Source organism: Papio anubis, chromosome 6, assembly GCF_008728515.1.
Source record: "Papio anubis isolate 15944 chromosome 6, Panubis1.0, whole genome shotgun sequence".
Taxonomy (NCBI): Eukaryota; Metazoa; Chordata; class Mammalia; order Primates; family Cercopithecidae; genus Papio; species Papio anubis.
This window is the reverse complement of record NC_044981.1, coordinates 3,710,498-3,782,586: the sequence shown is the minus strand read 5'-3', so window position 1 is coordinate 3,782,586 and position 72,089 is coordinate 3,710,498. Positions and strand designations below refer to the sequence as shown.

The 72,089-nt window shown below is 44.7% G+C and overlaps 1 long non-coding RNA gene across 1 annotated transcript; it reads right to left on the bottom strand.

The window, feature by feature from the left end:
- Positions 1 to 40,391: 40,391 nt before the first annotated feature.
- On the bottom strand, positions 40,392 to 71,257 carry LOC110740467. Its single transcript, XR_002521400.2, has 3 exons — positions 71,026 to 71,257; positions 65,104 to 65,216; positions 40,392 to 40,505 (listed from the first exon to the last, which is right to left on the bottom strand). It is a non-coding gene; the product is annotated as an uncharacterized LOC110740467 (long non-coding RNA).
- Between the last annotated feature and the right edge of the window lie 832 nt (positions 71,258 to 72,089).

Below are 72,089 nucleotides of genomic sequence, written 5' to 3'. Positions count from 1 at the left end.
CAGCATTTACACAGGGAACACTTCTTGGATGGCCGGGTGTCATGGGGCTCAAACCTACAGCTGTCATTGTGCATGTAATACTCACAGGTCTGTCCATAGAAGGAGGGGGCTCAGGCACAAAAGAACCCCAGCATGCAGGTTCCCCAGTCAGACAGTGGGTTCTGTTTAGCTCCTTACTGTCTTGTATCCCCATGGAAGGGATATAGTGGGAAGACTATGGGCGAATTGCAGGCTCCTCTTGAGGCTGAATACTGTCATCTCTGAGGCCAGGCCTCCTGAGGTGAACGTGCAAGTTCATGGTGGCCCAACCCAGCAACAAATCCCACTTCAAACGCCTTGAAATGGCCATGATCAAAATTACACTCTGACATTGTCCCCTGAACATTTGGGCAGGCCAGAGTATAGGAGAGGCAGAATTATTCATTGTTTTTAGTTAGGAGGGAATGGCTGATGGTTGCTTGGCTACTCCACAGACGCACAACAGAGCAGCTCCTTCTGGATCCCTCATCCCCTTGCAAGCTGGGAGCTCTGGTCGGTGCTTCTCAAATCGGTTTTATTTTTCTGAGTCAAAGGGGCTGCTGACATCGTGGGAGCCAGAGCACCTGAAGCAAATCTATTCCCAGCTTGAAAAGTGCAGATAAGGAAATTGCCCGAGTGACCATCACTGATTTTGCTCCCTGGGGCTAAGTGCACCTAGCGGGCATGCTGAGTACTGCCCCCTCCTGCTGTCCAGTGGCGTCAGGGACTGGCGTGGTTCCCAGAGCTTAGCTGCCTCCTCTGCCTGTCTGTGCAGGGCCAGTTTCAGCTGTGTGCAGCCTCCAAGCTTCAAGCACAAAGGATCACTCAGTGGCTGAAGAGCAGGAGCCCCAGGCACCTCTGCTAGTTTATTGGAGTGCTCGGCAATCTTCCTTCAGCTCGAGCAACGGGCTCCTCAACAAGTATCAGGTAGAACTATTTTGCATTCATTTGCAGCTAACCATTAAAAAAATTGCCCACTTGTTTAGGAAACAGCCACAAGCTATGCTTTGTGATAAAAATTTTCAAATGGTTATTTTTCTCAATGAGTAAGCACCACAATCAAGTAGGAAAAACAAATATTCAAAATTTTTCAATATATGCAATATATGTGATTAACATTTTAGTATGAAAAATGTTAAGAATAAGCAGTTTTAAAAAATGAAAAATGTAATAACATGAAAATATTTTAAACATTACTATAAATGAAAAAAAAAGCATATATTTTTAAGCATCAGATTGGCAGAGATGGGAAAACCCACATCATGCTCTATACCCATGAGAGACTGGGAAAAGCACCTCCTCATATATTACTGGTGGGAGCATTCATAGACAACACTTTCATAAGACTGGCAATGTGTGATGACAGTTTAGAATATGCACACTCTTTTTCTGACATGGGAATTTCTTCTTAACTCATCCTAAGATAAACGGACAAATCCCAAAGGAGACTGGCTCAGGATGGCTGAGTGCAGTGTTATTTATTTCCCGTGCCATCAGTGGAGCCTGCTCTGCCTCCTGCTCTCTCTGATGTGCAACTCACTGGATTCAGAGCTTATGCGCAGCCCCAGGGCAAACCCAGGGTACCCAGCTAGTGACTGAAAGAACATTTCTTCTGTTCCGGGTAGAACAGTCACAGATTCTAGTGCAGGGGCCCTGACACTTGGTGAGCAGCATCCACTTTGTCTTTCCCTGAAGCAAATCATTAACGTCCAGCACACAGCAGTTGTGTCAGCTCTGCAGATGGAGCCTGGCCCATGTGGCTGCTGTCCCCAGGGCTCAGTGTCCCTGCTCTGAGATCCACCAGCAGGTATTTAGCCAGGGCAGGTCTGGTCTCCCGCCCTGACTGGCACCAGCCAGGATTAGAGACTGAGTGGCCTGGGGCTCACAGTTAGAGAAACAGCCGGCTCCTCCTTTCCTCCCTCCTGTGTCACCTCCTTTCCTCCCTCCTGTGTCACCTCCTTTCCTCCCTCCTGTGTCACCTTGGTCAAAGCTTCGAGTTCCAGGAGCAGCAGACTTCTCCCTCCACCCTCTTCAGGAACACCACTGAGCCTGGTGGCCATCCGGGCAACCCGATGCCCTCAGAGCAGCAGGTTTGCTCCATCGTCATGAATGGCATCTCCATGTGCCAGTGTCATCAGATGGTCAGAGTGGGGTGTGGGGAGCATGAGGCAGTTGTGTTGTGGATTTTTTTTTCCTAGAGGAATTAGAAACCTATTTACATACAGTTAGCATTAATTTGCATACGATCCTCTCATAACTAACTCCAAATACTTCTCTATGAATTCAACTAATTAGCGCAGCTAATCACTATTGTAGCCCAACCCAGCATTAAAGGCATTAAATACATAAAATACTGAATAGATCTGTAAAGTCATCATCATGATAATGGTAAATCAGCATAGGCCGCTCACAAATGCAGCTGGCAATAGCTGCTTCCAGCCCTGATTCCTTATGCTGGAGTGATAGCTTAGCCGACAAATTCCAGGAAGATTGTACCTTTATAACAGTTGGCGCAGTTAACCCCTACTGCCCCACCTGCTCCAAAAAACACAAAGAAGGAAAAGAACCTAATGTTAATTTACGGTCTTTCATTCAATAGGCACTGTGCTAAGGTGGGCAGTTATTATTCCACATGTATTCTGTCATTCAGTAAGAAATTTACGTAGTTGTTGGTTGATGAAGAGAAGAACACATAAAAAATGCCACGTTGTAGGTTTGTAGGTTATCTGAGATTGCCCTTAGGGTTTGCAGTGTTTGGCCTGCATGACTGCCTGCCACAGCTGAGTCTACCTTTCCTTCCTTTCTTACCCTGTATCCTAAAGTGACTAGACCTGCCTCACTTGAGAGTAGAAACTATGGGGAGGGGAGCAGCTCAATCTGCTCTGCCACTGGCCCTGTGTTGAATCCCACCTGATGCGTTCCACTGGGCATTGATATTATCCTGCACATTATTGAAATGACATGCTCACCACTGGTGTGTATAGCTGACTTTCAGTAGCATTTGGGGAAATGTTACCTCTTCAGAGGTTGAGCAGGGGACAGGAGGGATCTGTTCTCAGACAGTACAAGAGTCCTCGAAATTCAAGCCACTCTGTGCAGTCACCTTAAAATACTGATCTTTTCTTTACTTTTTATTTTTTATTTTTATTTTTTGAGACAGAGTCTCGCTCTGTCACGTAGGCTGGAGTGCGGTGGTGCAATCTTGGCTCACTGCAACCTCTGCCTCCCAGTTTGCAGTGACTCTCCTGACTCAGCCTCCCGAGTAGCTGGGATTACAGGCACACACCACCACGCCTGTCTAATTTTGGCATTTTTGTAGTACGAACAACTTGTTCTCCAGGTGAATACCTTTCCACTGTGGCCTTAGGGCCTAGAACCTTCTCCTGTGAACCTGACTACCATTAAGGGAGAAGTTTACTTCTTGCAGATGATCTCAGTTCTGTGCTAATGAGCTCTTCTTTCTCCACTGCTGCCCCCAGACATGGCCACATAAACCTTCGCCAGCCAACCTTTGCTGTGGAGGGCAACCATGGTGAAATCCAGCGCCATTGGCCTTGAACAGAGACGGTGTCCTGGCTGAGAAGTTAGAGGGCGGTCTAGTCTTCACAGCTTTCCAAAATGGTCCCGTCCTGTGTGGCAGGGTGTTTCTAGGGTAATAGAGTTTCAGTTACACTGTAGCCTGATTGATATCCAAACACTCCGTGGAACTTTGTTTCTAGAAAAAAAAAAAAATGTGTGGCTACCAATAAATTCATAAACAAATTGATAGGTAATGATTTTGTAATTTGGGGTAGACTGCCTGGTCCAATGTTTCAAAGCTATTGTAGTATACTTATTTTTAAAATAAATCACTGGCCTACCTTAGGTCACTTTCTCCCAACACCAGAATGATAGTTCAAAATGATAAACGTGAGTAAACTGTAGAATGAAATTTCCGGTGTCTCTGAATGGACTGTGCGCATTGCCCTGTCATTGCCCATTGTCTTATTCATCCACTAAGATCTCACTTTCCTCCTTCTGTGACTTCCCCTTCTTTGAATGTCTCTGGGACCTGCTTGATTAGGCACTGCCTTGCGTGTTCTTTTTTTTTTTTTTTTTGAGTTTTGTATTGTGAAGTAGATTTTAAGTCCCATAAGTGAGATATATTTTATGCTGCTTCTGTATTGGTAGCACCATTTGGCTCACTGTTAGGTGTCCCAATATGAAGCTATGTCTCTTATGTTGAGTTTAGGTGATATCATATGGCTATAAAGGGGTCAGTTCTCCAAGAGGACAAAATAATTCTTAATGTATATTCACCGAGCAGCAAAGCATCAAAATATAAAGCAAAAACAGATAGAATACAATGAAAAATATATGAATTCCATGTTATAGCTGGAGCCTTCAACACCAGTATATCAGTAATTGACAAATCTAACAGGCAGAATATCAGTGAGGTCATAGTTGTACTGAGCAGAACCATCAATCAACTGGTTGTAATTGACATTGTAGACAATTTATCTAACAACAGCAGGGTAAGCATTCTTCTCAAATTCATGCAGCTCATTCAACAGGATACACCACACTCTGGGCCATAAAACATACCTCAACAAATTTATAAGACTAGAAATCATACAAAGTTTGCTGTAAGACCACAATGAAATTAAAATTAAAAAAAAAAAAAAAGATAGTCTGAAAATCCCAAAATAGTTGGAGATTAAACAATACACTTCTGAATAACACATGGGTAAAGGAATAGGTCCCAAGAGAAGTTTAAAAGTATTTTGAATTAAATAAAAACACAAATAGAACTTTCAAAATTTGTGGAATGCAGTAAAAATGGTGATTGGGGGAAATTCGTAGCGGTGAATGATGAGAAAAAAGATATATCTAAAATCAATAATCTAGTTTCCGATTTACCTTAGGAAACTAGAAAAACAGAAATCCAAAATAAGCAAATGAAAAGAAAAATAATAAAATGAAAATTAGAAGAGAAATCCAAATAAGCAGACAAAAAGAAATAATAAAAATTAGAACAGAAATCAATGAAATGGAAAGCAGAAAATCAACCCCAAAGTTGATTCTTTGAAAAGATCAATAAACTTGATAAACCTTTAGCCAGACTAAGGAAGAAAGACAGTAGAAACAATACTAACATCAGAAAATAAAGATGGGCCATTGTGATGCCATGAACATTAAAGGGATAATAAAGGATTATTATGAACAACTGTACATCCACACATTTGATAGCCTAGATAAAATGGATCAATTCCTTGTAAGACACAAATCTAAACTCTCAGAAGAGACATAGGTAATCTAAGCAGAACTAAATCTGCTAAATTTGAATCAATAAGCTTCCAGCTGGGCATGGTGGCTCACACCTGTAATTACAGCACTTTGGGAGGCCAAGGCAGGAGGATCCCTTGAGTCCAGGAGTTCAAGACCAACCTGGGCAACATAGTGAGACCCTGTCTCCATACTAACTAAAAAAATTAGCTGGACATGGTGACATGTGCCTGCAGTCCCAGCTACTCGCAAGGTTGAGGTAGGAGGATTGTTTGAGCCTGGGAGGTTGAAACTGTAGGGACCCATGATAGTGCCACTGCACTTAGCCTGGGTGACAGAGTGAAACCCTGTCTCAAAAAAACAAACAAAACAAAACAAAAAACTTCCAAAACAGAAAGCAGCAGGCCAAAATAGATTCACTGGTGAATTCTACCAACATGTAAGGAAGAAATTATACCAATTCTCTACAATCTTTTCTAGAATATAAAAGAAAAAAGAATAATTCCTAACTCATCCTACAAAGCCAGGATTACCCTAATATAAAAACCAAAAACATTACAAGAAAGGAAAAGTATAGACCAATATCACTGATGAACATAGACAGAATAATCCTCAACAAAATATTAGTGAATCAAATCCAGCAGCATATTAAAAAGATCATACAGCATGACCCAGTGGAATTTATTTCAGGCATGCAAGCCTGGTTCACCATTTGAAGGTCAATTAATGCAATCTGTCATGTTAACATGCTAAAGAATAAAAAAACTATATGATCATATCAATAGATGCAGAAAAAGTATTTGATAAAATTCAACACTCATTCATGACTAAAAACAAACAAACTCCACAAACCAGGAACAAAGTGTAATTTCCTTAATTTGATAAGAAATATTTACCAAAACCCTACAGCTAACCTCATACTAAGGGTGAGAAAGTAGATGCTTTCCTGGTAACATCAGGAATAAGGCAAGGACATCCCTTCTCACACCATTTAGACTCAACATTGTTGTGGTGTCCTAGCTTACACAATAAAACAAGAAAAGGTGAGAAAAGGCACTACTGTCCCTGGGTGTCTATGGAGGATTGATTCCAGGAACCTGACTTTCATACCCAAATTGAACTTAAGTTCCTTATATAAAATGGTGTCATATTTGCATGTAACCTAAGTACATCCTCCCACAAACTTTAAATTACTTCTAGATTATACTACCTAAAAATGCTATGAAAATAGTTGTTATGCTGTATTGTTTTTTAAGTTGTAGTTTTAAAATTGTCTTTTCCCAAATATTTTGCTCCATGGTTGGTTGAATTCGAGGATGCAGAACCCACATATATGAAGAGCTGATTGTAAATAGATTGGAAAGGAAGAAACAAAACCATCTTTTTTTTGTACATTGCATGACTGTCTACGTAGAAAATCCCAAAGGATCAAGAGAAGTCCTAAAACTGCTGAGCAATTATAGTAAGCCTGCAGGATATAAGATTAATATCAAAATATCAATGGCCTTCCTGCATACCAATAATGAACAACTGGAATTTGAAATTTAAAACAAATTGTCATTTAAATTAGCACCAAAAAGAAAGAAAGATTTAGGTACAAAACTAACAAACCAACTACAAGATCTATGTGAAGAAAACTACAAAAGTCTGTTGAAAGACCTCAAAAAAGATCTAAATAAGTGGAGAAATAATCCATGTTCGTGAATAGAAAAACTCAACATTGGCAAGACTTCGGTTTTTCCAGACCTGATCTACAGATTCTACACAATCCCAGTCAAATCCCAGCAAGTTATATTGTAGATATCAACAAACTGATTCTAGGGTTTATATGGAAAGGCAAATGACCCAGAATGGTCAACAAAAATATTGAAAGAGAATAATAAAGTCAGAGAAATAATACTATACAACTTCCAGATTTACTATAAAGTTACAATAATCAAGACAGTATAATATTGATGAAAGATTAGTGAAATAGATCTATGACATACAATCGAGATCCTAGAAATAGATCTACATAATAGAGTCAACTTGTCTTTGGCAAAGGAGCGAAGGCAATTCAGTGGAGCAAAGATATTCTTTTCAACTAATGATACTGGATCAACTGGACATCCACATACAAAAAAGACCTTAGACACAGACCTTACACCCTTTCTAAAACTTAACTCAAGATGGATCACAGACCTAAATGTAAAAGATCAAACTATCAAACTTTAAAAGATAACATAGGAGGCCAGTCACGGTGGCTTACACCTGTAATTCCAATGCTTTGAGAGACTGAGGCTGGAGGATCGCTTGAGGCCCAAAGTTTGAGACCAGCCTGGGCAACATAGTGAGACCTTGTCTCTAGAAAAAATAAAATTAGCCCAGTGTGATGGTATGCATCTGTGACCCAGCTCCTTGGGAGGCTGAGGCAGGAGGATTGCTTGAGCCTGGGAGGTCAAGGCTGCAGTGAACTGAGACTGCACCACTGCACTCCAGCCTGAGTAACAGAGTGACACCCTGTCTCGACAAAGAATTTTTTTTGTATAGCTGTACAATGTGTTTGTGTTTTAACAATCAAAAGTTAAAAAACGTAAAAAAGTTTATAAAGTAAAAAAGTTACAGTGAGCTAAGGTTTATTTTTGAAGAAAGAAAAATATTTATAAATGTAAATTTATAAAAACATGAATTTATAAAAAATATTTATACATTTAGTCCAAGCACGATGACTCATGCCTGTAATGCTAGCAGTTTGGGAGGCTGAGGCCGGTGGATCAGCTGAGGTCAGGAGTTCGAGACCAGCCTGGCCAACATGGTGAAACCCCGTCTCTACTAAAAATACAAAAATTAGCTAGTTGTGGTGGCAGGAGCCTGTAATCCCAGCTACCTCGGAGGCTGAGGCAGGAGAATCACTGGAACCTGGGAGGCAGAGGCTGCTGTGAGCTGAGATCGAGGCATTGCACTCCAGCCTGGGTGAGAGAGCAAGACTCTGTCTAAAAAAAAGAAAAAAAGAAGGAAAGAAATAAAACAATGTACAGAGTGAATGAGCTATTTGGGCTGGAACTGGAATGATATGCCACTAGACGGCTCCGGGGCCTGTCCATTGGGGCCACCAGAGGGCAGCGACAGCCTGGGAAGGTGCCGCATGTGCTTCCTGCTGTTCTTGCACTCTCAACTCAGAGCTCAAAACTTGAGTCCTCCGTAAGTTCTGGCCTGAGCTGAGTGACTTGCCTAAGTTTCAGGACAGCGACCCGGGGGCACTCGTTTTTGGCACTGACTGAGTTCACGAAAGATGCCTCTGAAGGGAGCGAGGTGTGACTTCCCTGAGTGCCTGGCACAGGACTGACCAGGCAACCAGGCAGCACTGACAAGAGGTGGGGACACTGAGCTGCTGTTTTCCTGGACCTTCCATCCTGCTCTGTGGACTTGAGGGAGGATGGGCTTCCGAGCTCCTCACAAGTGAGCCACACATGGAGACAGTGTAGGGGCATCCACCACGGGGGCCATAGCACCCCAGGAAAGATGTTGTCTGGTCCTAGTCTCCTGTATTGTCGCTTGCCTTGATGCTGCCCCGATTCATCCCTCAATGGGGGGTACAAGAGCTCACACTCTGGGAGACCCGTAGCGCAATGTTTAGTTTTTAAAAGGGAGCTTCAGCTCCCAGGCTGAGGCAGGTGGATTGCTCGAGGCCAGGAGTTGGAGTCCAACCTGGGTAACACAGTGAGATCCCATCCCAAAAAACAAACAAACAAAAAGAGAACACTTTATTCCTGCCCTTCCTAAGCCCTAACAAATTACTGTGTGTGTGTGTGCATGGGTACACATGCATGTGTGTAAACGTATGTGGAAATCCAAGATTTATATGTTACAATAATTTGGCAGGGTGCAGTGGCTCATGCCTATAATCCCAGCACTTTTGGAAGCCAAGGCAGTTGGATCTCTTGAGCTCAGGAGCTCTAGACCAGCCTGTGCAACATGGTGAAACCCCATCTCTACCGAAAATACAAAAATTAACCAGGCATGATGGCGCACGCCTGTGGTTCCAGCTATTCAGGAGGCTGAGGCACAAGAATCACTTGAATCTGGGAGGCAGAGGTTGCAGTGAGCTAAGATGGCACCACTGTACTCCAGCCTGGGTGACAGAACGAGACTGCATCTCGAATAATAATAATAATGTGTTATTCCTATCACATGGAATCTTCATACTAGAGATGAAACAGCTAGGCCGAGTGTGGTGGCTCACACCTGTAATCCCAGCACTTTGGGAGGCCAAGGACGGTGGATCCACTGAGGTCAGGAGTTCAAGACTAGTCTAGCCAACATGGTGAAACCCCATCTCTACTAAAAATACAAAAATTAGTCAGGCGTGGTGACACACGCCCATAGTCCCAGCTACTTGGGAGGCTCAGGCAGGAAAATTGCTTGAACCTGGGAGGTGGAGGCTGCAATTTGTTTTATGTAACAACAAACAGGTGGGACTAACTGGCTTCTGTGCCTCTACAACATAGGTTCTAAATTAACTGGAACGTTGGCTAACACAAGCCAATTGACAAAACTTCATGGCATCATCCAAACTGTGGATTGAATTATGGTTATATCTGGGAATCCTCCAAAAAACTCACACATTTGACGGCCAGAAGTATTCTGTGAGTGTAGATAGAAAAATACAGTTTTTCCTTACAATGTGTCATATAAATTTGTCCAAACCCATAGAAAGTACCACATACAGAGTGAACCCTAACATGAACTATGGACTTGGGGGGATGATAATGATGATGATGTGTTCATGGAGGGTCATCAAGTGTAGCAAACGCATCACATGGTGCAAGGCATTGATGGTCGGGGAGGCTGTGCCTGTGTGGAGGCTGTGGGTGTATGGCCTATCTCCATTCCCTCCTCTCCATTTTGCTGTGAACTGAAAACTTTTTTTTTCTTTTTGAGACAAGATCTCACTCTGTTGCCCAGGCGGGAGTGCAGTGGTGCCATCTTAGCTCACTGTCACCTCCACCTCCCAGGTTCAAGCCATTCTCCTGCCTTGGCCTCCTGAGTAGCTGGGATTACAGGCATGCACCACCATACCTGGCTAATTTTGTATTTTTAGTAGAGATGGGGTTTCATTGTGTTGGCCAGGCTGGACTCGAACTCCTGACCTCAGGGGATCCGCCTACCTCAGCCTCCCAAAGTGCTGGGATTATAGGCATGAGCCACCGTGCCCGACCAAACGTTGCCAGTTCTTGAACCTAGAAAAAATAAATAACACCTCACAGTGATGACTCCAACCTTAATCCTGCGGTCCCATCCATTAGCCCTCATGCACATTACTCAGTTTTATTAAAATAACCGATCCCATCCAATCAGCAACCGGGAAATATTTTCATATTATAGATTTGGCTGATATGTTCTGCATGCTGCCTCTTTTCACAGCCTCTCCGCCACAGGCTGCCTTCACCTCTGAAAGGACACAGTACACCACAGGGTACACAGCTTCGCCACCGTGCACGTTCTTGGCAGACACGATCTCAGCTACATCTATTTTCACCCAGGAGCACAGGTGTGACATGACATTAATGCCTTCCTCTGCCCGGGCTATTCATTGGACACACTCATTAACGGCAAACGAGACCAACATCTAGTCCTTTCCGGGTCTGCTGGCAACATATTTCATGTTTACACATTTTCCTGAACGTCACTGCTGCTGCTACTTACAAAGCAGTCCACCTTAAATGGGGCTTTCACCAAAAGAAGCCTCTAAAATCTGTGCAAATTAAAATCAATGGGCAGTCCCATTAGTGCCTGCAAGATTCTTTCACTACAAAAAGAATTGGGAACCTCTTCTCCTCCCTCTCCCGTAGTCTCTGGACCACCTGCAATGGCCATAAGTTGCCCAGAGGCTTCTGATGCAGGAAACTGCCCCTTTCAGCCTTGTGCTATACTCCATTAAAACAAATGCGCGGCTAATGCTAGACTGCAATTTTTTTTTTTTTTTTTTTTTTTTTTAGAAGGCTGCTCTCTGTCGCCCAGGCTGGAATGCAGTGGCACCATCGCGCTTCACTACAGCCTCAACCTCCTGGGCTTAAGTGATCCTTTCACCACAGCCTCCCCAGTAGCTGGGACTACAGATGCGCACCACCATGCTGGTAGAGACTGGGTTTTACCACATTGCCCAGGCTGGTCTTGAACTCCAGGCTCAAGTAATCCTCCTGCCTTGGCTCCCCAAAGTGCTGGGATTACATGCGTGAGCCACCACGCCCGGCCCTGGACTGTCTTGGAAACAGAGAGAGGTTCTCACAGACCTTGAACTTGTGACCCTCCATCATAAAAAAGATGGTGCTCCATGGAATGTAGCTGCTTTCCATCCTTTATCCAGGATGTCCCCAATAATGGATGAGACAGCTCAAGGCAGTCAGGGGTGCCCTGACTGGCCCCATCTCCACAGACATTGCAAATTCTTGGGCCACTGCCTAGGAGTTGTCCCTTTCCGGGTAAAAATCTCTTGGAATCTCTTGCCGGACATATTCCCAAAATGTAAATGAAAACCACACGTTTCTCATGTCCTAAGGCCACAGTGCAAGGTCTTGCCAGGACACTCCTGATCTCCTTCCTAGTTACAGACATTACTGTTAGTAACCAAGGCATGCATTACACTTGTCAAAGCATACTGGGCTCTTGAAAAAGCATTCCATAGGAATTTCACATCCCTGATAAGTCCCAGAGAACTGCTTTGATTGAGAGATACAACAGTCTCCTCAAACGAGTCCTTTTCAAGTTTCAGTCTGGAAAGTGGGTCTCGGTCTTGCCCCAGACTTTAATTTCTCTTAATTCAAGCCACTCAGCCAACTCACACCTTACACCAACTTAAAGACAAATCTTTCCCATCTTCCTTTCTTCTATAGAAAGCGGAATATGTGTCTTCTTCCTGTAGGTAAGGACTCATTATATATGAGACTCTTTAATTATGATTTCCCTCATCATCATACATTTTCATTCTTACCCTCCATCCCATAAGGATGGAGACCAGGCCCAGGGCACACACTCTCCTGGGACCCCTGAGCCATAGTGTCCCTGGGGCCAGGCAGTTGCTCATCTGACAGGGGACCCATTTGAAACTAAAACTTCTACCACCACCCAAAAAAGTAAATAAAAAATATGCCCAGTGCATGTGCACACTACAGGCACTATGGACTGTTGGTCCCATTACTCTTAGTCTAGGTGCTTTCACTGGTTTGTAATCCAGAGGCCCAAACTCACCAAGGAGGCCATTGTTTCAACTAGCCATGACAAATGCTGAGATTTGTCACATGCCACCAGATTTGGCTCATACAAGCCCTGCAACCTATAGGCTTCACTTGCTTGCCTGTCACCAACCACACAGCCCCTGGTAATTGGCTAGAGGATCTGCATGTAGAGCTCCAGCCTTAGCCACAGATATTTTAATTGGCAAACAGCCTTCCACTCTATTAACCTCTTACACCCAAATTAAGGCATATAATTTAAAACCTATTTGCAGCAGAATTCATTGCCCATCTGGGCAAAACTTTGGATTGTTGGAAACGTTTATATTCGACCACTCCTAATCAGGGATTTCATGGTGCCAGTCAGGCTCGGCACAGATGGGCCTGTCCCCAACACTTTAATGTAAAACTGCACCCATCTGAGCATGGACATGCTATTTATAGGAGTGTTTCTCAACTGGGAGTGTCGTTGTCCCCAGGGACATTTGGTTGTCACACATTTGGAGGGGGTGCTACTAGTATCTAGTGGGTGGAGGCTAGGGAGGCTGCTAAACCTCCCACAGCCCACAAGACAGCCCCCACAACAGAGTTATCCAGGTGCCCCAAACCTCAATAGTGCTGAGGTTGAGACACCTTGATTTACAACAGTGTTTCTTCTAGAAGTGCAAAGCTCTATAATCAAATTTCCTGGATCCCTGAAGCAAAAGTAACTTTTGAATAAATGAAATGGCTTGTTTTCAGACAACTTTTTCATTTGGTTCTTTTTATTAACTGGGGAAAAAAGCCAGCAGCTGTTCTAATTTTTGCTGTTTACATCATATACAATTTTATCTGACATGGGCAGAGTGTAAATGACGTTAACTCAGTTAAAAAAAAAAGAATCAGTCACAAAACGTTTTTATTATGTATTGATCAGCTGGAATACTCAATCTTATATGAAAGACGTTTTCCCATTTTGCTCTTTCACAATTGTGGCTTTCTTTTCCCATTGTTGTATATATATGCATATATCTGTATGCGTTTTCAAATGGGCTATAATTTGTAATTCCAACTTGGCTGTAAAAATGCAACTTTAGCCAGGCGTGGTGGCTCATGCCTGTAATCCCAGCACCTTGGAAGGCCGAGGTGGGTGAATCACTTGAGGTCAGGTAATTCGAGACCAGCCTGGTCAACATGCTGAAACCCCATTCCTACTAATAATACAAAAATTAGCTGGGCATGGTGGCAGGCACCTGTAGTCCCAGCTACTCGGGGGGCTGAGGCAGGAGAATGGCGTGAACCCGGGAGGCAGAGTTTGCAGTGAGCCAAGATTTGCGCCACTGCATTCCAGCCTGGCCGACAGAGTGAAACTGTATCTCAAAAGAAACAAACACAACAACAAAAAACACACAAAAAAATGCAACTTCATGTTTATAAATGTAGTAAGGTAATACTTTCCAAACAATATTTCTTTTTTTCTTGTTTTTTGGAGGTAGAGTTTCGCTCTTGTCGCCCAGGCTGGAGTGCAGTGGCATGATCTCGGCTCACTGCAACCTCCGCCTCCTGGGTTCAAGTGATTCTCCTGCCTCACACTCCTGAGTAGCTGGAATTACAGGCATGCACCACCATGCCTGGCTAATTTTTGTATTATTAGTAGAGACGGGGTTTTACCGTGTTGGCCAGGCTGGTCTGGAACTCCTGACCTTAGGTGATCCACCTGCCTTGGCCTCCCAAAGTGCTGGGATTACAGGAGTGAGCCACCACGCCCAGCCTCCAGACAATATTTCTCAACAATTTCACACATGTGAACTAACAATTAGCAGTCTTGCACGATGATATTTTTCTGGTTTTATAGTGAGGGAAAACAAGATGGAATAAGGAATAAGTATTTCCCTCAATGCTGTAAGAAGGATCGAGTTTGAACACTGAAATATTTTTATTCCTCTGATCTTCACATACAAAATAATTTAGTAAATAATTACTTCTTAGTGTAAGTAGCTAAACTCGTCTGTTTTTAAAACTCAGTTCTATTGAAGTGTAATTTATATATATTAAAATTAAAAGTATGCTTTAGTGAGTTTTGACTTCTTTTGTTTTTGGAGTTATTATTTAGAACAAGATTTGTTAAATGTGCAATAAAAATATATTTCAGAAGCACAGCTTGACCACACTGTGGAAGGTTAGCAGTTCCAAAAATTCAATAACATCTCAACCATTCTGTCAAGCTAGGAGAAAGTCCAGTGTGACTGAACAGGAAGAATTTTGAACTGAGGATGTCTGTAGTTTTATTATGAATTAGGAGTTAGGGTATCCTGCTATGAAGTCACAGTACAACTGACTTTACTTTTGAATCTCGCTGTCTTCATCTGGACGGGATGGAGACTAAAAGAGGATTAGACTGAAAGATCTCCAGGGTTCCTTGCAGCCCAAATCCGCTGCAGCTTCCAGTCCATGCTTTCAGAACGGTCACCCCGGCCCCTCCCTCCTGGAACTCCTCCTCCCCGCCTCCCGTCCCTCCACACCCTCCTGCTTTTCCTCCTCCTGCTGCTCTTCCTAGTCCTCCTTCCCTGCCTCTTCTGAAACGTGGGAACAATGCGGGCTTTACCCCAGCCTCTGATCCTGGCACTGCTGGCATTGCCCAAGTCTGTGTCTCCACCCCAGCTTCCCACTCCCCCCACCCCCATGGCCCTGGGAAACATCAGACGGCCTCAGGATATTTGTCCGTGGGTGTCCACGGCAGGTCCAACTCCCCACGCCCAGACAGACTCCTCTCCTTGTCCCTCCCACCCCACATACTGCTTCTCTCCCTGTTTTCCTTGTTCAGGTGAAAAGCACCAGCACTCATTTCAATCTCAGAATAACTCCAGGGGGTGTGTTCTTCCTGCCACATGGAATCTTTATACTAGAGATGAAACAACTAGGCCGGGCACGGTGGCTCATACCTGTAATCCCAGCCAAGGAGGGTGGATCACTTGAGGTCAAGAGTTCGAGACCAGCCTGGCCAACATGGTGAAACCCTGTCTCTGCTAAAAATACAAAAATTAGCTGGGTGTGGTGGCAGGCACCTGTAATCCCAGCTACTCAGGAGGCCGAGGCAGGAGAATCGCTTGAACCAGGGAGGCAGAGGCTGCAGTGAGCCTAGATCCCACCGTTGCACCAGCCTGGGCAACACAGTGAGACTCTGTCAAAAAAAAAAAAAAAAGGAAAGGGAAGAAAGAAAGAGAGAGAGATACAGAAAGAAAGAGAGGAAAGAAAAAGAAAGAAAGAAAGGAAAGAAAGGAAGGAAGGAAGGAAGGAAGGAAGGAAAGAAGGGAGGGAGGGGGAAGGAAACGAACTGAGGCTTAGGGAAGTGGAGGAGCATGTCTAAGCCACACAGCCCTCCAGTGGTGGAGACTGGATTTAAAATCAGGGGTGTCTGACTCCAAGGCTAGGGCCCTTGACCACTGTCCTACACCCCAGCATGTGCCCCAGCCAGGGACCCGGGCGCTGTCCTCAATGCCTCCCCCTCACCACTCACCACCGCCTCGTTGCCAGGACCCGAGACTCACAGGGGTCTCAGATCCGCTCCTCCGAGGACCTCTACCCCTGGCTCGGTTCACCCACCCTCATCCTCGCCTGGATACATTCATCTCCTAAGCAGTCTCCCATCTTCCTCTCTTCAAGCCACACTTTAAGCTGAGAAAAGGCGCTGTTCCTGCAACACAGATCAAGCCACTCCCTTGCTTAAAACACTCCAGTGGCAGTCCACAGCTTCTGGGACAAGAGCCGGCCTTTCACCCAGAGCAGCCCTTATCTGCTTCTCTAGCCTTACCGCCGTCCTCGTGATTCTCAGATCCTATGTTTGCAAATTTGCCTCTTTGATAAAATGTGCTTGTAAGCCCCAAGTCAATGCTCACGGTTTTATCATGGTCATTTACACACATACACAGAGTGGCTGAAAACGTGAGTCTCGATGTTTGTGCTCTTAGCTGAGGCTGAACAAGGCGATGCTCTGCCTTGCTGCTCCAGTGCTCGTAGTGTAAGCAAGAGTCCTTTCCACTGACTATTCAGTGCCTCGTTTTCCACATTTGTGTGCTTTTTGTTGGTGATTTTCTATCTCAAACGGTCCCTATGTAAACTGTGCTTTCTGTTTTGTTGGGGTTTTGTTTTGTTTTGTTTTGAGATGGAGTCTTCCTCTGTCACCCAGGCTGGAGTACAGTGGTGTGATCTCGGCTCACTGCAACCTCCACCTCCCAAGTTCAAGCAACTCTCCTCCCTCAGCCTCCTGAGTAGCTGGGACTACAGGTGCATGCCACCATGCCCAGCTAATTTTTGTATTTTTAGTGGAGACGGGTTTTCACTATGTTGGCCAGGCTGGTCTCGAACTCCTGACCTCAGGTGATTCACCCACCAGCCTCCCAAAGTGCTGGGATTACAGGCATGAACCATGGCCCTGAAGTGCTTTCTAGTGTCCCTAAGTGCAAGAGGCTGTGATGTACCTTGTGGATGAAATATTGTGTGGTAGATAAGATTTGTGTGGGTGTGAGTTACAGGGCTATTGGCTGTGAGTGCGATGTTAATAAATCAATCATATGTTAAACAAGGCATGTTCTGTTTTGTGAAACGGAAACACACAAACAAGGTTACGTTGATCAGTTAATGTTTGTATTGTAACCAGAGACTCGAAGGAACCTAACCCTGTATTTCTCTTAGGAGCAATATTTCATTATTTGCTAATTCAGTGTTTGCAATGACTTTATAGACCATAACAATAACTTTATAGACCACAATGAGAATTGGCTGTATTTTCTCCTGGTCTGTGGCTTGTCTTTTCATTTTCTAAATGGTATGTTTTGAAGAGCAAAAGTTTTTAATTTTTTTGAAATCTACTTAATTTTTCAAAAATTTAATGGCGTGTGCTTTTTATGCACTAAGAAATCTTTGCCTAATTCAATGAGGCCACAAAGACTTTCTTCTCTGTTCTCTTGCAGAAGTTTTATAGTTTTAGCTCTTACTTTTAGGCCTATGATGCATTCTGAGTTAATATTTGTATATGATATTAGCGTCAAGGCTCTCGTTTATTTATTTTTGGCACTATTTGTTGCAAAGTCTATCCTTTGCTCATTGAATTATTTGACCAAGTACCTTTGTAAAAAATAAATTGACTATATATGTGAGAGTCTATTTTTGGACTCTATATTTAGACACAATGGAGATTGGCATTTCTATCCACACTATCTTGAAGTCTTCAAACCAGGTAGGATAAGTCCTTCAACTTTCTTTTTCAAAATTGCTTTTGCTGTTCTTGGTCCTTTGCATTTCCATATAAATTTTAGAATCGGCTTATACATTTCTATTTAAATCCCTGCTGGGATTTTGGTTGAGATTGCACTGAACATTTTGAGAGGTCATTTTTGAGGGAATTAATATCTTAATAATATTAAGTCTTAATTCAAGAATATGATATTATCTTCAATTACTTAAGACTTCTGAAATTTCTCTCAGGATTTTCTTGTAGTTTTTAGTGTACAAGTCTTGCACACATTTTATTTAATATTTCCCGGTTTTATTTCATTTCTTATTTATTTATTTATTTATTTATTTATTTATTTAGAGACAGAGTCTTAATCTGTCACCCAGACTGGAGTGCAGTGGCACAATCTCAGCTCACAGCAACCTCTGCCTCCCAGCTTCAAGCAATTATCGTCCCTAAGCCTCCCGAGTAGCTGGGATTACATGCGCATGCCAACACGCTCAGCTAGTTTTTGTATTTTTAGTAGAGATGGGCTTTCACCACGTTGGCCAGGCTGGTCTTAAACTCCTGACCTCAAGTGATCCACTCACCTAGGCCTCCCAAAGTGCTGGGATTACAGGTGTGAGACACCACGCCTCACCCCTGGTTTTATATTTTTGAGGCAATTTTAAATTTTCTTTTCATAATTGAGATTTTATTAGTTTTTGTTTGAGCATCGGCACTCAGACATTATGAACAATCGGCACACAATTATTAATATAGATACTGACACTCTAAAAGCCTTGTAGCTATAATTCTTTCTGCAGTTATTCCAGGGACTTTCTTGCTTAAATTTTAAAGGCAATTCGTCCTTATGAGGACGTTAACAACAACCAATATCTTCTGCTAGTAATAAACTCTTAGACGGTAAATCGTACAAATTTACAATTTAGCACCATATACACTATATGCTCAAAAATCTCAATCCGGCTGGGCACAGTGGCTCATGCCTGTAATCCCAGCACTTTGGGAGGCAGATCATTTGAGGTCGGGAGTTCGAGACGAGCTTGACCAACATGGGGAAACCCTGTCTCTACTAAAAAAATACAAAATTAGCCAGGCGTGGTGGTGCATGGCTGTAATCCCAGCTACTCGGGATGCTGAGGCAGCAGAATCACTTGAATCCAGGAGGTGGAGGTGGAGGCTGCGGTGAGCTGAGATTGTGCCATTGCACTCTAGCCTGGGCGGCAAGAGCAAAACTCTATCTAAAAAAAAAAAAAAAAAAACTCAATCCTTCACAGCACATTAACAAAATTATTAGGACAAACTGGACTACCATAACCAAATCTGTCACAGAGGGCACCCAGTTCTGCCAGGGAAGCCAAGATCAGGGAGCAGTTTTCTGTTCTATAGACAACCAACGTGGAAACAGAAATTAAGGAATTTAAAATGTTTTCAACATATAAATTCATGTGTGACTCAAAATTGCCATTTCTTTTTTGTAGTATTATAGGATACAAAAACTCTCTTCCCACCAACTTATGGAATGACTAATATAACATCCAAACATGCAACCCTCCCTGATTTCAACATCCCACTATTTTCTGGCTGTTGCAGAAAAACAACCAGCACTTAATTTTGCATCTTCAAAAAATGGACATTTCCACTTATCTACATATGTTTTTTAAAAAGATGATGTGTAATTCCTTCTTTCCTAAAAAATGTATTTCTAGAATTCTAGAAGCTAACATTTATACAACAGCTGGAGACCAATTTCTCTGAATTCAAAAATACGGCAGACTGAAGTCAACAGATAAGACTTAGTACAGATTTGGCTTCCTTCTGTCTTTCCTCCGAGGCTGGACTCTACTAGTTTTCACTTTCTCTGTTTTTATAGGTGAGTCTTCTTCAGTTTCCTGGTTGGCCACTTTGTTCTTTTGCTTCCATATTACCTTTTGTTCCAAATTTTTTGTCTGAAGAGTTATCCTTTCTGGCAGCCTTTTGTGGCTTAACTTCCACTTTTGCAGGAACAGGTGTGTCTGACAGCCTCGTCCCACTCCCCTTGGGCCCATCCTCTGCTGTCCCCCCAGCTTCACTGACCTTCCCTTGGGCATCACAGGTTGCTTTTGATGGGGAAGGAGGCTGCCTGGCTGCAGAGCGGGAGAGCCTTCATAGAGGAAGTGCTCCCTCACCCAAGCTGCAGGAACCTGCTGACTCTGTTTTTCTTTTTTCTTCTTTATTTTTTAGAAAAGTTTTCGGGGCCAGGCATGGTGGCTCACGGCTGTAATCCCAGCAATTTGGGAGGCCGAGGCAGGTGGATCACTTGAGTCCAGGAGTTTGAGACCAGCCTGGACAACATGGCGAAACCCTGTCTCTACAAAATACAAAAATGAGCTGGGTATGGTGGCGCATGCCTGTAATCCCAGCTACTCAGGAGGCCGAGGCAGGAGAATCGCTTGAACCCGGGAGGTGGAGGTGACAGTGAGCTAAGATGGCACCACTGCACTCCCGCCTGGGCGACAGAGTGAGACCTTGTCTCAAAAAAAAAAAGAAAAGTTTTCAGTTCGCAGCAAAATGGAGAGGAGGGAATGGAGATAGGCCATACACCCACAGCCTCCACACAGGCACAGCCTCCCCCACCATCAATGCCTTGCACTATGTGATGTGTTTGCTACACTTGATGACCTTCCATGAACACATCATCATCATCATCTTCCCCCCAAGTCCTTAGTTCATGTTAGGGTTCACTCTGTATGTGGTACTTTCTATGGGTTTGGACAAATTTATATGACACATTGTAAGGAAAAACTGTATTTTTCTATCTACACTCACAGAATACTTCTGGCCGTCAAATGTGTGAGTTTTTTGGAGCGTCCTACAACTCAATTGACTTCAGAAACTGTCTACTTAGATTTGCTGCGGACCCCACAGGTTAAGTGCTCGGTCCCACAGGGATGCTCCCCTACTTCAGATGCCAGAGGCAAGTCCAGACTGTCACCTGTGCTTCCAAGCTTCTGCCTGTAAATCAGAAGCTGCCTCTATCCCCTCCTCAAGTTTGCAAATTTGCTAGAGCAGCTCACAGAGCTACTAGAGTACCTGTTTACTGTAAAAGGATCCAACAGCCAGATGGAGATGCACACAGCAGCACATGGGGAAAGGGTCAAGGAGCTTCCGCACCTTCTTCAGGTGAGCCCCCTCCACAGGTTCACCCACCTGAAAGCTCTCAGAACCCCATTTTTTTTACTTTTGATGAAGGCATCCGTACACACACGTGATCAAGTCATTGGCCATTGGTGATGCACTCAACTCTCAGCCCCTCTCTACTCCCAGGACTGGTCGGGGGGCTAAAAATTCCAAACCTCTCATCGCCTGGCTGGTTCCCTGGAGACCTGCCCGCATCCTGAGGCTATCCAGGAGCCCCCAGCCACCAGTCACTTCATTAATATACAAAAGACTTTGATCACTCTGGGATTCCAGGGCTTTAGGAGCTGTGTGCCAGGAAATGGGGGCAGAGAGTAAGTATAGTCGTTCAGTGCACAGGATGTTTACGTCAAGGCTGGGCATAGTGGCTCATGTCTGCCATCCCAACACTTTGGGAGGCCGAAGTGGGTGAATTGCTTGAGGCCAGGAGTTCAAGACCATCTTAGGCAACACGGTGAAACCTTGTCTCTACAAAAAGTACAAAAATTAGTTGGGTGTGGTGGTGAGCGCCTATAGTCCCAGCTACTCAGGAGACTGAGGTAGGAGGATCACTTGAACCCCAAAGGCAGAGGTTGCAGTGAGCCAAGATTGCACCACTACACTCCAGCCTGGGCAATGGAGCAAGACCATGTCTCAAAAGAAAAGGATGTTTAGTTCAACAGCGGACCACATACACCATAGTGATCCTGAGACAGCCAGGTGGGAGGGGGTCCCTGGAGAAACTCCAATCAGCCTACGCACTGGGCTGGAGCCTCACAAAGTTTGCTCCCTTTGCAGTGGGGAGGAGCCTGGCACCTCCTCTTCCTGTGTGGAACCTGGGATTCAAGCTGCAAGCGGGAAGTGCGCTAGCAGGGATTCTGGCCTAGCGAGAGTCCCGTTTCCCCTTTCCTTCCTTTTCATCCAATAAAACCCTGTCTTACTCACCATTCAAATTGTTTGCAAGCCTGAATTTTTATGGCCGTGGGACAAAGAACCCTGTCTTTAGCTGAACTAAGAAAAAGTCCTGCAACAATACCGTAAGATTGTAATGGAGCCGAAAATTTTCTGTCATCTAGTGATGTAGTTGTTGTAGGTGTTGAACCATTCAAGACCAACCCATTACCTTTTCTATGTCTGGATATGCAAATACTCACCATTGTGTTATAATTGACTACAGTATTCAGCACAGTAACATGCTACACATGTTACGGTAGGGAGTTAGCCAGGCATGAGCAGGGCAGGAGCCCAGGCATGAGCGGGGCAGGAGCCGGGCATGAGCGGGGCAGGAGCCGGGCATGAGCGGGGCAGGAGAGGGCTCCCTCCCCCAACCCACCAGGAATGCCAAGCGACCATCGGGTGATGGTCAGGCAGTTGTCACAACCCTCTCTAAAAATAATAATTAGCAGCTGGAGCCAGGGAGAGGCAATTTCCTGATGGCCCACAATTGTCACACTAGAGTGATAATTGGTCACAGGCACCAGGGAGAGGCAATTTCACAATAGATAAAAAATACTGGAAATTGGTAATTGGCAGCTCAGGAATTCAGTGAGTAGGCTCAGGCATGCACATTAAGAGACAAAATGGTGGAGTAGGACCTTCCGGGGACATTCTGCCAGGAAAGGGAAGCAAGCCACAGGCGAGCATGCACACAACTCCAGTAAACACACTGAGCATGCTCACCCCCCAAGTATTAGCAGGCCACCACACAGGCAGGCAGCCCACGCTAAGGGAGGAACCATGGAAAAGGGATGCAAGACATTTGATTTCTTTCAGGGGCCTGCTATCTGTCATGTTGCTATGTTATTGCTACAGAGTGTGTTTTGTCGTTTGCAAAGTCTCTGTTTTAATGTCAATGCCGGCCAGCTGCACCTGAATCCCAAAGAGAGAAAGGTGTATGCTTCCTGCAAGTGTGCCAACGTATAAAACCCCAAGTCAGAAAGTCAAATGCCACACTTGACCTTCAAACTGTCCTCCTGGATCTCTTCCAAGGGTACTTTCCTTTCTTTGCTACTCTAAAGCATTTTAACAAACTTCCACTCCGGCTCTGAAACTTGCCTCGGTCTCTTTTTCTGCCTTATGCCCCTCAGTTGAATTCTTTCTTCGGAGGAGGCAAGAATTGAGGTTGCTCCATATGGATTTGCCATCGGTAAATCAGATATTTGCCACCTCTAATATACAGGTTTGCAGTCTAGGAGCAATAGGCTCTGCCATGTAACTGTAAACCAAATGTAAAATTCTAAGCAATCCCAGCCAATGGAATGGACTCCTCCTCTTGGCCAAGGGCATTCTAAAGTAAATCTGAAACACTAGTTCAGGCCGTGATGGGAAGCGGGAGTCGTACATGCCTCATCACACCTTTCTCCCTTTGGGATTCAGGTGCAGCTGGCCAGCATTGACATTAAAATAGAGACTTTGCAACTGACAAAACAGACTCTGTAGCAGTAAGATACCAACATGGCAGATAGCAGGCCCTGAAAGAAATCAAAGTATTTTCTCCCAAAATATGTTTCTTTGACACATTTTGAAATGGCCCTGAAAAGTTGTCTCTTATAGGGAAAATCTATATTCTGTAAAGAATCCTCCTCCTTTTCCAGGTCTTTTCCTGATCTAGGAGAGAATTAACTAAGAGTCTGGTACTTTATTATTATTATTATTATTTTGAGATGGAGTTTCACTCTGTTGCCCAGGCTGGAGTGCGATGGCGCAATCTCGGCTCACTGCAATCTCCACCTCCTGGGTTCAAGTGATTCTCCTGCCTCAGCCTCCCGAGTAGCTGGGATTACAGGTGTGCACCACCATACCCGGCTAACTTTGTATTTTTAGTAGAGACGGGTTTTCTCCATGTTGGTCAGGCTAGTCTCTAACTCCTGACCTCAGGTGATCTGCCCACCTCAGCCTCCCAAAGTATTGGGATTACAGGCATGAGCCACTGCCTGATGAGTCTGGTATCTTTTTAAGTCTGATAATAAAACATTTGCAATCTATTCTCTCTGAAACCTGCTGCCTGGAGGTGTGGAGGCTTCATCTGCATAATAAGAACCGGTCTCCACAATCCCTTATCTTATCTGAGATACTCCCTTCTGTTGATTCCAGGTCTTTAGATAAACTTTAGAAAATCTTTGAATCCACCTGTGACCTGAAAGTTCACCTGCTTTCAAGTTGTCCCCCACCTTTGAGTGGTCCCACCTTTCCAGACCAAACCAATGTATGACTCACAGGTATTGGTTGATGTCTCATGTCTCATTATGAAATGTATAAAACCAAGCTGTCGCCTGACGACCTTGGGCACATGTTCTCAGGATCTCCTGGGGCTGTGTCATGGGTCATGGTCACTCACATTTGGCTCAGAATAAATCTCTTCAAATATTTTACAGAATTTGACTCCCTTCGTTACCATAGCCTAGTTGTGTAGTGGGCTATACCATCTAGGTTTGTGCGTCTACACTCTGTGATGTGTGAACAATGAAATTGCCTAACAACACATTTCCCGGAAGCTATCCCTGTCATTCAGTGATGTACGATTGTATAAGTTTCTTCTTATGTCACACATGTATCCACCATTATGGTATCATACAGATTAGTTTCACTTACCTAAAAATCCTCTGTGTCTTCCCTCTCCTCTAACCCTGGGCAACCACTGATTATTTTACTGTGTCCATAGTTTTGCCTTTTACAAAAATCTCCCATAGCAGAAATTGTACAGGATATAGTCTTTTCAAATTTGCTTATTTTACTTCTAATATGCATTTAAGGTCTTTTCATGGTTGCTGAGACCAGCTTGGTCCAGGGAGACCTTAATCCAGTGGCCCTAGAGGAATTAAAGACACACACACAGAAATATAGAGGTGTGGAGTGGGAAATCAGGGGTCTCACAGCCTTCAGAGCTGAGAGCCTCGAATAGAGATTTACCCACATATTTATTGACAGCAAGCCAGTGATAAGCATTGTTTCTATAGATTATAGATTAACTAAAAGTATTCCTTATGGGAAATGAAAGGATGGACCAAAATAAAGGGATGGGTTGGGCTACTTATCTGCAGCAGGAGCATGTCCCTAAGGCACAGATCGTTCATGCTGTTGTTTGTGGTTTAAGAATGACTTTAAGCGGTTTTCCGCCCTGGGTGGGCCAGGTGTTCCTTGCCCTCATTCCTGTAAACCTGGAACCTTCCCTTCCAGCGTGGGTGTCATGGCCATCACGAGCATGTCACAGTGCTGCAGAGATTTTGTTTATGACCAGTTTGGGGCCCAGTTTATGGCCAGATTTTGGGGGGCCTGTTCCCAACAATGATTTGACAGCTCACTTCTTTTAGCAATGGATAATATTTCATTGTCTGAAAGTACCACAGTTTATTTATTAATTCACCTACTAAAGAACGTTTTGGTTTCCTCCAAGTTTGGGCAATTATAAATAAAGCTACTATAAACATCCATGTGCAGGTTTTTATGTGGACCTAAGTTTTCAACTTCACTAAGTAAGTATCAAAGAACATGACTGCTTGTAAGAATGTTTAGTTTTATAAGAACCTGCCAAATGACCTTCTAAGTGATTGTACTATTTTGCATTCTCACCAGCAATGATTGAAAGTTCCTGTTGCATCACATTCTCTCCAGCATTTGCTGGTGCTAGAGTTTGCATTGTAGCCATTCTGATAGGTGTATAGCTGTATGTCACTGTTTTAGTTTTCAGTTGCTAAGGACAGATGATGCTGAGCATCTTTTCATATGATTATTTTCTATCTCTATATCTTTTTTGGTGAGAAATAAGTTCAGATTTGTTCCCAATTTTATAATTGGGTTGTTTTCTTAATGTTAAGTCTTAATCATTTTTGTTTGTTTGGTTTGCGTATTTTGGATAACAGTCCTGTATCAGATATGCATTTTGCAAATTTTTCTCCGGAAAAAAATATGTACTTTTTTCTGATTTGGTCTTGAAGTCTCTTTCTGTAGAGTGGCTATAAATTCTAGCCCCATCCTAATGGGGCGCCAGCAGATTTGGTTGTGGATGTTTACAATGTGCCTTTTGGAGGAGGGGTACTTCTTTATCCTGGCAGACGGCCTAATGCCTAAGTGTCTGATCTGTGAGCAGGTGTCCTTCTCACACAACAAACCTGTTTATACTGGCAGACTCCCTTAGGACTCTGGTCAGACCTGTGTCCAGTTTATTCCTGTGAACATAGCCACTGTCTAGGAGAGCCCTAATCAGGAAAGAAGTTAGGTTGGGGTGTGTTAATCAGGTGAGACACAGAGGAGGCAGCTCAATAAAACACACAAAATACCAGGAGCACCGTATTACTTACAGGTCCCAGAGAGAACAGACCAGCATGCCTCACAGGGCCAAGGGAAACGGGGAAGCCATCCTGGACACACACACTCAACCAGCATGTGGTGAGCAAGAGAGGTATGGGGAGGGACTGAGGGCCAGGCTTTATTCAAGTCTAAGGTGTGAAACGGGCAGGTTTCTCATGGGGAGTTCGAACTGGTGGCTTCACAGCAAGTAGGCATGAATTCTGGAGTCCTGCTGTGATGGAGAGGTGGTCACTGTGGAATATCTGTGTTGTCTATGCAGAATGTGGCGGTCAGTGGAGTGCGTCAAGCAGGTTGTATCTAGCTGTCCCATAAGGAGGTGGTCACCAGGAGGTGGCTGTTTGGGGTAGATATTTGGATCAAGCACCTTGAGGAACTGGGAGGAGGTGGACAACTGGAAACCACATCAAAGGTGGTTGAGCCCTGCTTCCTGTATGAGAACGTCCACTTACATTCAAAATGGATATTGAGGTAACATGAAATGAAAGAAATTCACTGCACACTCTATTGCTGGTTTTCACATTTTCTTAATGGTGGCTGTCACAGAACTGAAGTGTTAATTTTAATGAAGTACAACTTATCAATATTTTCTTTCATGGATTGTGCTTTTGGTGTTGTATCTAAGAAGTCATTGAAGAATCATGATCATCTGGATTCTCTCTGATGTTACTTTTTAGGAGTTTTTTAGTTTTTCATTTTACAGTTAGGGCTCTGATCTATTTGGAGTTAGTTTTTGTGAAGGGTGCAAATACTATATATATATATATATATATATAGTTACATATACAGTTATATAGAGTTATATATAGAGTTACATATAGTTATATATATAGTTACATATATATATAGTTACATATATAGTTTTATATATATATAGTTAAATATATATGCATGTGAACATCCAGTTTATAAACCGAAAACAAAATTCTAAGCCCCCAAACCATCTGAATGGACCCCTCCTCTTAGCAAGGGTATTCGAAAGATAACCTGAAAAACAAGTTCAAGCCATGATGGGAAGCGGGGGTCAGACATGCTTCATTACATCCTCCTCCCTTTTGAAATTACTAATAGAACAGATTCTTTAAGTCTGATGAGAAACACAATCTATTCTCTCTGAAGCCTGCTACCGGGAGGCTTCATCTGTGTAATAAAACCTTGGTTTCCACAACCCTTATCTTAACCCAGACATTCCTAAGTCTTCAGACAATAACTTGACTCTTTCAACCAATTGCCAATCAGAAAATTTTTGAATCTACCTATGACCTAGAAGCCCTTCAGCTTCCCATTGTCCTGCCTTTCTGGACTGAATCAGTGTACGTGTTATATGTATTTGATTGATGTCTCTTGTCTCATAAAATGTATAAAATTGGTTCTCCGCTGCTCTCTGAGCTTCACAAGGGCACCCAAGGACGACAAGAAGAAGAAAGATGCCAAAAAGTCAGGCAAGAAAGACAAAGACCCAGTGAACAAATCCTGGAGCAAGGCCAAAACAAAAAAGTGGTCCAAAGGCAAAGTTTGGGACAAGCTCAATAACTTAGTCTTGTTTGACAAAGCTACTTATTACAAACTGTAAGGAAATTCCCATCTATAAACTTACAGCTCCAGCTGTGGTCTCTAAGAGACTAAAGATTTGAGGTTCCCTGGCCAGAGCAGCCCTTCGGGAGCTCCTTAGTAAAGGACTTATCAAACTGGTTTCAAAGCACAGAGTTCAAGTAATTTACACCAGAAATACTAAGGGCGGGGATGCTCCAGCTGCTGGTGAAGACGCATGGACAGGTCCAACCAACTGTACATTTGGAAAAATAAAACTTTATTAAATAAAAAAAACAAAATAAAATAACATGTATAAAACAAAGCTGCACCCTGACCCCACCTTGGGCACATGTTCTCAGGATCTCCTGAGGGCTATGCCATAAGCCATTAGTCACTCATATTTGGCTCAGAATAAATCTCCTCAAATATTTACAGAGTTTGACTTTTTTGTTGACAAGTTGTTCCAGTTCTATTTGTTGAAAAGATGATCTTTGTTCCATTGAAATGTCTTTGTTCCTTTATTGAAGATCAGCTGACTATATTTATGTAAGTCTATTTCCAGGTTTTCTATTTTGTTCCATTGATCTTTTTCTCTATTCTTTCACCAAAACCACACTGCCTTCATTACTGTAGCTTTAGAGTAAATCTTGAAGTTGGGTCCAGTGGTCCTTTTAAATAATAGTTACCATGAGTTAATCTTGACTATGTAGCAGGCACATCCGTGGGCAATGAATAATGTATATTCATTATCTCATGCACATAGTGACTCTGCAAGGTAGCATTCGTTACGTCTGTGTTACAGATTAGGAGGTAGGCTAAGGAGTTAATGTAATTTTTCCAAAGTCTTGAAGCTCGTCAGTGACGGAGCTTGGATTTGAAGTCTGTCCAGCCCTTTCCACCTTTTCTCACTCCCTTGGCCTCCCGCCCACTCTCACTTGCTGACTCACTGCCTATGAGGTAGTGTCTTTTGGCTTCCAAACTAGAGATTGGCAATCACTGAGGAATGTTATAGGTCCCTAAAGCAAAACATAGGACAGACCGATGCTTAGGAAATTACTAAATATCATTTCCTTATTTGCAAGTAAAAAATCTCCCTTTCCATTTGCCTACTTAAGGCAAACTGCTTTTGTTTATTTTTAAACAAATTTTTAGCCTCTAAGCTCTGCCAGAGACCTGGTGGGTCTGAAATTGTCTAAAGACCTATTATAGCACGTGGAGAGCCTTTTCTCCAAAGGCCAGCTTCAGACCAAGGTGGCTTTTGCCACTGATTTGTTTATCTCTCTGATTTGTGCATTTCCAGGTTCCTCTCCTAGAGTGCCGCATGCTTTCAAGCGAGGCTCTTCGGGCCTATGATTTTGACAATGTTCTGGCAGGTCTCAATAGCAAACACTCCTGCTCGGACATATTTTGATGGTAGGTGGAATAAGACAAATGACAGACGTAGTGTAGAGCCTAGGACATTATAAGTGCTCACTAAACATTAGGCAACATTGTTAAGATTATGATTTTTGCTTGTCAGTCTCAAAGTGTACTCCTTGTATATCCTTCATGATGCCTTGGTGTGACTGTGGAGATGCTTCTTTATTGTCCTGTTTTGTTCCATTCATATATTGCCACTTCCAACATTCTGTTTCAAGTCACATCGAAGTAAGCATTCATTTAGCTGACAGCCTATCACGGGGCATCTTTCTGCATAAAATGAACCAATTTATGGTCATTGCTGACAGCTGTTTTTGAAGGAAAGGCCCTTTTCCTTAGTTGATTAGAGGAACAGTGATTAATTCAGCCCATCAGCCTGCAGCAGCAAAGGCTAAAAAGGGCCTCATTGTGTAAAGCCCCCCGAGTCTCTTAAAACCTACATTTTTGAATTTGTCAGAACTTCCTGAGCCCAGACTGGACCTCCAGAGGTCACTTAATGTACCCCTGGCCTCCTACACTGTTTTTAAAGACGTCTAAAAAAAGACAGCTCCTGTTTCGCCTTGGCTGTGAGCCACCAGGGGAGGTGAATTTGGCAGCATCTCTGCTTCGGGATTCTGTGGACATTAGCGCGGGGGCCCTGCCTCAAAAAGTGGCTCACTAGTGCCTGAAGGGTGATAAAGTCTGGTGACACAGCACAGGGAGTGTTTAAAGTGCATAGGGAGAGATTGTTTTCTTTCCCCCTCCTTGCACCTAGCAGGGAGAGGAGTGTGCAGAAAGATGGGGTTGAAACAGAAACTTGTTAGCATAACACTGAAGGAGTTTTGCTAGGAGTAGCATCAGCATAGCAGGAGAACATCCATAGCTCTCCTGCTGCTGCCCTGCCACAAGGAGAGGAAGGGAAAAGCAAATTCAGCAGGACCTCTAGGACCTTGCTGTAGATATCCAGGTGGAGCCAGGACCCTCCAGGAGAACTGATGGCTAGAAAAGACTGTAAGTAATGTGGAGGAAGGAAGAAGAGAGAGCGAGAGCAGAGAGAGAGAGGAGACTTGCAAACATTGATCCATGTGGAACAGATGTCAACTTGATGGGACAAGACCTGGGTTGACTTGGTATCTGGGTTCAGGTCAGCAAACTCTGGGGGCATTTCCTTCCAGTAGCAGACAGATGTGCTCATCCTGCCAGACATTGTGGACATTGCTGAATGGCTTCCAGAACATTCCTCTTATGTCTCCTGGTTAAAGTTAGACTGAAACATCTGAGCCATTTGGGAGAGCAGGAACCCCCATGAACAGGAGATACTGGAGGTATCTGAGGCCACTTTATGCCCTTTCTCAAGAGTTCCCTGCAGGTCTTTCAACCACTGGCCACTGAAGTCCAGCTCCTGCCAGCCACGGATTTGGGCGCTGGGCTCCAGTGTTGATAAAGGTCTTGCCCTAAAGCACTTGTTTTCCTAGTGGACAACAGGAGTCACAGACAGAGAGGGAGAGTGAAGAGGCAGAAGACATATCCTTTCCACTGTGACCCAGATGAGAATGCAGCGGGTGAGCTTGCTTCCTGTCACTCATTTTCCAGCTATTGGTTCTAGTCCAAGTTGTGCATATTCTTTCTGTTAGGTTCTTATGTTTGTCTTAAGCTCATCCATCTTTTCTTCTTCCCTCATTTTTTCTTTATAAATCAAGAAAAATTTTTGCCGCTTTCTTTCCCTGGCTCACTGCACAGCCAATCAATAATTTGATTGTGTATCAATTTCTGCTGGCTATTCATTATTGTGGAAACCATATTAACAGGTCCATAAAAATCACAGTAATCCATTTGTTAAACTCATCATAAGAACAGGTTACATCTTTCTGGCCAAGTTTCACGGTTTGGTAATATCATATTTTGGTTTTAGAATTTATAAGGCGCATTCTCCCATACCTTTTCAAGTATGTTTTTTATCCATTGCCCTCTCTGAATTAGGCATTTTTGGGAATGCACGTTTTACAGATATGGAGACAATGGTTCAGAGAAATCAGCTTGTTCACGGTGGGGCCAGAACTGGGACCTAGGGCTTCCGACTCCATGTCTCAGGCCATTCCTATCACACACACACTGAAGGAGGAGAGAGCTCCCTTGTCTGGAGAAGATATTTCAAATTCATGTGGGTTAAACACGGAAATTCCAAACAGCTGTAGTTTTTGCAGAAATGGTTGAGTTATGGACTGTTAAAGTAGTTGGCCACCTGCGGTGGTGGGTGGAAGGGAGTTAGGAAAGGATTGTTGTGCTTCAGGGAGCATTCAGCGTCTGCATGACCACGGAGGGGTTGCAGGGCGTCAGGTATCCAGGACTTTTGGCAAGAATTATGCTTTGAATTTCCCGGAGAAGACACACTGCTGTGAAAGCAAGAAACAGTTGGTTTTTTTCCAACTGCTTAGCTGTTAAGAAGCAAGAAGCCTATCTCCAAGGCAGCAGCCGTCCTCAGAGAAAACAGTAAGACCCTTGCTTCAAACAAAGGAGAAAACTCCCACCACTCAAAGCAAGCGCCCCCTGGTCATTCTGGGGCATAACTGCCTGGAAAAGCTCCAGGCTCCAAACAAAAGACAGTCTTCACAGGCTAGGGACCGGCTCTGCACTCAGGATTGGTAGCACAGAGCTGGCTGGGCAGGCCCAGAGGGGACCACATTCTGCCACATGCAGAGCAAAGCAATATCTTTCTATTACTGGTCAATGTCATATGAGCTGGGAATGAGCAGTTTCACACCTTTTCCTGAGATATTAAAAAGAAATATGCTGATGTGACTGGAAGTAATTTCCCAAAGCCCATGGATGGAGTTGATGTCAGTAACTGGCTATGAGGTTGTTATTTACAGGACTGTTTGATCCCACTGAGGTAGTGGTGCTTAATAAGTAACTCAATGTGGCTCAGGAGCCAGGCCCAATACTGCATATAAACCACCATCCTGGCTAGGTGCGGTGGCTCACACCTGTAATCCCAGCACTTTGGAAGGCCGAGGCGGGCAGATCACAAGGTCAGGAGATTGAGACCATCCTGGCTAACACGGTGAAACCCTGTCTCTACTAAAAATACAAAAAATTAGCCAGGCGTGGTGGCGGGCACCTGTAGTCCCAGATACTCGGAAGGCTGAGGCAGGAGAATGGCGTGAACCCGGGAGGCGGAGCTTGCAGTGAGCCGAGATTGCGCCACTGCACTCCAGCCTGGGTGACAGAGCGAGACTCCGTCTCAAAAATAAAATAAAATAAAATAAAATAAAATAAAATAAAATAAACCACCATCCTGTAATTTATCCAGGGAGCGTGTGGGAGGGGAACCTTGAATCATTTGCTTGATGGATTTTTTCTTTCCTTGGAAACAGGAAAACGAATCTCAGTTTTCTCCCTAAGCCTTAGGCAATAGGGCTCCTTGCAAGTCACTTTCCCTTCCTTGTCCCCAAAACAAAGATGCATACATGTTCCCCAAGCACTGCAAACACAGCCTTTCTTTCAGGGGCAGCTGGGTCCCTGGATCCGCTTTCCCTGCCCCAGGCTAGTCCCAGTGTAAATCATCAGATCTCCAGGTCCACTCGTCTGCACACAGGCTGCTTTGTAAGTGGGAGAAAGAATCCACAGAGCTTTCCACTAAATTCCCATGGGAAGCAGGTGAATAGGTGTGTGTGTTTGCACACAAGCCCGTTTACATGGCACACCAACCCAAGAGATGGTGACCGACGGGTCCATAAAGACTCTGGCTGGCAATGCTGTCAGCTTCCTTCAGCTGAGCTTCAGTTAGTTACCCTGGCAGTCTCAAATGTCTCCTTGTGTCTAGAGACAGCATAGGGCCTGGCCCTGAGGACTCTGGGTCGCCTGGCAGCTGCACCTGTTGTAGGCTGGGTAAGCCCCCCTAAAATGCTTTGGGCAGCCCAGGAGTGTCTTCCTGAGTCACTTGGAGCTGCCTCACCAGCGGCGCAGTGAGAGACTCACAGCCCTGGTGGAGAGTGGAAGCCTGCGCTCTCCCAAGCAATCCTTGTGCCTGTGGGGCTGGTGCCGCCCCTTTCTGTCTCTTCCTGCAGCTAAGCAGAACTCAGGGGCTAGGAAAAAAGCCACCAGGTGTCTTTGGAAACAGCTGACCTGATTTTCAACGTTCCCTCTGAGCGTTTGCTAAAGGGGCACCATAGAAGTGCATTAAGGACGCTACCGTGGAAGGAAGCTGTGGATGATAGAAGCATGAGCACTGTTGGAAGATGAGAAAGCTGAGTTGGGACTGAGCACACAAGCCCGTTTACATGGCAAGCCAACCCAAGAGATGGTGACCGATGGGTCCATGAAGACTCTGGCTGGCAATGCTATCATGGAGAACCCGTACTGTCACCCTCCCCAGCCATCTGACTACCAGCAGCTTCAGCAGCGGCATCATTTGCATTCATTTATCTTCTTTACTCATTCCCTCCCTCGATGAATCTCTTTGGGAACGATCTTGAAAAACTTTGGTTAGGTTTTCAAGGTGCTTTTGATTCACTGTTTTTTTTTTTTTTTTTTTTTTTTAAATAAGCCTTTAATTGACCACAACATTCATAGAGAAAAGCGCACTCATCCTGAGGGTTCAGCCCAAAGAATTTTCAGAAAGTGAACACATGAGGATGGCAAGCACCGGATTAGGAACCAGAACACTGCCGGCACCCCAGACGTGCCCTTTTAGTCCACTTCTAGTCACTACGCTCCCACGAGGGTGCTCACTCTGCTCTCTAGTACTGGACACTGATTTTACTTATCTGTGAACTTCATTTGAATGGACTCATGCAACAGCGTGTCTGTGAGGTTCAAGCATGTTTCTGAACGTGGGATCGCTGAAGTGTGGGGTTGTATTCAAATCTGTAGTTTGCACTCGAAGAACGGCAAGTGGAAGAAAATTACTTTGGAAAGGAATTTTCAAATTGAGTGTGAATGAGAGGGTCTTCGGGCCTTTGGCCTTTGGAGTTGAGCTGGCCTAAAGGTAGAAGGTGAATTAGGATCCTCTTAGCTGCCCACTCCACTCTGAAATGTGCTCCCAGGGCAATCCAGCTTCCGCTCTCTTTTACCACTTCATATAATGATAAAAATTATGTCAGGTAAAATATCAGTAATTGCTTAAGTGAGTTTGTACACCAAGCTGTATAGTAATGCCTCACTGAAACACTGCTCACCTGAGGCTGACATTCAGTGTGTTGACGAAAAGAGTTAAACTAACGTATTTGAAGAGATTTATTCTGAGCCAAATATGAGTGACCATGGCCTGTAACACAGTCCTCAGGAGGTCCTGAGGACATGTGCCCAAGGTGGTTGAGGTACAGCTTGGTTTTGTATATTTTAGAAAGGGATGAGACATCAATCAAATACATTTAAGAAATACATTGGTTTGGTTCAGAAAAAGCAGGACAACTCAAAGTCGGGGGAGGGGGGGCTTCCAGGCTATAGGTAAATTTAAGCATTTTCTGGTTGACAATTGGTAGAGTTTATTTGAAGGTCTGGAATTAATGGAAAGGAACGTTCAGGTTAAGATAAAGGATTGTGGACACCAAGTTTTATTGTTCAGAGGAATCTCTCAGAGAGCAGACTTCAGAGAGAGAGCAGGTTGTAAATGTTTCTTATAAGACCTAAAAGGGTACCTGGCTCTTAGTTGATTATCTCCTGGGTCTGGAAAGAAATGAAGGAAAACAAAGGGGGAAGGGGATTCTCTATAGAATGTGGATTTTTCCCACAAGAGACTTTGCAGGACAATTTCAAGGTATGGCAAGGAAATGTATTTGGGGGTAAAACATTTTGATTTTCTTCCTTGTTATGCCAGTCAGATTGGAAAGTAAGTCACTATATACAGGGTCAAATAAAACCCATCTGATGAGAATTTATGGTTTGTAGGGCATGACTCCTCAGAGCCCTTAGATAGGAATTTGGGCAAGATTAAAAAATCAGATCTTAGTCCTCAAGTGTAAAGCGGATCAGTTGAGAATCCAAATCTGCGGGGTATAAGGTCAGACGCAGCCAACCAATGCATAAACCAAGAAGCATTTATAAAAGCTTCTGGCGCGTTTCCTTTGCTCACCTCTGTCCACAAGCTCTAAACTAATTACTTCATTTTTTAAAAAATTCGCAAATAAGATTACTGTATTATAGATTTGAAGATGCACCCAATTATTTTATAAGCATTTGTTTATGTAATACTAAGCAATTTTAAAAATGTCGAAGATGCAGTCTAGTAGTAGACCCTTGTGTAAAGCTGAAATGCTGAAGTCATTCTCTGTGTGCAGGAAACAAGAAACAAGCCTGCCATGCAGAAAGTCACTGAGAGACCTGCTGGCCTCCATGCTGGCACGTGGGGGAGGGCGGAGAAGAAAACTCCTGAAAGAGTGTGGACCACAGAGCACGCTCTGATAGGTACGTGGGCTGGCAAAGAACAGGGAGTGCTAACAGTGAAAACGAAGAGCCTTCCCGCCTCCCAGGGTGGACCTTGACCTGGGGCCAGACCAAGGCCGCTTTACGGAAACCTCCCTGGAGCGTGTCTCAGGGGGCCCTCCCCGCATCCTGGCCTACCTCTGGGGCCCTTCTTGCCCACAGTCCTATTTTCCCCCCGCCTTGACCCCAAGAGGTGTTCATTTATAATGCCCCTGCATCTTCTCAACTTCCAAGTCAGCTCGGATCTCCTTCACCCAGACAAGACCTTGGCTAAGTCTTGACAAACTGGCACAGGGTCCCCCGACAGAAGACAGCTTCCCTTTATCTTTGCTTTCCTTTATCTTAGCCGGGTCCGGCCTCCCCAGCACTCTTTTCCATCTGGAGACAGTTCGTGCTGGTGGGAATTGGCAGGGGCACACTGTCCAGACAGAGACAACTGAAACACACGTGTCCCGCTGGTGTGCCAGCAGGGTGGCTGTCCTACCAGGAGCAGGACACGTTGGCCACTGCCCACGCAATAATCAACGCGGGACAAACAGTCCCATGGGGAGTGATGTGATGTGAAGAAGAGGAAGCTGAAGAAGAGAAGAAGCTGAAGGGCCAATAAACACACGGATAGACCGCTCACCCTCCCCTTAATTGGAAAAATGAACGGCTGCTGTTGCCGAGGGCTGGTGAGGATGAGGCCCCAGGCCTGCAGGAGGGCACATCCGGTTGGCCTCCTCGAGGGGCCATCTGGGTAGCTGCTGCCCTTTGCATGTAAAAAAGCTCCTCAAAGCCCCATTTCACAGTTGCTGGGAGAGACAGCAGCAGCCTTCCCTGTATTTCCATGGAGGAGGCGGCTGTTTTGTTTTTTTTAAGATTTCTCCCAGCAACATCCAGCTTCTTGTTCTGTAATTTTTTTCCAAATTACTGACTGCCTTCTTTCAAGGGGAAATGGAACTCAGAAAGATGGGAAGATACATGATATGAGCACTTAAGAGAAAAGCCTGTCCATTTCCACTAATGCTGAAGTGTGCATACTCCAGGATCCAGTCATTCATGTCTACACAAGGAGTCCCGGGAAAAGGTCTGAGCAAAACCGTTTGTAATAGCAACAGAGTAGCCGCGACTTAGCCCTCCTTCAGCAGAGGAATGAATACACTGTTTTATTCAGTCAACGCAGCAGTTAAAATGAGAGACTTAGTGATGTTGAAAGGAAAAATGAAGAGCAAACAGATACAGTAGGAAGTTATCACTTATGAACATTTCAAAAACACTCAAAAGAGCAGTAGATATTTATGGATTCATGTAATAATGCAGTAAAAGTACAAAATCAGACCCAGGACTGTGGCACACTGAATTCAGCACAGTGGTCGCCTCTAAATGTCGGTTCATTGGGAGGAGACGACCCCGGGGTGGGGGCTTTTGCTGTATTTGTCATGTTTGGGTTATTTGAAAGGGAGAGAGAGCGCTGTAGTTATACGGTAAAATGCAAGCATATTTTTTTATTTTAGTGGTGAGTATTTAGGTGTCTGTTGTGCTGTTTTCTGTGTGTTTGAATGGTTTCATAATTTTTAGAAAATTAAACAATGAGGTCAGATGTGGTGGCTCACCCCTGTCATTCCAGCATTTTGGGGGGGCCAAGGCAGAAGGATTGCTTGAAGACCAGCCTGGGCAACATAGCAAGATTCTATCTTTACAAACAATTTATAAAACATCTTTTAATTTAAAAATGATAAACAATGAAAACCTGCAAAGAAATACATTGAAAAGTTCACAGTTGCTTTGGCCATTTTTTGCGACTATGTTATTTTTATAATGAAAATTACTGTGAAAAGTAATTATGTGGAAAAGAAAAACAAATAGCAAACCATGGCATTAGTTCCTGAGACCTGCATCTTTGTATCAGCCTCTTGGCAAATAGGGAGCCCTTTGTGAGGTGTGATTAATAAAATCCGCTGGATGGATATTAACACCACCACACAATGAGCTCAGTGTTGCTAATTCTGACGCCAGTATTTCCACAGGACTCAGTTGATGGAATCTTCCTGAATGTGTTATTTATGGTACCAAATGAAAAAAGACCTCATTTACCAGCCACACGCTAGGCTGCAAAGAGACACACAGATTTTTATGCAGGTTCTTCATTTTGTTTTTGCCCCATTTACAACCAGCATCTTTGTAGCAACCCAAGTTAATTCAGGGCACATTTTGCTGCATTAAGTCCTGGCCTGGGATCACTAAGACCTTTGAAATGTAAATAAAGCTCCCAAACCCCCATTTCACAAATACTGGGAAAGCCAGGCTCTTTCCCAAATTTCCAGGGAAGAGAGGGGCGTGTTAAGATTCCTCCCAGTCGCCTCTAGCTTCTTGTTTCGGAATCCTTGTCCCAGATTACTGATTGTCTCACTGCATTATTTTCCTGAATTTGTGTCTCCTTCAGAAGGGATACCTCCCACCTCAAGGTGTGAGAAATTGGGGCATGCATGGGAGGGATGGAGGTGGCTACATTACCGCACCCAAAAACCTCCTAAAGATGAACCTCACATAGCCTTGCAATCAAAGCCATGGTTGTTAAACGCCCTCTGCTCTCCTTGCCGGCAGGAACTTCCCAGTGGCTCTTTCCCACGTGGAACCTTGCCTGTCATTTTGTTTGTTTGTTTGTTTGGTCTGGGTTTTTGTTGTTGTTGAGATGGAGTCTCGCTCTGTCGCCCAGGCTGGAGTGCAGTGGCTTGATCTTGGTTCAATGCAATCTCTGCCTCCCGGGTTCAAGCGATTCTCCTGCCTCAGCCTCCTGAGTAGCTGGGACTACAGGCGCCCACCACCATGCCCGGCTAATTTTTTGTATTTTAGTAGAGACGGGGTTTCACCATGTTAGCCAGGATGGTCTCCATCTCCTGACCTCATGATCTGCCCGCCTCAGCCTCCCAAAGTGCTGGGATTACAGGCGTGAGCCACCGTGCCCAACCTCGGTCTGGGGTCTTTTAGTCTTTCACTGTCAGGGACTTTGAGGAAGTGTATTAAACAGGACACTTTTGTTTTCAGAGTCTTACTCTTGGCTTCGCCCCACGAGCTATGTTTTTGTTTCTAAAACAAAAATAAGGTTTATCAAAACAAGATGATCCTTAAGGGTTTGGCTGAAAAAGAAATCTCTGTGCCGAGTGGAACAATGTCTGCGGAAGGGAAATTCTCACCGCCCCTCCACTCTGCACCAGACCTGCCACCAGCCTCACTCCCTGAAAATCTAGTCTGGGAATCAGAACAGATCCAGAACAAAATTGAACCATATTGTGCTAGGGGTCAAATGAATGATGCAAGCAAGAAATGTTGTAGGCATTGGTATGGCATGCAGGATTTGTGTTAGGGGTCAAATGAATGAGGCAAGCAAGAAATGTTGTAGGCATTGGTATGGCATGCAGGAGAAAACTAAGGCCTGCTAGTACCTGCTCAGAAAAGTTAGGAAACGACAGGAACAGAAACTGAGTTTCAATAGCAGCATCTCTGAACTGGCTTTTTGTATTCTCGGGTTGATTTTGCAGGCTGGTAGCAGTTCCCTGTCTAGAAGATACAATGGCCCCAGAGCCATCAGCTGCTTCCTGGGGGAAGTGGTGGTGGCTGGGGAGGGGGTTGTAATTCTGCTGCGGGCAAATTGCCAAGGACGGAGGGAGGGCTGTGTTCTCCTGACTGAAGATGGAAGTAAAGGAACATTCTAACTGGACAGAACCCTTCAATCCTAGCCCAGCTGATTTTCGAAAGCAGACCTATACCGACAGCCACCTGTGCCGTATGTGACCGCCTATATTAAGAAACAGTGGAAAAAACAGAAGTGAAAGAAGTAGAGACCTTCCCACAGTGCCAAGACATCCTTTAGGTCAGCTTTAGAAAGAAATCAGCTGTGAGCAAATAACACCTAGTGCAGTGCGTGGTCCTCAGCAGCTACTCAGTTAAAGTCTGTTAAACGGATCAAGGATAACTGAACTCAGGACTCTAAGGCATAAGCATGATATAATTAATTGCAGCTCTGGAAATCTGTAAGATTTCCTTGGGTTTCACCCCTGGCTGAGATGATTCCACAAGGGAGACTCCCTATTGCCTCCTGCAGCCCTGCCCTGAGCTGAGTCCCATCTGCAGGGCGTGAGGGCAGGAGGGGCTGCAGCATTTGCTGAGGATGAGTGAGCTCATGCCACAGCTTGGAGGAAGGAGGCATGAGCACAATCATGTTCCCGAGGGCAGGGCAGGGCAGGGCTGAAGCCCCCTCTCTCCATAGACGTGTCTTACTATGACAAGGGGCAAGTTTTTCCTCCACTTTTCCTTCCACTCCTAGGTTCAGGTCAACATGAGGGTGACCATCGCCAGGGTCAGTGTATTTGGTGGGAGACCAGGGACCATTTCTGGCAATGTGAGGCATCTCGTCTTTCAAATGCTCACTTCACAGCAGTTGCAAATGCCCTGAACCTTTGCAAGGGATGTTCTAAGAAAGGGAACAAATAAGGATGAGAGGAAACAACTATCAAATCCTCAGAGTCAGGTTCCATCAGAGATCGAAGCCCTCATGCGGGAGTGGCCCCCTGTCCACTGGCTTCCTCCGAAAATGGCACCAGGGGGGTCAGACACTCCATGGCTGGGCTGAGTGTCTTTCCAAGCACAAATTGCCAGCCTATGGAAGTGCAGGGCACATGAGAGAAGAGAGGATGTATTCAAGGACATAGAGTTCTTATTTATTTTTACTTTAGAGAACCGTCCACAATGCATTTCCACCCTGCTTTCCCTCTGTGGCTGCTACTGTAGCTCTTATTTACACCATCATCCTTTAAAACAAGGTGAAGTGGATGTGGGACTCAAAAGAATGAAATCATGCAGACTTGAGCACACCGTTGTTCAGCAGAGGTGCCCTTCCCAGCCTGCCTGGTGCTGTCAGAACCATGACTAGAGAGAGGGCCTCCCGCTGTCCTCAAGTCCTTCCTGGGAGGTGTCCATGTCTATTTCATTTGTGCTGATCCCTGAAGGAGACACAGAGGGCAATGGAGTAACTCTTGGTGCAAACGATGGGAATGCTTATTTCAACGTTTCAATGGAAGTCAGAATTTTCTGGTCAATTTGCAATATAATTTAACCTAATACAAGCCTGCTATTAGAATTAACTAGATAGAGAGAGGGATCGTGAGCAGGGAGATGGCCCATTTGATCAGCAGAGCTTCTTGAAACTTGGATATGGTAAGAGGGTTGTGTGTCACCCTGAGTGACAGAGGTGGCCCCACTTGGTATTGTGTAAAATCACTAGCTGATCGTGTATGGATGATGTCACCACTGACATGTACATATTCCTGTCGTCTCTTGCCTGCAAACTGATGGTGAGATATTCGTGGTAAAAATTATTTCTCATGCGTCTTTCATACCTAACAAAGTGTTGCATTGACTTTTGCTTATTTTGTGGATGTTTGCCAGTGAATCTTTGACCCAGAATTGGAAGCAGAACCGAGACAGGCTGGCTAGTCTCACCCAAACCACTGGTGTAGATTTGCACTGAGTGGAACATATCCACTAATTAGCCTACAGATAAAAATTCTTAGGAGATAAACTTCATTATGGAAAATTTCATTAAAGTTTTACAAATATTGAGAAGGGAAATAGTGGAGTGTAATCCTCCTGTATTCATCATCCAGTTTAACAATTGTCACCTCATACCCAATCATTTTTCATCTGTACTGTCCCCCACCGGGGTCGCTTTGAAGCAAATCCCAGACATGGCATCATTTTGTCCATAAATATTTCAGTATGCCTCTCTAAAATAGTAAAGCTCTTTACAAAATAACCTTCATATCAAAATAATGAACAATAATTACATAATGTTATCAGATAGTTATTGAATTTTCCAGTCTTGCTGATTATCTGATAAAGTTTTTTAAGAGTTTGTTTCAATTGGCACAATCAGGACTTCACCAGAGCAGGTAAAATCACTGCGATGATTCTTGTGTTCTGAAGTCTCTTCTAATCTCTACTGTTTCTCTTTCTCGCCACCTGTTTGGAATGTTGTGAGGTACATGGATGTGCTTTGGTCAAAGAATAGGCCGAGGCGGATATCCAGGCCTGCATGACTCAGTGAGTTTCGCATGCTAGCACATACCCCCACTTGTTATATAACCCGTTTGTGTAAGTTCGTACTTGACTCTGAGCCACTATTGTCTGGAAAAGGTGTGACTGTCCTGGTGACGCTGTACAGAGGCTCTTGGCTCTTGGGGCTCAGCCTGCCTCAACATGACTTAACATGGCGGGCACCCTGGTTCCCAGAGAGAGAACCGGAGCTGTCCGTCCTGCAGATGGATACAGCGGAGCCACAGCTCGGCTCGCGCTGGTGCCCAGAGAAAGTGAAGCTGCTGACCCTGAAGGCAAGGCAGAGCTGTCCGTGCAGCTGCAGATGTGGGGGCAGCAGGAGCTGAAGAGCCGGAGCAAACAGCTGAGATAAGAGCCGACAATGTGAGAGAAGCTGCTCATGAAAGAGCTAGTGTGAAAAAGTTGTTAATGAAAGCGGTTACTGAATAAAACCATATTCACCTGCCTACAGCCCCCCAGGTGTTCTTTCTGCTCATCCACTCACTCCCCTCGGACTGCAGCATGGGCTGGACCTGGACCCCAGGGATCTGAAAAATGTGTCTGTTAAAGAAATACAATGTTTGTCCTGTAGAACCTGAAATTTGCTAATTGCATTTGTGTGGGATCTTTGAACGTGTGTCTCTGTCCTCTGTATTTCTGGTAGTTAGATCTCGGGTTGCATGTCTTTGTCAAGAATGCTTCACAGATGCTGTGTGTACCTCAGCTGCAGGACCCTTATGCTTGGTTGTTGCCCATGATTACCATAGGTTATTTCATCAGAGGTGGCAAAATGGGGATTTTCTAATTTTTAAATCATTTTTTCCTTTATTTTGTTTGCTGGAATACTTCTATAAAGAGAAGCTTTCCCTCATCAACTATTTGATGATATAAGGTACGATTTATATAAAGTCAGATACATGCTGGATTCTTTTCCCTTACTGACCAATTTTTAAAACAAGTTGGTTTCCTAGTCTCCTCCAATCAGTGATTTTGATACAGAATGGCTGGGCTCCTGGCTAAACCCCCACCCTTGGGCCTGGAGCTGCAGCCCTAAGTGAAAACAGCTGACCCCATTTTCCACCCAAATGTTGCCTTTTTGGCCTGCCACGCCTCTATCCTGTGCCCATAAAAAGACTTCGGCTGGCAGAGCAACACAAGTGGCTGATGCAAGCAGTCAGGGATGCAAGCTGCTGAAGGTCGGGGATACAAGCGGCTGAGCATCAGAGACTGCAGATAGACGTGGCTAACTTCAGACGGTGCAGCTTCAGGGAAAGATCACCTTCTTCCCACACCACCCCCTTTCCAATTCCCCATTCTGCTAAGAGCCACATCTATTGACCAATAAAATCCTCCACAAACACTATGCTTCAATCTGTTCCTGTGACCTAATTCTTCCTGGACACCAGACAAGAACCTGGGTGCCGAGAGGGCAAGGGCTTGGCTGCTGCCGCAGGGCCTGCGCAGAGTCTGCTCCCATGAGAGAGGAGCGACCAGCTGTTTCCAGCATTTGTTCCTTCCAGTCCCAGCGCTCACCTGCTCACACACTCCCTCTCGCGAGGAGTGGCCAGCAGTGGGCTGAGTGAAATGAGCCACTCCAGTTCCCGCCTACAAAGGGTGTCAAGGTCAAGGGAGCAATCCTGTCTCAATTTGTTGTAGTCAATGTTGCTCTCGGTTTTGAGTATCGGTATGAAGAAATGGATTTAAACATAGGAATGTGTTTTGTTCCATTGCTATTTGTATTCTTACTGATGCTCAAGTGGTCACTTTCAGCAGGAGGCAGCCTTAGCGATGTAACATAAACAATGGCTTTATGTAGTGATGAAAGTTATGTGTGGTTGTGTAGACATCATCTATGATGACCTCATTCAGAAGGGCCCTCAGTGACAGCTTCTCATGTGTAAGGGACTGGCCAGATCCCATGCCACGAGGAACTTCTTTATGGCCTCATCACCTATTTGTCTGCTTCATTCACACAAGTGTGGTTCAGGTGAATGGATAAATGGATGGGTAAACTTCTGGAGGCCACCAGGCAAAAGTTACATTATGTCAACTGCTCCTGAATACATGTGGTATAACAACCATTTGTAGTCTTAATAAGACACTAAGCTGAGGCAGTGAGGTAGAAGTGGCAGGTAGGAAGACGGTAAAAATATGTGTTGAGGCCAGGCGCGGTGGCTCACGCCTGTAATCCCAGCACTTTAGGAGGCCGAGGCAGGCAGATCACTTGAGGTCAGGAGTTCGAGACCAGCCTGGCCAAGATGTTGAAACCCTGTCTCTATTAAAAATACAAAAATTAACTGGGTGTGTTGGTGGGCGCCTGTAATCCCAGCTGCTCAGAAGGCTGAGGCAGGAGAATCACTTGAACCTCAGAGGTGGAGGTTGCAGTAAGCCAAGATCACACCAGTGCACTCCACTCCAGCCTGGGTGACAGAGCGAGACTGTAAAAAAAAAATATATATATATATATGTGTGTGTGTGTGTGTGTGTGTGTGTGTATGTGTGTATATATGTGTGTGTGTGTGTGTATATATATATGTATGTATTGAGTGCCTGTTTTGTGTAAGTGGGGTTCTAGCCACTTAAGATATACCTGAACAAAACAAAGAGCCTTGCTCTCGTAGAACATGTGTTTCTACCTGGGGAGACCGTCAGTAAACCATCCACAAGATAAATATAGCAGATGCTGTTAGAAGCTGATGGCGCTGTGGTGTGTTGTGGAAAATAGAGAAAGTAGAGGGAAGTGAGAGGGATTGCGTACACTAGGATTATGATTTTACACAGAAGGGTCAGTGGTGTCATTTTAGCAAGGATCTGAGGGAGGTAAAGGAATAAGCTATGCAGAAGTGTGGGAGACGAATGCTCCGCGTACAGGAAATGACCAATGCCAAGGCCCGAGGGTGGCAGTGTATCTGCTTTGAGTTCTAGAAAAAGGGGTATATTGTACATTGCTCTTTGTGACTCACTTTTTGTCAAACATTATGCTTCTAAAATGAACCCGTATTTTGGAGTATAGCTATGGTTAATTAATTCTCATCATTGTATAGTATTCCATTATATAAATACACCACTATTTATTTAGTCAATTAACATTTGGGTGATGTCTAGTTGTTTTTGCTATTATAAATGCTGCTATGGGCCAGGCACAGTGGCTCATACCTGTAATCCCAACGATTTGGGAGGCTGAGGTAAGAGGATCAGTTGAGCCCAGGAGTTTGATATCAGCCTAGGCAACGGAGTGAGACCTCATCTCTACAAAAATATTTTTTTTTAAATTAACTGGGCATGGCGATGTGTACCTGTAGTCCCACCTACTTTGGAGGCTGAGGCAGGAGGATCGCTTGAGCCTTGGAGCTTGTGGCTGCAGTGAGCTATGATCGTGCCACTGACTCCAGCCTGGGTGATAGAGTGTGACTTTGTCTCAAAACAACAACAATAATAATAACAATAACTGAAATGTACTCTGTGAACATGAATAACTACAGTCATTTTCACTGGCCAAAGAGAAGGGGACAGGTGTAGGCTGAGTTCATGCCCAGGAAAACTAAGTGGCACTGCAGTTTCAAGAAAACTGCACAGAAGCTGAATGAAGGGACAGTGGAAAGGATGCTGAATGATCATGAGACACACACTGATACAGCAGCTGCTATAGCAACTTATTTATGTTGGGAGTGGCTATTGATTTCAGCAAAACAATGCCACTTGTCCATAACTGTAATTTTGACAACTTAATTTTCATTGGTTTTGTAACTTTGTCCTTAATTTTTAAATCAGTTTTTGTTTTATAGTTATAAAAGAACTACCCACAAAAGAACATTATTATAAAAATAGTAAAGTCCACACCCATTTAAGAATCTTTCTTTTTGGTCGGGCGCAAGTGCTCACGCCTGTAATGCCAGCACTTTGGGAGGCCGAGGCGGGCGGATCACGAGGTCAGGAGTTCGAGACCAGCCTGGTCAATATGGTGAAACCCCATCTCTACTAAAAATACAAAAATTAGCCAGGCATGGTGTCAGGTGCCTGTAGTCCCAGCTACTTGGGAGGCTGAGGCAGCAGAATCACCTGAACCCAGGAGGTGGAGGTTGCAGTAAGCCAAGATCACACCACTGCACTCCAGCCTGGGTGACAGAAACAGAGTGAGACTCTGTCTCAAAAAAAAAAAAAAAAGATTTTTTTTTTTTTAAAGTTAGAAGAACCATTACTGTAGATTGAGAGAAAGTAATGAGATGTTTTTGGTAACTTACCCAACATCCATCACCTCTCTGTCTTACTCCATTTGTGCTGCTAGAACAAAATACCTAAGACTGGGTAATTTGTAAACAATAGAAATTTATTGCTTACAGTTCTGGAAGTTGGGAAACCCAAGGTCAAGGTGCCAGCAGATCTGGTGTCTGGTGAGAGCTACTACTTGCTCTGTCTTCACATGATCAAAGGGGCAAACACTCCCTCGGCTCTCCTTAAGAAGGGCACTAACTCCCATGCATGAGGGTGAAGCTGTTATGACCTAATCATCTCCTGAAGTCCCACCTCTGAATACTGTTGCATTGTGGGTTAGGTTTCAACACATACGTTTTGGAGGGACACAAACATTTAGACCATGACACTCTCCTTTTCTGCTTCCTAATACAGCCTTGATTTTGTTTAGCTATTTCATCTTCCCTGTGCAGCCTCAGGTTTAGGGGAGACTGCCTCATCCACTCTTCAAGCTCCCGATGGGCCCCAGCCAATTGTGGCCAGCTCATATAACTTGCCAGTGGTTGGTTTAAACATGAGCCTATGATGTGATTTTGTCCAACAAGACCCAAGGGATAGGCTGCTGGGGTGTTCCTAGGAAAGATTTCTTCACTTTTAACAAGAGATACAAAGAAATGTCAACCCCTATCTTGTTTCTGTGAAACCGTTGTGTCTGGACGTGTCACTTAAAACTCCTTCAGCTACCTTGTAAGCACAGGGAGAAGTTGGAATGCAGAGTGGGGGAAGGCGGGGTGGGTGAGCAGGGCGAAGGAGCAGAAAGGTGAAAATGATCCTGAGTTCTGACTTACACAGGCATGAGCCCTGGAGAGCCTTATCTCCTGACTTTTTTTTCAGGAAATGGTCGGCTTCCCCTGACCTTTGCTCCATTGAAGGCGAGTTTCCATTACTTGTAGTTCAACGCGTCCTAACTGGCACAGGGTCCTGTAGGGTCTACTCGGGGATGTGCCCTGGGCTCCTGGCCCACTTCCCACTGCAGGCTTCAGCTCCTGCAGGCTCATTATCCCAGCACCTGGCACAGGCCTGGCAGCCAGTGGATATTTAGTAAATAGCTGCGGACGAGGGATGCATACTAGATTGTAAGTAAAGGGCCCTAACCTGTTGGCCATACACATGAGATGGGCACATGAGACCTCTGCGGTGCCCCTTTCGGAGGCAGCAAAGATACTGGGTGTCTGCGTTCTCAAGCGGCACCAGTCTAAAGAAAGCTGCAGCTCAACATAAGTTACTAAACACTGGAAGCCAACCGAGTAGAGGCCCAACACTGAATGGCAAATAGCATAATGAAGAGCAAATTAGAACGATTAATAGAAATGCAATCAGAAGCTCTGCAGGAATAATGGAGAATAATAGATCATAAATGAAGTATGGGATTGGCTCGACTGTGTATTTCCAGCCCAGCAGGCAGCATGCTATATTCACGCTTCACAGCGACAATAGCAGAGCAAATAGATGTGATTTTACAAAACAATGGACCTAACTAAGCACGCATATTTAGTGCTCTTCAAAAAGGAGGAGGGAGCCACAGCTGACTAAAACAATTTGATCTTCTCTCCATTGCCAGCTGGAGATTTCAGAATGAAGCAAAAATGAATTTTTATCTTTTTCACGTTAACTTTGTAAAAATTGCTTTTATTCCCCAGGTGGGGTGGGAATCTTAACAGAAGACGTAACAGCTCTAGATATAGTGTGCAATTGTAAGATCTGCTTAGTCAGTTTCATCACGTAGTAAGCATGCAATTGATATTATTTCCTTTTCAGATAAAGTATGAAAAGAAAATGTATGGAAGTCTAATTCATAGGCACTGTGGCTTTGCAACCATAAATAAAACTCTAGTAGGGCACAGAGATAACAAAACCAAACACACAGAATCTAGGCCTTCATACAGGCTCTGGAATGAACTCTGCCAAGAAGAAAAAACCAAGCACTACCTTCTCCCAAGAGTGGTTCTTTTTTATTTAAAAATAAATGATGTAAGCGTTTGTTCAATATAGATTTTGAGACCTGCAGGAAAGACAGGCAGGAAACCTGGGGGACGGTGGGCCCCCCAGTCTGAAGATCATTTCTCGTGCTCCTGACTAGATCACCTCTGCTCTGCTGGGAGGCAGGTCCTGCCCTGGCTACGGAGCAGGTCCGGAGGGCTCCTCACTGGAGGAAGAATATCACGGCTGGCCAGAATTCTGATCTCTGGAAGCCTGATGCCTGAAAATTATACCCCAGGAACTCACTGATTTTGTGAGTTGCCTGGTTGGTTGGAAAAAATTATTTGACTCTGGTTGACAGAAAGTACCAGTGAGAAGTGAAACCAGCTGGGCTTCTGGGTCAGGTGGGGACTTGGAGAACTTTTCTGTCTAGCTACAGGGTTGTAAATGCACCAATCAGCGCTCTGTATCTAGCTGGAGGATTGAAAATGCACCAATCAGAATTCTGTAAAAATGGACCAATCAGCACTCTGTAAAATGGACCACTCAGCTCTCTGTAAAATGGACCAATCAGCAGGACTGGGCGATGCCAAATAAGGAAATAAAAGCTGGTCACCGGAGCCAGCGGTGGTAACCCGCTGGGGTCCCCTTTCCAGCTGTGGAATCTTTGTTCTTTCACTCTTAGCAATAAATCTTGCTGCTGCTGACTATTTGGGTGTGCACCACCTGTAAGAGCTATAACACTCACTGAGAAGGTCCCCGGCTTAATTCTTGAAGTCAGCCAGACCGAGGAGACCCACCAGAAGGAGCCAACTCCAGACACACCAGGATTAGGAGACCAGGCTGCCAGCTTGGGCCTGTGCTTGGTTCCACCAGTTGCGTGATTTTAGACAAGTTGCTTAAACTCTCTGAGCTTTAAATATCTATATGTAAACTGGGATTAATAAATAATACATCTTAGGGGGTGTTGAGAAGATTAAATGAGTTAATACTGATTGTACAGCACTTAGCATAATGCTCAGCACGTAGCATGTACTTACGACTTCACCTGTCATTCTTTTAGCTCTGTTTTACGGCAAATCCAAGAAGCATTCTAGTTTAAGAGTGTCAGAGCCACACGGATATTTACACCTCCATCAGGGCTATAGACCTCATGGCACAGTTGGTCTACACAGAAGTGGATGGAAGGGGATGTCTGTGCCTTACTCTCTTTAAGATCTATCATTTTACTGCCTAGAGATAAAATGAGACAAACCACAGAAGAAAATGTCAACTCTTGCTTATGGGCTAGGAAAGTTAGGTCACAGAACCCCTCCCCAAGACTGGCCTAAAATAGACAAGGTTCATTTGTCTCACAAAAGGAGTCTCTAGGAGGACAGGCCAGAACTTTTGCAGCTGCTCCAAAACGCCTCAGGGACTGAGTCTCACTGTGTGTTTTCCTCTTCTCATCTTGAGCTGATTGGATTTCCTTTCAATATTTTTTCTCTCACAGTCACAAGATAGCTGCTGTTCTGCCAATAGTCACAACTGCATTCCAGGCAGAAAGAAATGGAGAGTATACAGCGGAAAAAGAAAGTGCTTTCCTATAGAAGGGTATTGCCCTTCTTTTTCGGGGAGGGACAGCCACTCTAGGGATTTCCACCTGCATCTTACTAGATAGAACTGTCGTATTCTCCCCCATCCCCACCAGCCCCTGGCTGCAAGAGTCTGAGAAATGGAGGATTTTGGTTTCTCAGCTTCTAGAGCAAAGAAAGGCAAAGGGGGGAAAGGGTGGGAGTGATTTTAGGGATACAATCTACAGAAGTGACCATACATGACAATGCCACAGAGGAATAGTCCTGCCTAGATTTGATTTTTGAATCACTAAAACATTGCTTAACCTTCTACCACAAAGAACTTTCTGGGTGGAAGTGGTTTCTGTCCTAGAAAATGGGCTAATAGTGTTGTCTTCGGGAGCCCTGCATGGAATCCTGACATGGGAGAAAATATTTCCTCTTGCAATTGTATTCCGCAGCAAAAGATTAGGCTTCAAATACATATTCCCTTGAAACGGACAATACAGGAAGTTAAATTTAGACACGATAGAGTAACTTATAGGGCAGAAAATGTCCTGAGACAGGTATTTAGCGAGCAGAGCTGCACTGAGAACAGGTGTGGAGGCAGGTACGGCCTTAACAGCAAAATCTGCTGCTCCACAATGTTGCCCAACCAGGGCATTTTTGTCAACTCGGCGCTAATGTAGATTTATTTTAGGAAACTAAAGATGGTCATTTATCACAAAAAGTAGGTTAAAAACAAAAGAAGCCCTTTGTTCAAACCAAGTCTTCCAGGTCACCCTGGTGTATCTAACAGCTAAGGGCCTGGCTGTCGTGGCTGCCGTAGGGAGAGGGCTGGGGCCTTGTCTACTCCCTCTCCCCTGCCTTCCACATCAACTCTGGGTTCTGGATGTTTCTGTCTTTTGGGGTTGGCATCAGTAGTGAGTACAGCTTATGTGCAGGTACAAAGTGTTTTAAAAGATTTCTTTTTTCCAACTGTTTTTCACAAGAACTATTTCTTTATTTTTTTTGTAAGAGAGCCTTGCCCTGTCGCCTAGGCTGGAGTGCAGTGGTGTGATCTCGGCTCACTGCAACCTCCGCCTTCTGGGATCAAGTGATTCTCCTGTCTCAGCCTCCTGAGTAGCTGGGATTGCAGGCACATGCCACCACGCCTGGTTAATTTTTGTATTTTTAGTAGAGACAGGGTTTTGCCACGTTGGCCAGGCTGGTTTGGAACTCCTGACCTCAAGTGATCCGCCCACCTTAGCCTCCCAAAGTGCTGGGATTACAAGCCTGAGCCACTGTGCCCAGCCCACAAGAACTATTTTTATTGTCAGTGAGTGGAAGAAGTGATGAGTGATTTACTTGTGTTTCCCTGGGGTCACAGGGTCCAGAGTGATGTGCTGCAGGACTTAGAACTCACAGGCTGCAAACTTGTTGCCTTCCCTCTGAAACAGACCCCAAATTTGGTGCACATGTGCATCAGTGAGTGCTTCCTCAAAATGCAGATTTGGGGCCTAACTCTGGCTATTTGGCTTCAAAATTCTTGGATGGGGCCTGGAAATCTATATCTTCCACAAGGAGCCCGGGTGGCCTTTACTGATGTGGGACAGAAACCACACTTTTGAGAAACCTTGTTCTCTAGCCTGGTGTCTTAGCCCATCTGTGCTACTATAACAAAATATCTGAGACTGGGTAATTTACAAATAATAGAAATTTACTTCTCCCAGTTCTGGAAGCTGGGAAGCCCAAGATCATGGCACCAGCAGATTCGATGCCTGATGAGGGCTGCTCTCGGCTTCCAAGGTGGCGCTTTGTTGCTGTGTCCTCACATAGTGGAAGAAGGAGAGGCCAAAGGGTATGGGAAGGGTGAATTCTCTCCCCTAAGCTAGTGTGCCTCTTTCACCATGTGAAGACATAGCAAGAATGTGTGAGTAGCCCTCACCGGACACCAGATCCACTGGCACCTTGATCTTGGACTTCTAGCCTCCAGAACTGGGGGAGATAAATGTCTGTTGTTTAGAAGCCACCCAGTCTACGGTGCTCTGTTATATGGTGTGGGTGGACTAAGATGCTCACATGGCAAAGTGGCTTGCACTAGTCAGGCACAGCTAGAAAAGCAGAGCTGGGATTCAGACTCATGCCTTGTTCCAAAACCAGAACCGTGACCCCTTGTTTAGATGGCTTGTGGACTACTCATTGTACTGAGAGTACCACTTTACTTCCAGATTCTGCCCTATATTTTCACTAAGTGAATACAATCTCAAGCATAACTTCTAGAATTCAGCATTGCTTCCTTGTATTTCCAGTTGCCCCAGACTAAATTTATGGGTCCCAATGAAGTCCAGATGAAGAGGAGTGTCAGTGGAAGAATAACAAGGTTCATAAATTCGGAAAGGAGAGCTTCGTTTCTTATAAAGGGTCGCAGCCTGCCAGGTGGCCATTCTGACAGGCAGAAAGCGTAGCCTCCGGCCAGAATCCAGAAACAGACACTTCAAGGGTGGGAAGAATAAGGAAGTTATGCTGAGCATCGTGGCCAAATATACATATTCAATAAGCTACAGGAAGATCATAAATATTTACGAGCTAGGTAACCTGCACATGTGCAACCGGTCACTATGCCTCTCCACATTCAAAAAATGGCAGCGTCAACATGATGGGTGGAGTATTTGCCCTCTGGCATCAAAAGACGAAGAGGGGACACAAAATCCCTCTCTGTGCATCCTCTGTAGACCAGCCGGAACCACTCTGTGGTTGGCGGTCTCTTCTCTGGAAGGAACACTGATGGGCTATTCCGTCCAAACTTCAAAAGAGGTGCAGAGGTATGCGGTTCGTTGATATCTGGGTGGTCTTTCAGAAGGGCTGGTTAACCACCTAAGGGCGGTTAGCAGGGGCGTGACTGACCTCCCAACTGTCATGGTGGGGAACTCAGTTTTCATTTCCCTGGGATACCCCTGGCCAAGAGGGGATTGGTTCAGTTGGTTGAGAGGCACAGGATTTCATTTTCATTTTTCACGGTGTTAGTGTGGAAAAAACACACAAGCTCAAAGTGCTTTCTCCTATTTTCTCACTCAACAGCACAACGATCGACGCAGATGAAGACTTCTGTGAACAAATGCGGGAGATTTCTCCCCAGCTGCAAACAAGCAAGCAGTTCTTCAGGGGCCAGACACCAGCTGGGTGTTCTCTAATTCAACTAGGATGCTGTCTACCTGGAGATAGTGTGGGATCTCACGGGCTGTCTCCAAGGCCGCCCTCCTTATCCCCAATCACTAGTCACAATTCTGGGCGTCCAGAACTTCTGACCTGTTAGCTTCAAGTTGGGGTTCCCACAATCCCCTCTCTGGGTTTGATTAATTTGCTAGAGTGGCCCACAGGACTCAGAGAAATGCCTTTACCAGTTTACTCAAAGGACGTTACAAAGGATACAGAAGAAGAGATGTGTAGGGCAAGATATGGGGGAAGGGGTTTGCTACCCTCCAGGAACCTCTACCTGATGAGCTACCTGGAAGCTCTCCAAATTCTGTTCCTTTGGACCTTTTATGGATGCTTCATTATGTAGGCATGATTGATAAAACCATTGGCCTTTGGTAATCAGCTTAACCTCCAGCTCCCTCCACTCCTTGGACATTGAGGGTTGGAGCTGGAAGTGCTGATCCTGCCTTGGTCTTTCTGGAGAACAGTCCCATCCTTAAACTGTCTGGGAGCCCAGCCATCAGTCAATTATTAGCATATGAAAAGACATCATAAAAGTCAATTATAGAAAGACATTTGGAGATTCCACGGATTTTAGGAGTTGTATGCCAGGCAACAGGGGATGAAGAACAAATATATATTTCACAATATCTCCCCTTGAGATGAGATTGAGAAATAAAATAAATTAGAAAACAGATTTTATACCAGCATAATCAAAATAAATCTTTGCCAAATTCAGACACAACTCAAATGTCCACTGACCTTAAAAACAATGACAACAAAACCAACAACAACTGTAAGATCTTCCACTTTCATGGCCAGGATGGGTGGACCGCAGTGGAAGCCGGGGTGTGGATGCCATGAGCCCGTCGGAGAACAGAATTTAGGAAGGAAGCAGCTTCTGGAATGTACTGCAGGTCTCAGTAGGCTGTGAGTCTCGTGAGACCAATCTACCTTCACTGGGCTTGTTGGCAGCTTGGCCTCGTGCCCCTGGACACATGTGAGGTGAAGATGGCAAAGAGATTCACATGCTAAGAAGCCACCGTGGCCAGGCCGGCCTGTGCTGGAGTTTAGTGTCTGTCATGTCGGGGTGTGGCACCTTTGCTTGCAAGCTAGCCTTTATATACCCCTGTATTTCATTGTTTGCTTTTGTTTTTTCCTTTAGTTGCCTAGTAAACATTTCTACTAGAAAACCTCACCTCAGAAGAACTAAGAGGAAAAGCAGTGTCCACACCCAGGCCAGCCTCGCCAAGAAGGGCAGAGGTTCCCCTCGAGGATGGTCTTGATCGACGTGGCCACAGCTCCTGCTCCAGCTAGCACTCAGAGGAGTCTGCTGGGGCCCCAGGGAACACGGGGGGCAGTCGTGCACCCTCAGTGATGGCTGCTCTGTAGACAGAGCCCCAGGACTTCTCTCCCTCCTTCTTCAGCTCTCTGCCCTGTTGCTCTGCACAGTCACAGCACTTGTCACTTACATGTCTGTTTACCCGACTCCGTGCCAGCCTGTCATTGTTATTTTGGTATCCCCAGCGCCTGTGTGGTGTGTAATATGTAATGAAGGTTCTCGCATGAAACCAAATGGTGGGCATTGAAGTAGGGGAGAGGCTGCATGAGCAAAAGGACCATTACCCTCTCTCTTCTACCGACTGGGAGGCCAACAACTTGAGGAGATGGGCTGCCCAGTGATGGGAGGACAGCATGGTGCAGCCTCCCTGGAGAGCTTCCGTAGGCCTCAGGCTGCTGTGAGGGAGCTTAGGGTGATTAGCTGTTAAACTGTTGCTCTTTTGAAAAAGTTGAAAGAGCACTGTGAACTCTGTGCTCAAGTGCATTTGACTCAGGAGATCTTTAAGGGGGGTGAGTTTGGGGAATGCTTGCTCTGGGAGAGAATTTGGGGTGCAACTCCATGCGTGTCTGTGGGTCTCTCCACAAGATGGCACTCGTCTCTTGTTCTTAGCTCCTGCTAATGAAGTTTGTAATTTTTAAATCTGCAGAGCAATGAGGATGACTTCCATTTCCTGTATGGGCAACTTACATGTTTTATTTCCCTGGGAACCTGGGCCATGGTGAAGTACATGATTAGGTACTGAAGTCTGGTGAGCCCTAGGGGGCACAACGTGGTTGCACATCCTGCAAAACCGGGCTCCCTAAGTTAGTTTAAGCACAGGCATTTGGAGTGGTCGCTAGGGTGACCTGTTTGAGTAACTTGCCCTATTCGATGCTGGCCTCGGCTAGTGGGACTGCTGCCATGATGATGATGATGATGATGATGATGATGATGATTATTATTATTATTTTGAGACGGAGTCTCACTCTGTCACCCAGGCTGGAGTGCAGTGGTACAATCTCAGCTCACTGCAAGCTCCGTCTCCCAGGTTCACGCCATTCTCCTGCCTCAGCCTCCCAAGTAGCTGGGACTACAGACGCCTGCCACCACGCCCGGCTAATTTTTGTATTTTTAGTAGAGACGGGATTTCACCGTGTTAGCCAGGATGCTCTCGATCTCCTGACCTTGTGATCCGCCGGCCTCAGCCTCCCAAAGTGCTGGGATTACAGGCGTGAGCCACCGCGCCCGGCAGCATTATTTTGTATTGCTGTAACAGTCACCGGTCACACTGACTTTGTCTCTGAACACAAGCCTGGGCTTGCTTGTGATTAGCAGTGTCAATCTGCTAATGGGAGATGGATTCTTGGTCTCTGAACTTCATGAGAAAGATTCCTGGTCTCTGAACTTCATGAGAGGAGTTAAAAAAAATTGCAGACTGAGGTACCCAATATAAACCATGAGGAGACTCCTTTGGAAGTCTTTTTACCACCCCTTGGACACAGGGAGTGCACTTACTCATGGGATTGTGGTATTATCAGAAGTAATGTACTTTATCAAGTCTCTTTCCTTCAGTACAGTCCTTCCACGAGGATGCCGCCCAGGCATTTATAGGATGATGGGGCAAATTCCAATGATGCTAATCTGGCCTCATTGATAGATCTCCAGAATCTTCCAGTTGACCCCAATTTTCACCAGTCTTGAGAAAATTTGCAATGGGCCATCCTTTCCCCTTCCTCATGTGGTGCCACAGGGCTAAACACTCGATGGTGCTGGACATGTTTGTCATACTTGATGTAGCAATCTCATTTCATACAAAGGCCACAGGGTAGACAATTCCCAATTCAAAAACATTTAAAACAGTATGCATGTAGGCAATCTTTGCAAATGTCCCCAACTAATGACAATAATCTATCATGTTTCTGCAGGGCCTTATAGTACATGTGCACTTACATCTCCATTAATCCCGCCTACAGTCCCATCGAGACAACGGGAGACAGATTGCTAGGTCCATTTTGGAGAGGAGGAAATGAAGACTCGAGAAGGTCATGATTTCTACAAGGTCACAAAGCAGGCAAGTCTCAGAATTGGGATAAAAACCTACGTTGCCTGAGTCTTGGCCCACTCCTTCATTCAAATCCTTGGTTGTTTCTGGGTGCCAGGCACTGTTTTAGCTGTTAGGAACACAGCAGCAAAACGATTGTCAATTTGCAAGAGAAAGATCTTTGGTCTCTGAACATTGTAAGAAGACTTAAAAACAAATTGCAGGCCGGGCACGGTGGCTGGCCAGGATGGTGAAACCCCATCTCTACTAAAAATACAAAAATTAGCTGGGCGTGGTGGTGGGCGCCTATAATCCCAGCTACACAGGCGGCTGAGGCAGGAGAATCCCTTGAACTTGGGAGGTGGAGGTTGCAGTGAGCCAAGATCGCGCCATTGCACTCCGGCCTGGGCAACAAGAGCAAAACTCTGTCTCAAAAAAAAAAAAAAAAAAAAAAAAAAGGCCGGGCATGGTGGCTCACACCTGTAATCCCAGCACTTTGGGAGGCCGAAGTGGGTGGATCACCTGAGGTCAAGAGTTTGAGACCAGCCTGGGGAACATGGTGAAACTCCGTCTCTACTAAAAATACAAAAAATTAGCCAGGTGTGGTGGCAGGTGCCTGTAATCCCAGCTACTTGGGAGGCTGAGGCAGGAGAATCGCTTGAACCTTGGAGGCAGAGGTTGCAGGGAGCCGACATTGCACTATTGCACTCCAGCCTGGGCAATAGCAGCGAAACTCTGTCTCAAAAAAAAAAAAAAAAAACTGCAGCCTAGCAACAAAGTATAAACCATGAGGAGAATCCTTTTACCATTTCTTAAGCTTTCAGACCATCCCTTTTGACACAAGGGATGCACTTATTCCTGGGATTAGTCTGTTGGGTGGGGTGCAGTTTTAAAAAGGGGGCTCAGGTGACATTCAAACAGAGGCCTGAAAGTGGAAGAGGTGAGTCATGCAGAATTCTTGAGGAAGAGCTTACAGGCAGAGGGAACAGCTGTCACAAAGACCTGCCATGGAAGGGCCTAGTATGTCCCAGGAAAGCACTGAGCCATCTGCTGAGGGACCTGGAGGCCACAGTCTGACCTCGGCTCCTCTTCTGACCAAGACGAAGCCATTAGAGGGCTTCAAGCTGACATGTGCTATGATATTTCTGACATCTTAACAGGGTCACTCTGGGAGATTTCCTTACAATATAAATTGTCAATATAATCCAAGACAACAACAACCAAGACAACAATGGCTCAGAGAAAAAGAGTACTACATGACTGTTATTGTACGTCTCACAGTGAGGTGACAAGCACAAGCGCTGTCTGTGGGGTGCCTGCCTTGGGCCAGGTAGTTGGCGGGGGCTTTCTTTACCCACCACATTTTATCCCGTCCTTGCAGTTGGCTGCATGATATATTTATTATTATGCCATTTTACAGATGAGAAAACTGAGACTCGAGTCCACAGGCTAACCAGGGACAGCCTTGGGCCTTCACTCTACTGCCCTTCGCCTCTGTTATGAGCATGTGCACATCAGTCAAGGCTGAAGCAATCCTTTCAATGAAAGAAAATGATATTTGGTAAAGTACCTTGAAAGAAATACTCTCATAATAAGAATTGGTGAATATTTAAAATGTTGTCTAATTAACACATTGGCAGTGTTCTTCATGTCATTTATACATGCCGTTCAACCTGCAAATATTATTTTTAAAAATTAATATAGTAATATTTAATACTTTTTAAAGAGAGCCTTTGATTAACTTTGGTCCCATCAACAAACACAAATTGCATTAAACTTTTTGAACAGACTTTGTAAATGTAATCATTTGACTTCCTTAATTGTCTGATTAACAACAATAAAAAAAATCTTCCCAAGTACTTAAGTAATAATTCCTGTAAATATAACAAAATCTAGACATATAATACATTTTATATACTCTTAAAATATCAACATAAAATTATACTCTACATCAACTTTTTAACTCCACATTTTAAGTTAGAATTACAAGTTTGACTGACACTCCAGCACACAAAATCCTCTTAAACATAACAAATAAGGAAAAGGCCAAATATCCACAGATTACCTCCTAACCCCAAAATATCAGAAATAGATTTGATTCATCTTCATCATTTTTACACTTAATGCTGTCTCTTTTCGGGATTACAAGTCCTTTTCCCACTAAAAAAAAGATTCAGAATAGATTTGGAGTTGAATTTCCGAGTGAATTTTTGGGGCCTCCTTACCAGCTAGCTGAGGTTGCATCATGAGCAGGGATGTTAGCTTGGACACGGGAGTTAGAAGTAGAGAGGTCAGGATGATTTTTATTGATTTTGTACTTGCTAAGTCACTGTCTTGCGAACAGGTCAGCTCCTAGTCCTGGCCCCTACATTCAGTCATATGTTACCTGCTTCTGTCCACTTAGAGATGCCTGCAACCTTGCTGGGTCTCTGGAGCACACGGCTGGATTTAACATCATTCCTGGTCTAATTCTATTCTGAATTCTTTTCATATTCTGCACATTTGCTGCAGCTGTAACTTCCAGCCACTGCTCGAAGATGAAGATGAGGCTCAAAGCTGGACAGCAGAGGGAGGCCAGCCAAGGCCAGAACTGCAGAGATGGCAGGTGTGTGTGTGCTGGGTGAGGCCAGGTTGTTGAATGTTGCCATGGCCCGTCCTCCTCATTCGCCTCTGGGAAACACAGGAGGAAACTGCACACACAGAACCCGCATCCATCTGAACAGCTGCATCCTCAGAAAGATCTGGCTAAGGCAGTGACATCATGAAACTGGAATTTCTTTCACTCTGGAGGAAGTGAAAAGAGCTGCAAACAGATCTTTAGGGACTGGCTATTATTCCCTATTGTAATGGACTTTTCTTTCATCTTAAAGTACATTAAAAATATTGACGCGGCAATATAAATACCACCTTCCCCCGCCCCCCCGCTTTTTTTAAAGCAAGAAGTCTCTTGAATTTGTATTTGTTTTGCTGTTTAAAACCAAATCTCTAAGGAAAGCCAATGCAAATACAAGCTCTTCAGTGGTTATGGTCACTCAGTGGACTCCCTGGTTCCCAGCAAGCTCTAGCTGCCCAACTGAACTTCTCTTTGTGGGTTTTCAGAGGGCTGGGGAATGGAAATGCGTTAGTGTTTCTCCAGTCTGCTCATTCTTTGCCGTATGGCACTCTTACCTGCAGGCTTTTCACACACAGATGGGCTGCTGAATGTTCTATCATTGCAGGCTTGCCTCCAGACCCAGGTATATTTCAAGAGCAGAAGCCGTTGGCACAATCACCCCTTCTTCTGTTTGTGGGAGAAAGTTGCCATCCACACAATTTTGGCCGGGTGCGGTGGCTCACAGCTGTAATCCCAGCACTTTGGAAGGCTGAGGTGGGCGGATCATGAGGTCAGGAATTTGAGATCAGCCTGGCCAACGTGGTGATACCCTGTCTCTGCTAAAGATATAAAAAATTAGCCAGGCGTGGTAGCGCACGCATGTAATCCCAGCTACTTGGGAAGCTGAGGCAGGAGAATCACTTGAACCCAGGAGGTAGAGGTTGCAGTGAGCAGAGATCACGCCATTGCACTCCAGCCTGGGCAATAGAGTGAGGCTCTGTCTCAAACAAAAAAATAATTATAGTTTCTACACATGTGGGTTTGGAATTTGAACAAATTATTTTATTCTGGGAATGCTTTATAATCGCCTAAAATGACGACTTCTTTCCTAGTTGTAATTTCTCTTTGCCACGTTACCAGGATGCACAGAAGGCACAGGGAGGAAAGCTCTGGGTTTGCCTCTTGCGAAACTCAAAAGCCACATTAAGGATGAGGCAGTCATCTGAGCCAGCATCTTGTCTGGAAATAATTATGCCTTGCTAACAAAGCTGTGGAAATCTGCAATGCACAAAAATACAACATCCATGCAAACCCAAATAAAGGGAAGCAAATTCCCTCTGGACACAGCTGTGCCTAAGACTCCCGGAGTGAAAGGAGCAAAATTGTACCTATGACCTACTGTTTCTATTAGAAACCCTAGAATCAATGTTCATCACCCCATTAAAAAACAACAGATTTATGAGGAGAGAAGCTTCCAAAAAGACTGCAGAATTCTCTTTTTTTGGTGCAGTTGGGACATTAATTCTCAAAGTATTAAAACCTGTCCAGGTTCTTCTGGTATGTTCCTTCTGTCTATACAAGGAGCATGTGATTTTTTTAAAATGTTGACTTTGCGGATCCTGTTAGTTAGGTGGGAAATTGAGACACCAGAGAGGCATGAGGTTCCTCATTTAGTCTGGACTCAGTTCCTTTCCTAAATTAAAGGAAATGTACCATACTGCTGACTTGGTGAGTTTGCTTTCAGTGCACGCTATGTGTGAGGTTGTAGAGAGTATGAGATCAAGCAGTGTTGGGAACAGGCCCCCCAAAATCTGGCCATAAACTGGCCCCAAAACTGGCCAGAAACAGTCTCTGCAGCACTGTGACATGCTCGTGATGACCATGACGCCCACGCTGGAAGGCTGTGGGTTTGTGGGTTTACCGTAATGAGGGCAAGGAACACCTGGCCCACCCAAGGTGGAAAACCGCTTAAAATCATTCTTAAACCACAAACAGTAGCATGAGCGATCTGTGCCTTAAGGACATGCTCCTGCTGCAGATAACTAGCCAAACCCATCCCTTTATTTCGGCCCATCCCTTTGTTTCCCATAAGGAATACTTTTAGTTAATCTATAATCTATAGAAACAATGCTAATCACTGGCTTGCTGTCAATAAATATGTGGGTAAATCTCTGTTCAAGGCTCTCAGCTCTGAAGGCTGTGAGATCCCTGATTCCCTACCTCACATGCCATATTTCTGTGTGTGTGTCTTTAATTCCTCTAGCTGGGTTAGGGTCTCCATGACCGAGCTGATCTCGGCAAAGCAGCACGACCTGTTTCCAACATCTGACTTTTCCTCTCTATTCTGCCCAGCACAGGGGCCAGCCAGAGCTCACAGTCCCAGCCTAGTAGGGATTGGCTACACAAGTCTTTTGAAGAACAAGCCCAGATGCATATTTATTTTGAGTTGCTCAAGAAACTCTAGGTTGATAAAATCACAAGTGTGAGAAGTGAGGCAGAAGAATCTGTAGTTTTATCTGAGAATTCTCCTGCCACCATATGTGTTGGAGAAAACAAGTACACAAAAAACTGGGGCTAGGGGGTCACCAGGGGCTGAGGGAAGGAGAATGGGGAGTTGGTGTTTAATGGGTACAGAGTTTCCATTTGGGATGATGAAAAAGTCCTGGAGATAAATGGTGGTGATGGCTGCACAACACTTTGAATGTACTCAATGCCACTAAACTGTACACTTCTGAATGGTTAAGGTGGTAAATTTTATGTCCTGTGTATTTTAACATGATTTTTTCAAATTTTAAAAAGTAAGGTAGCAGGAATAAGTACTTCAATTAGGCAAACTCTAAGATGGCCCCACAAGTCCTTCTCCTGGAGCATGTTCTCTAGAATCTCCCCTTGAGTGTGGACAGGATTTGATGGTATTTCACTCCTGTGATTAGGTTACTTATAATGGAAAGATAAAGGGATTTTGCAGGTCTAATTAAGGTCCCTAATCAGTTAACTTGGAGTTAAGCAAAAGGGAGATTTCCCAAGGTGAGCCTGCCCTAACTAGACCCTTTACCTGGGGCTTCCTGAGGAGAGAGTTGAAGCAGCAGAAACCACCTCCCTTGGCCCCAAAGATTTGCATGTTAGGGAGAGGGCCACTGGGCAGGGAACTGCAGGTTGCCCTAGGAGCTCAGCTCCTGCATCCTCCAACCACAAGGACCTGAATTCTACTGACAGCCAGGGAGCTTGGAAGGGGAGTCTGTGCCTCAGAGAGAATTGCAGCCCTGGGCAACATGAGAGTTTGAGCCTGGTGAGACCCTGCAGGAGACCCCACTGATGTGTGCTTGGATCCCTGGCCCATGGGAACTGTGAGTTAGGAAGTTTGGATTGCTGGAAGTGGCTACGTTTGTGGTCCTTTGTTAGACAGCAGTAGAAGATGACTGTAGCCCTGGTGGTCACTGGGGTGTTGATGCTCAGCATCTGCTGCAATATAGGCAGATATTGTCCATGTATCCAGTGCACCTTGGCAGCTGCTCTGCACAGGGGAAAGAGGCCAAAGGTATCCATCCATGGAGGGAGAGCACTGTGTGGGGGACAAGGTGCAGGTGACCTTGTTTTATTTGACTAAATTAATATCAAACTGAGGGGATCCAGTGGAAGAGCCCCAGGGAAATCAGAGCTGCGTCCTACAAAACACGTTCTCCTCTCATAGGAGACAAAGGCATGGGTTAAACAGCGCTCTTTAATGCAGCACACAAACTTCCAAGTGTGGGTGCAAAGGGAGAGACTTCTTCTCTTCACACAGTCAGGCATGCAATTCTCATTGTTTGTGTCCATAGAGATGCGTGCCAGGGAGGAGGGAGCTAGCTGAGTTGTGTGTGCCTGGAGCTGTGAAACAATGAACTGTATGCGGGAAAGCAGTACCAAGCGGATGTGGTCAGTAACTGCGACCACGGGCAGTCACATGACTTCTCAGTTTCTATACCTATAAAATGCCAGGACCAAACTGGAGTGCCGGTCCTGTCAAACATCTCTGAGGTGCCCACGGTTGTTTATTACTAATCATGCAGGAACATGCAACAACTGACCCAGAGGCTAGGAGAGGGAGGATGGACTTCGTGTCCCTGTGAAGCCACATCCTTCACATCACCTAACAGGCCCTGCCCAGAGTAGAAATAAGTGAGTGGGTAAGCACTGTTGACGTGCCTAGCCACCCTAGTTTCGGGAGCTGGCTGTGGGGTGAATGAGTCCATGGCTTACAAGGGCAAGCATGCACTGTGCTCTCCTTCACCCCTGTCCTCTCACAATCGATGCTCGGCATTGTAGCCGGAGTGATGGCTTAAAATACAAAGCACATCATGTCACACCCTTCCTTGAAATCCTCCAATGCCTTCTCACCTCACTAGGCATCACCAGCAGACTCTCGGCCTGCTCAGCACACAATGGCCACCCTGACCCTGCCCTGACTCTTGACGCTTTGTGCTTGCTGCTCCTCTGCCTGGAATCCTCTCCACTGTGTGTCCTCACCCAGGCTCAGCTCCTCAGGGAGGCCCCCCCTAACCAACCCCTCTAGACAGGCCCCTCCCGCGTCCCCAGGACTCTTCACCTTCTTCGTCATATAAGGCTGAGGAATGGAGGAGACTGGAAAGAACCTTGAGGTATCGAACTGAAATTAGACATAGAGGTATAAATTCATGAGCTGCATATCTGTATCTTACATATACCCAGAGTTAGAGAATTGTTATAGATGTATGTGCATGTATGTATATTTATGTATGTGTATATATGTGTGTGCACATATATACATGCACATACCTGCTATCTCTGTCAGCTGGAAGGGCCTAGAAGCAATGACACCCTGGCAGGCACAAGCACAGCCAGCACTCAGGCCTTGGTTGGAGAAATGGCCGATTCCAGCACAGGGGTGGGGAAAGTCCAAGAGAATTTGGGAGCATATTTTTGTGCCAGATAGCAAAGAAGCACCCAAGAATAATAAGAATAATGGGGATATGTCAAAAAGAGGCAGGTATTTCATTCCTGTAATTAGGTTAGTTATAAGGGAAAGATAAAGGGATTTTGCAGGTATAATTAAGATCCCTAATCAGTTTACTTGGAGTCAATCAAAAGGGAGAATTCCCAGGATGAGCCTCACCTAACTAGGCCCTTTAACTGGGAGCTCGAGGGGGCTCTCACAGGCCGATTTTAGAATGATTTAAGCATCAAAATAAATAATTGGATTACAATACATTGTATGAGATAGGAATCCATGAATCCATACTCATTAAAAAAAAGTAATTCAATAAATAAACAAATGAGGAGAAGGAAAAGCTCTTCCTTGTAGTAGAATGCCAACTAGTAAATGCAGAGGGAATGATGGAAATAGATAATCACTCTTAGGCAACAGTAACAGTAGTTGTTGATCCATGTGGGTGTCCCTGGTGTGTGGAGGTTTGATGAGAAACAGGATGTTGGCAAAACATTGGACTACCTTCCTACAAACCACTACCAAATGCAAGGGGGAGGCGGCAGACACAGCTTGACTGCGTAATTAAGGTGAGACCATCTCAGGTAGGACAGGTGGCACCATGCGCCTCATGGTTTGATGCACGAAGAAGGACACAGCATCTCCTCGGTGGTATTACAGCCTTGAGTGCCGGGGGGTCTCAGCCCATGGGATGAAGGACCTGTGCTCCTGTGCCAAGGGCACAGAGGCAGAAAAAGACTGGGGGCTGTTCCGTATGGGAACAGACTGAGGTGACCAGAAGCTCAGTGCAAGGCGTGCTGTCTCACAGCCTGCACGGGAAAGGCTGGTGGACCCTTGGTGGAATTTGAACCAGGTCTGTGGACTGGATGGCTGTGCTGTATCTGTGTTCATTTCCTGACTTGGACAGTCTTGTGTTGGGGTGACAAAGAGTGTCCTAGTTTTTAGGAGGTACACAGTGGGATATTTAGGGATGAGGGCACTGCTATGGTCTAAAGGTTCTGTCTCCCAAAAAGTCATCTGTTGAAACCTAATCACCAAGGTGATGGTATTAGGAGGTAGGGTCTTTGGGAGGTAAGTGGCACCCTCATGCATGGGATTAGTGCCCTTACACAAGTGGCCTGAAGGAGCTTCCCCGTCTTGTACGTGAGGACGCAGGGAGAAGGTACGGTCTATGAAGAAGAGGGCAGGACCTCACCAGACACTGAACCTGCTGACACCTTAATCTTGGACTTCCAGCCTCCAGAACTGTGAGAAACACATTTCTGTTGTTTATAAGCCACCCAGGCACAATGTCAGGATATATATAGCCAATATATGTCAGCGTATATATATACAACCCATTGTATGAGATAGGTGACATATCCTGACTATATATATATACACACACACACACATATATACATACACTGACATACATATATATTTGATATATATGTATATATAGAGAGAAGGTGATGAAGCAATGTAGTGTTATTAACAATTATGAACAACTAACTACACAGTTGATAACAATATTAACAATTGGAAAGTCTAGGTGAAGGGGAAAAGGGAGCTTTTTGTACTGTTCTTACAACTTTTCTATACACTGGTAATCTCTTCGTAATCTACCTTCCAGGGTTTTTGAAAGGACCAGATGAAATAATGTTAAATCTCTATTAAAAGATTTTTAATGCAAACATATGTAATTACCTTGATCATGTCTCATTTACTTATTAGCCATCTTCTTGCACGAGACCGTGATTTCCACGAGAGCAGGGCCTTGCCCTTTACATCCTGCTAGATCCCCCTGCTTGGAATGGTGCCTGGCATAATAAATACCAAAATATATTTCAGTAAAAATACTCAAATATCTGTCGAGTAATAAATGCATCACAGAAATTGGGTTAATTTTATACTTACCATTATTATAATATCATGATGTATATGTTAGTAAAGAGAACTGTAATCACCTTTAGTCTGCCTCTTAGAAATCTTGAAACCTGTTTGGAAATCTACTAGCTTATTGATTTGTTATTAGAGTAATTACTGTTATGTAACAAAAATATACTTCTACATAATTAAGTATATTCATTTGCATGATAGAATTTGATCACTTTCTTACTGTAGTGGTTGAAGAGAACTGTCATTTAAACAGTGCAGATGAAGCCCTGAGAAATAAGTGTGCATTTCCTATTACAGAAACATTCTCCAAGAGACATTGGAAAGGACCTAGGATGAAGGCCCAGCATGGCCCTGCGTGGAGCCAGGACTTGGGTTTTGTACAGTTGCATGAACTGCCACTGGCTATCTTAGAATAAAGCGCTCTACAAAAAATGTTTTCTAGCAGATAGTACCTTCTCATCGTATAAAAGCTTGGGTAAATTTTCAGGGTGGATGCAAAGTCAAGCAGGATCATCAGCAAAGAGAGGGATGATAAATGAAGAAACATTTGTTCTGATCAGAGCCAACGCCGTGTGAATGATATTCCGCAGTTTGTCACTCCAGCTGCCGGAACAGAACATTCCAGGGAGGTGGGATTTGCCCCATTGCTTTACTGGAAACAGTGGGCGGGGGTGCAAATCTGGTTCTTACGAAAAGACAACTTCAGCCCTGAAGAGCCAAGATGTAGTCCCAACGCCTCAGAGAATGTGTCTGGCATGAAGTGTAAGCAGCAGATGTAGCTCTGTTATTCCTAATAACACAGACTACAGAAATCGTTCTTTCCTTTTTTCTATTCCTCTTCAAGCTGCTTCACGTACCTTCACCATCCCATAAGTCAAAATCCGCCGCTGCGATTCCCTATTTCTTTTTTTCTTTAACTGGGGAAAAGCCCTTACCACACGACTTTCCCTTCCTACCTTTCATCCCTATAATTTCAGAATATGAACTTAAAATCATCTTAGGGAGAAACTGAGAAAGACTAGCAGTATAAAGGATATAAAATGTGGAAGGCACATTCAAATACCAAGATTTCAAAGCTAAATAGAACTACGGATTCAGCAGTCTGAACTTCCTGATGCATGGAATTTCTAACACGATACTGAGTAAAATATCTTTATCTGTGTATCTGACTCTATTTGGCCTTTTTTCTCTCACTTACATTTTGAATTTCATCCTTTTGAGTTTCGTATCTCACCCTAGGTGCCTTAAATTCTGTGTGTATGTGTACCGCCCACATCACTGCCCAATTTGGGAGCAGTCCTAGTTACATTTTATTTACTACAGAATCATAAATAGATGTACTGTAATATCAAAGGCACTTTCATAAGCCATCTGTTGACAATATTCTAGATCTTCTCACAAGTCATATCTTATTAAAAGCCTGATTCATACAGACCAGATGTCCAACAGTCAGGAAATGGCTTAGTAAATGATGGTACATCAAGATCATGGAATATTATGTCATCATTAAAGTTATAATTACGAAGTCTATTTTGAAACACAAGACATTTTACAATTTTATGAAAAAATACATAGGAAGTAGGTATTCTCTGCTGATAACTATGCTAAATATTGATGTACTGGAATAAGTTAAAGGTAATATGCAAAAATGGTGAGGATATATATTGTTTGAAAAATTATTTAATCTTGGCCAGGCACAGTGTCTCACACCTGTAATCCCAGCACTTTGGGAGGCTGAGGCAGGCAAATCACAAGGTCAGGAGATCAAGACCGTCCTGGCTAACACGGTGAAACCTCATCTCTACCAAAAACACAAAAAATTAGCTGGGCGTGGTGATTTTTTGTAGTTCCAGCTACTCGGGAGGGTGAGGCAGGAGAATTGCTTGAACCCGGGAGGCGGAGGTTGCAGTGAGCCGAGATCACACCACTGCACTCTAGCCTGGGCGACAGAGTGAGACTTTGTCTCAAAATACACACACACACACACACACACACACATATATATATAAATCTTGATGATGATACATTATCCTTAAACAAACAAACAAACAAACATAATTTGCAAAATTTCTGAAGGAAAGTGTGACCCATAGGGTGATCTGGAACTTTATTGCTTATGCACTAAATGCATTTGGTCACAACCCTGCCTGAGAACCCTACGTAGTTTTCTTCCTCCCTGTTTATATTATTTTAACTCTGTAAAGAGAGCTAAGTATGTCTGATTTGCCCAGAACTGTAAGTGGAATGTCAGTGAATGAAGTAGTCAGAGAAACAGTGGGCAAAATTCATTTCTTCATTCAGAGTATATGTACTGGGACATTCACTCTGAACCAAAATCTGGGGGATACCAAGGCAGACGCAGTCCCTTCTAGGCAGAAACACACATCTGATCCCAGGTAGACTTGTCAAGCTTACATTGCACCTCTGCAGTTTTTCCATAAAGAAGACATTTAGATTTCAAGAGCTGGATGGACATTTGCTGTGCTTTACCGCCTGGTACGGTGACTCCAATTTTCTCCTACTATATATAAGAGGCCTTGGTGGGAGGGTGAATTCAGAGGCCTCTCTCCCAAAATAGAAGCAGAGGGGGTCAGGCCAGCCTCCTTCCTGGAGGGATATATCCACAGGTGTGGGCATGAGCCCCGAGCCTAGCCCTTCATTTTGCCCGTCTGGACTCTGACTTTTGGGCAAGGGCTGGGAGCAAGGGCCAAGGTTACTCTCAGAAGCTGAACCAGTCCTGGCGGAGGTTATTGCTGTGTCATTGGGTTTCACAGCTCCCTCGTCTCTGCTGGTTCCCAAGCTTGGTCCTTCGGTCTTCTATTGATTCCACGAACCACACTTACATCCTTGAATACTCCTCATCCACCCCTCTTTCCAATCAATTCCTTTCTGCTTATCTTTGCCTGAGTCATTTTCAGTTGTTTGCGGTCAAGAGCTTTAATCAATACAGAAAGGAACATCATCCACTTGGTTTAACATCGCAGTTAGGAACAAGGCAGACCTAGGGGCAAATCCTGCTTCAATCATTAAGAAATCTGGACAGTTCCTGAAGCTATGAATGCCTCAGTTTCCTCATCTGAAACTGGGAAGAATGACCACTACCTCCTTAGTGAAAGCTAATGAGAAAATATAAGCTAAGAGTCTGGCAGTGTGCACTGCTCACACCAGGATATTCCAAAGTACTATTTTAAAAATTCCCCTTCCTTTCCTCTCTGTCCTTTTCCTCAAATAAATACTTGAGGAAATCTCTTGGCTGGTAGAACTTTAAAAACAAACAAAGGAAATTAGAATCTATAGTTCTTTGCTCCCTAGTTTCTGGTTTTCTCGCCCATAATAAATGATCATTGGCATAACATTTATATCTGTAGAACTGGATAACTGGATTTTAGTAATTCTAAAATCAGCAGACAGTTTGCTAATGGAATAATCTTCATGTTTGTTGACAACAGTGAGGAATAGAATCATACATTTTTGTTGACAATATTAAAAACCAAAGCTGAAAAACCCTTTCTGTTCACTGTTGCCCATAAAGGGAGATGCAGGGAATTTACTCCACTGTCAAATGATATATATATATATATATTTAAACACAACAACAAAGACCCCAAGCTATCTTTCCAAAATGTCAGGACCAACTGGCCTCACAGTTTAATCCAGAGCAGTGGGAGCAGCCACAGCAGCAGGCTCCAGTGAATCGCTCTAGGGATTGGCAAAGTTGGCATCCCATCTCAATCCACGCCTCACTGCAGGAGCAGCGCGTTCAGCCTGGTTGGGAAATAACCATCAAGATCTGGTTTTGTGAATGGTAAGGTCAGACCCATGTATAATCAATCTGAATTCGCATAATTCACTTGAGTCTGCTATTCCTCAGTTTACTCATTACATGTGGCTGAACAAAGACTGAGATCCTCTAAAATGTATTATTAATTCATCCATGGACCCGGCCAGACAAAGAGGAGCTGGTTCCTAAAAATGATGATCTTGTGGCTTTGGAGACAGGAGTGCAGTTTACAAAACTTAGAACGCTGTGGCTGAGGCTCACTCTGGGGCCAGCATCTCTTGTTCCACCAGACACCTCAGTGGCTGGTGTTTGCAACATATTCTCCATCCACTAATTGAAATGTTACAAATAATTTAATCCTGCAGGATGATTTTATGTGATAAGGAAACAATCCAGCTGATCTCATTTTTCACACTTTGACCTAGACCCTAGAGAAATGTTCCCAAAGAAGGAAAAGGAATTTGGACTCAGTATTCAAACAACAAGAGTAATTACTCAACAAAGAAGTCAATTAAGCAAATTACCCATGAACTTAGTGGCTTTTAAAGCATAATCATTATTTATTCCACCGGTTAGGAATGTGGGAGTGTCTCGGGAGTGTCTGGGGATGACTCCTGAAGCTGGCAGTTACTTGGAGGCTTAGCGGGGCAAAAGGGTCCACTCTGCAGGCAACACCGTCACGATGGCAGCCAGCGGGTGCCAGTGGCTGTCTGGAGACCTCAGCTCCTCTCCACATGCTCTTCTTTACTGCGCTGCTTGTTGCCACAGCATGCTGGCTGTTTTCCCCTGAGCTTGCAAGCCAAGAGTCTAGGTCTGTGGTTCTCAGCTGGGAGTAGTTTTGCCGCCTAATATGGTTTGGATCCGTGTCCACGTCCAAATCTCATGACAAATTGCCATCCCGGTGGATTTCTCATGAGTGGTTTAGCACCATCCTTTGGGGCCCTGCTCATGGTAGTGAGTTCTCATGAGATCTGGCTTAAAAGCACGTGGTGTCTCCCGCTTTCTTGCTCCCGCTTTTACCCTGTTTCATGCCTGCTCCTGCTTTGTTGTCCACCATGAGTAAAAGCTCCCTGAGGTCCCCCAGAAGCAGATGCTGCCATGCTCCCGGTTCCTGTGCCTGCAGAACTATGGGCCAATTGAACCTCTTTTCTTATAAATTACCCAGTCCCAGGTATTTCTTTATAGTAATGTGAGAATGGACTATTACACTCCCTCATCCTGAGGACATTTGGCAAAGCCTGGAGACATTATTTTATGTTTCCTATTGAGCTGTTATGCCCAGACCGTTTATTCCCCGAAGAAGACCACCAGAGTCCAGAGTCAAAGCTAAGCAGCAAGGATCTTTATTACAGGTTCGAACCTGGAACTCTCCCTCGCTCGCAAAACGAGACGGGCAGGAGAGCTCCCCCACTGAGCTCCGAGCAGTGTTATATAGTCTAAGAAAAGTGGGCATAGAGTTATTATACAAATCAGATATATGATTGGCTAGTGTTTGAACAAGGCGATTTGGCTAACTATGATTGGTTCCCGCCATTTCTGATATTTTGGTTCAAACTTTGAGGCGGGAGAGCAGGTTTATGGCAGCAAGAGTTTATCTTACTTAAACACGTCTTGTGACCTTGCCTCAGAACTTACAAAATCTCTGGTACGTGCAGAAAACCAGGTGCTCACAGAACTTACGAAATCTCTGGTATGTGCAAAGACTAGAGAGCAGAACAAGGGTGTAGTGGGTGGGGGGCGGGTACACATCTAGCTTTGTGTCCTTTCAAGCAAAGGGTGCTACTGACATCTGATGGGTAGGCCAGGAGGCTGCTAAACATCTTACAATGTGCAGAACAGCCCCCACAATAAATAACTATCTGGTCCAAAGCGTTAACAGCACTGCTGTTGAAAACCCTGGTTACAGGTGGAAGCTGCAGTGTCATTCATGATCTAGCCTCAGAAGTTACCTTTGCTCACGTTCATCATATACCATCAGCCATCCCTGACCCCAAGTGGGAGGGTGCAACACAAGGCTGTGACTGCTGGGAAGCAGGAGCTGTCGGGCACTCTTGGAGCTAAGTCTTCGAGTGGGAGGACTACCAGTGCCTTTTTTCCCCTTTCTGCTTATCTCTATTGTCCGAATTTTCTGGAAGAAAAATATACATTTATGAAATTATAGATATATACATATACATACACACACACATCATATATAATACAAAACAAACATCAAGAACAATACACTAGGGCTAGGTATAGAGGCTCACACCTGTAATCCTAGCGCTTTGGGAGGCTGAGGTGAGAAGATTGCTTGAGTCCAGGAGCTGGCAATCAGCCTGGGCAACATAGCAAGACCCTATCTATACCAAAAAAAAAAAGTTTTAAAAATTAGCTGGGCATGGTGGTGCACACCTGTAGTTTTCTGGACTAAGCATCTTGCAGTGGGGACCCACTCAGGTGGGAGCATTGCTTGGGCCCAGGAATTCAAGGCTGCAGTGAGCTATGATTGCACCACTGCACTCCAGCCTGGGCAACAGAGGGAGACGGGGTTTCACCATGTTGGCCAGTCTGGTCTCAAACTCCTGACCCCGTGATCCTCCTACCTTGGCCTCCCAAAGTGCGGGGATTACAGGCATGAGCCACCATGCCTGGCCCACTAACTTCTTAAATGAGAGGTCTGTATTACTGCCTACATATCTCCACCTCTCAACCCCCTTTCTGTCCTCACTGAGGCTAATGGGCTGCTAAAGGCAGTGGTTTTCTACTCTTATTTGCCACAATGTTTCTCAAAGACTGGGCCCCACTCATTTTCAGTAGGATCACCTGGAGTTCTTCTGGACTGAGCATCTTAGGGTGAGAACCTGGCAGAATTGTAGATTTTGGGGAGCTCCCCCTGTGATTCATGCCCACCAAAGTTTAGGCATCTTGGGGTGGGGAGCTGCACAGGAGGCTGAGGTGGGAGCATCGCTTGAGCCTAGGAGTTCAAGGCTGCAGTCAGCTATGATGGCGCCACTGCACTCCAGTCTGGGCG